The sequence below is a fragment of the Procambarus clarkii genome, chromosome 1, assembly GCF_040958095.1.
Source record: "Procambarus clarkii isolate CNS0578487 chromosome 1, FALCON_Pclarkii_2.0, whole genome shotgun sequence".
Taxonomy (NCBI): Eukaryota; Metazoa; Arthropoda; class Malacostraca; order Decapoda; family Cambaridae; genus Procambarus; species Procambarus clarkii.
Window position 1 is genome coordinate 63,983,707 of NC_091150.1, and position 72,089 is coordinate 64,055,795.

Consider the following 72,089-nt stretch of genomic DNA (forward strand, 5'->3'; position numbering starts at 1 on the left):
CGGTTATTCCCATTGACTTCATTTTGTGTGCTATCACGCCATGGTCACATTTATCGAAAGCCTTTGCGAAGTCCGTGTATATCACATCAGCATTCTGTTTTTCTTCTAATGCCTCAGTGACTTTGTCGTAGTGCTTAAGTAGCTGTGAGAGGCACGATCTTCCCGCTCGAAATTCATGTTGGCCTGGGTAGTGAAGGTGACCTGACTCCTAATCACTCTCTCAAATACTTTTATGATGTGCGATGTTAGTGCAACTGGTCAATAATTCTTTGCCAATGCTTTGCTCCCTCCCTTGTGTAGAGGGGCTATGTCTGCTACTTTAAGTGCATCTGGTATCTCCCCCGTGTCCAAGCTCTTCCTCCACACTATACTGAGTGCCTGTGCTACCGGCGCTTTGCATTTCTTTATAAATATTGAATTCCATGAGTCTGGACCTGGGGCCGAGTGCATGGGCATGTTTTCAATTTCTCTTTCAAAATTTAGTGCGCTCGTGTTTATATAAGTTATATTTACAGGGGTTTGAATATCCCGCATAAAGAAATTGTCTGGATCTTCCACCTTCATGTTGTTTATTGGAGTGCTAAACATGTCCTCATACTGCTTTTTTAGGATTTAGGTCAGGCAGGATAGAATAATTCTCAAAGGGGAGACTCGTTTTTCGGCTCCCTGGGGTCATAACACTCCCTCCCCCTCGATTTTGAGAATTATTCTAGTGGCTAGGCTCGAGATAACGCATCAGCTACTACATTGTCTCGTCCCTTATGTGCGTTATCACCAGGTCATACTCTTGGAGCAATAAAAACCATCTGGTTAACCTCTGGTTCGCATGCTTCATTTTTCTCAGGAAAACTAGGCGATTAGTGGGAACCGGTCGGCCGAGCGGACAGCACGCTGGACTTGTGATCCTGTGGTCCCGGATTCGGTCCCGGGCGCCGGCGAGAAACAATGGGCAGAGTTTCTTTCACCCTATGCCCCTGTTACCTAGCAGTAAAATAGGTACCTGGGTGTTAGTCAGCTGTCACGGGCTGCTTCCTGGGGGTGGAGGCCTGGTCGAGGACTGGGCCACGGGGACACTAAAGCCCCGAAATCATCTCAAGATAACCTCAAGATAAGATTATGGTCTGTATACACCGTCACTGGGTGTCCTCCCCCCACTCACATACACTTCAAAATGTTTCAATGCCATCACCAGGGCCAAAGTTTCTTTCTCGACCGTACTGTACGACCTCTGGTGCTTAACGAACTTCTTCGAGAAGAAGGACACAGGGCGGTAAATTCCATTATTCTGCTGCGTCAGTACATGTCCAGCCCCTATATCACTGGCATCTACAAATAACGAAAACGGCGCTCCAAAATAGGGCGACACTAGTACAGGCGCCTCGGTCAACAGTCTTTTGGTCTTTTCAAATGCTTCTTGTGCTGTTCCACTCCACTCCCACTTCTTGCTCTTTGATAGCAAACTCGTCATAAGAGCGGCTATGGTGGAAAAATTCCCGCAGAACTTCCGGTAATATCCAATCATACCGAGGTATCTCCACAATTCTTTCTTACTCCTGGGCACCGGGAAGTTGTCAATGGCCTCCACCTTTGTTCTTACCGGAGCAACCTTGCCTTACCCTACTATATATCCAAGGTACTCCAGGCGGGCTCTTCCGAACTCGCTTTTTGCTAAGTTGATCGTCATGGCCTTCTCCAATCCATCAAACAAATCTAGAAGTCGATCCACGTGATCCTTCCAGGAATCAGCGAACACTACAATATCATCGATGTACACTGCACATCCGGTCGCGCCTTATAATACCTGATTCATTACTCGTTGGAAACGACTACCACTATTCTTCATTCCGAACGGCACCACTATATATTGGTACAAGCCGTCGGGGGTCACGAACGCTGAGATCCTCTTGGCATCCTCGGACAGGGGAATCTGGTAGTATCTCTGCAGGTCTATTTTCGAGACATACCGTGCACTCCCAATCCGATCTATGCAATCATCTATGCGTGGTATCGGGAACAAGTCAGTGACTGTGACTGCATTCACTTTCCTGTAATCGGTGCAGAACCGGTACGTGCCATCACTCTTCTTCACGAGGAGGCACGGTGAACTCCAGTCACTGTCGCTAACCTCTGCCAAGTCGTTATCTAGCAGATACTTTACTTCTGCTCTCACCACTGCTGCTATCTCCGGGTTAACTCTGAAAGGGTGCTACTTGATGGGGTCAGCACTCCCTACATTTACTTCGTGCACCGTTCCGCGGTGTCTTCTGGGCACGTCCATGAATAGCGACTTATTCCTTTGGAGGATCTCCACTAGTTCCTGGTGTTGGTCATCCTCCAAATGACCCAGACGCTCACCTATCTTGGCCAGGCTTTCCGTATTCGATATCTTCGCGCCATCGGCCCTCTCTAACTTACAGTTCTCCTCTTCTATTCCTTTGCCGTCTCCCACACAAAACACAGTCGCCTGCAACGGGGTTTCCATCTGTTCTTCGCCTAGAGGTTTATCTCTGCCATAGTACTTCTTTATCATGTTCACGTGGCAAACCTGTGACTTCCTCGGACGATCTGGCATATGTATTATATAATTCACATCGCCTAGTGTCTTCTGGATGGTATATGGTCCACAAAATCTCGACTCGTATATACTTCCTTTCACCGGCAGGAGGACTAACACCTATCTCCTTGAAATCTCCTGCCCTTCGCCTTTCTGTCGTGATATCTCACCATCTCTGCCTGGGACGTTCTCAAATTTTCCTTGGCCAAATCTCTGGCCCTAGAGAGTCGCTCTCTAAAAGTTTTCACATATCGTCCCACATCCAGAAATAACACAGAAATAACATCACATGAGACCAGAAGACATGGCAGGATGTGCAGAATACCCCCGTTGAAAAGCGAAGGTGCAACAGGTACTCTGAGAGAGAACTCTATCAACATCAGAGGCCTGAGACTGTTCAACACGCTTCCGCTACAAATAAGGGGCATAACTGACAATCCCCTCACAGTGTTCAAGAGAGAACTGGATAAGCACCTCCAAAGGATACCTGATCAACTAGGCTGTGACTCATACGTCAGGCTGCAAGCAGCCGCATCCAACAGCCTGGTTGATCAGTCCAGCAACCAGGAGGCCTGGTCGACGACCGGGCCGCGGGGACGCTAAGCCCTGGAATCACCTCAAGGTAACCTCAAGGTATTCTTCTTAGGCCTATCCACGGTGAGCTGCTCCTTCACCGCGCCCACTGGGCTCCTCACGGAGTGCCTGTACACCAGTTGAAATGGGGTGAATCCAAGCAATTCTACTACCGCATCCCTGATGGCGAAGAACACAGATGGTAATGCCTCGTCGTAACTACTCCCTTCCTCAGCGCAGTATATCCTCAACAAGCTCTTTAGCGTACGTTCCAATGCTCCCTGCGACTGAGGGTGATACGATGACGAGCGCACTTGCTCTACCCTCCATCCTCTCACAGTTTCTCTAAACAACTTCGACTGGAAGACGCTTCCCTGGTCCGTCTGGATAACCTTGGGCATGCCTACCCACGCAATATAGTTCTGTAGTCTATCCAGAACGGCTCGTGACGTTACTCTTCTCAGGGGGATCGCTTCGGGGAAACGGGTGGCTGTGCACATTATGGTCAGTAAATACTCGTGGCCTTTTCTGGTCCTTGGCAACGGACCTGCACAGTCTATTAAGACTCTCTCAAAAGGCTCGCCAAATGCTGGTATGGGCTTTAAAGGTGCCTTCGGTATAGCCGGAGCCGGCTTACCAACACGTTGGCACGCCAAACATGTCTTACAATAATTCTTTACATCCTTCCACACGTTCGGCCAGTAGAAGTGCTCCTGCACCTTATTTAAGGTCTTCTTCACCCCCTAAGTGCCCTGCCATATCTACTGAGTGGGCTAGTTCTAGCATTGCCGCCCTAAACTCCTTCAGCACTAACACTTGTTGCTTCTCCAACCATACCTTATCTGCGCCGGCTTTGTCCGGTCGCCACTTCCTCATTAGTACGTCATTGTCTAAGTAGTAATACACAGGGGACTCCGGACATAAGTTTCCCCCTTTCGCCTCCCTGATTAGATCTATAAACTCCTCTTTCTGAGCCCTAATCAGGTCCGCTCGGTTCACGCTGAACCTTTCAGGTAGGGTCATCTTCACTTCTTGTCTCCTCTAATCCATATTCTTCTGAGCTGGATCTTCACTGAACAGCCCAGACATGTCCACGTTGACCTCCGCGCTTAGTGGAGTCGACACTGCCATATCATCTTCAGTGTCGACCTCGGCGGCTACTTCCGACTCTGTCACTACACAGGCCGGGTATACGATGACTTGACTGTCCTCTGTTTCTTCTTCGAGGATGCTGGCTAGATCTACCTTGTCCGGTGTTCCCCCCGTACCGCTGTCCTTCTGGTACTCCTCCGGCACAGCTTTTACTATCAGCTCTGGCAACACCTTGGACCCACACAAGTCATTCCCCAGTATAACTTGGACTCCTGGAACAGGTATGTTGGGGCACACTCCCAACATCACCTCCGCCGACAAGTAATCTGACTTCAACTGGACAGCACACACGGGCATGTCACTCTTAGACATGAACCATTAACCTTTATCCTCCTACTGCCAGCTAACAGTCGATCATTTCCAATTAGGCCTCTCAGAATCAAACTCTGATTGGCTCCAGTATCCCTGAGGATACTAACCTCCACCTCAGGTTGCCCCTCTATGCCGACCCAACCTTTACTAATGAACGGCCTATACCGCTCGTTCATCAAATCTACCTTTTGTGGTTTGTCTTGTTGGGTATCAACGCACTTCTTCCGGGGATCACACGTGGTCAGGGTCACGACTCTCTTGCCCTGCCGACAATCGTGCATCATGTGACCCGATCTGTTGCACTTGTAGCACCTCATTTGGGAGAAATCTCTCCTATTGTGTAGTGAAGATGGTTACAGTGATGAAGGTCTTGTGTGGTGAATATGGATACGGTGATAAAGGTCGTGTGTAGGGAAAATGGTTACAGTAATGAAGGTCGTACGTAGTGAAGATAGTTACAGTGATGGAGACTGTGTGTGGTGAAGATGGTTACAGAGTTGAAGGTCGTGTGTAGTGAAGATGGTTACAGTAATGAAGGTCGTGTGTAATGAAGGTCACAGTAATGAAGGTCGGGTATAGTGAAGATGGTCACAGTAATGAAGGTCGGGTGTAATGAAGATGGTTACAGAGTTGAAGGTCGTGTGTAGTGAAGATGGTTACAGTAATGAAGGTCGTGTGTAATGAAGGTCACAGCAATGAAGGTCGGGTGTAATGAAGATGGTTACAGTAATGAAGGTCGTGTGTAGTGAAGATGGTTACAGTAATGAAGGTCGTGTGTAATGAAGGTCACAGTAATGAAGGTCGGGTGTAATGAAGATGGGTTACAGTGATGAAGGTCGTGTGTAGTGAAGATGGTTACAGTGATAGAGACTGTGTGGTGAAGATGGTTACAGTGATAAAGGTCGTGTGTAGTGAAAAAGGTTTCAGTGATGAAGGTCGTGTGTGGTGAAGATGAATACGGTGATAAGGTCGTGCGTAGTGAAGATGGTGTTGAAAATTCATGTAAATTGTCAATTGTATCTTTTGAATTTTGTCTGTGGGGATGACATTCCTTTTAATAATATCTTTCAGCACACGTTCCTCTGTTTTATGAGCCGTCGAAAAGAAGTTTCTGTAAAACAGTCTAGTAGGGGGCACAAGTGTTGTTAGTTGACTCTTCAGAGGTTGCATGGCATTTCACCTTTATTTATATGACGTCTTCAACATACGCGTTAGAGAAGCCATTGTTGACTAGAACCTACCTTGGCCTGCAGACTTCTTCATCGACTTGCTTCCAAATAGAGTTGTAAGTGAGAGCCCAGTCGATGTAAGATGGTCCCGGGTTCGATCCCGGGCGCCGGCGAGAAACAATGGGCAGAGTTTCTTTCGCCCTGATGCTCCTGTTACCTAGTAGTAAATAGGTACCTGGGAGTTAGTCTCCTGTCACGGGCTGCTTCCTGAGGGTGGAGGCCTGATCGAGGACCAGGCCGCGGGGACACTAAAGCCCCGAAATCATCTCCAGATAATCTCCAGACAATCTCTCCCATCACTCTCCATCTCGTAAGTGAAACTTAATACCGAATTTTGCTTTAATGCCTCCTTCAGCTGCTGCAGATGTCTGACATCAGGTACCTGCATAAAAATGTCGTCAACATACCTGCAGTATATGGCGGGTTTCAAGTCCATGTCAACTAAGACCCTCTGCTCTATGGTATCTATTTAGAAGTTTGCAAACAGGACGTGTGGGTGTAGTCCCACACCAACTGCCTACCATTCTTCCAAGGGATCATCGTTATCCCGTCTGGGCGACCGACATGCTCATCAGAGTTGTGGGGCATTAGGTAATGGGGTTCTCTCTCTGCTGGACAATCGGCTGTGGTAAGGCTTCTCTTAATAATGCCATTAATCTTGCTGTGTCTTGCATCTAAATCCTTGTCCTTTGGCAGAGAGGGCCATGCCGTCCGTACCTGTGGGCTACTACCTTGCCGTAAATACACCTGAATTCAGTGTGGATTGGGATGTGATGCGGAGAGCCATAGCAATTTGGGGTCCTGTCATGTTAGATGTGTGCCAGTTGCTGACATTGGGGTTGCTAATAGGAACTCACCTGCATGGGAAGCTGCCACAGCTCTAAGTCGGGCAGTGTCATGTGGTGTTGTCGGAGCTTCTAGGCATGTCGTAGCTTCTTGGTCGACAATGGGGCGATCCCAGCTGGATTGCTTATGGGCTTCAGAAAGTGGTTGTTGGGGTGCTGTTTCTGCAAGAGATACCCATTTGGTGGTGCAGTCTGTATAGCTGGGATCATGTACCTCTGCCTGTTGACCTAGGTACTCAGGTAGGATTTCCTTCACCAGGTTGGCTGAAGGGACAGCCTGAGAAGGGACAAGCATCTGGTGATGAGGTAAAGTACATCGTGAGCATCAATATATTCAGTCCTCTCATTCATCCTCATCAGGTCAGTGATCTTAAGAGGCCTGGAACGCTGGTACAGCTATTTGTGTTGCTGTGCGAACGCCAAGGTCCTTAAGTCTGATAGGAAGGGAGGCGTGTTTCCTCTGTGAGTCGCAGAGAGAGAGGCGGAGGGCTTTTTCTAACATTGATTTCAGCAGGCTGTCGCACTATAATTTAATATTATTGAAAGATGGCGAGCATCTGAGAAAGTGGGACAGCCTGAGAAGGGACAAGCATCTGGTGATGAGGTAAAGTACATCGTGAGCATCAATATATTCAGTCCTCTCATTCATCCTCATCAGGTCAGTGATTTTCTTATCAAGCACCTCGTCGATGGCCTCCCCACCATAAGGAGCTCCTAGGATTGTGCTCTCCTCAGGGCTGGTTATATGAATATCAGACAAAACAACCTTTATTCGTTCTTTTATATGCTGGATGGTGGAAGTTATTTCGCACTTGGAAGAGTTCAAGGTGAGGCCTAGGCTTCTTCCTTGCTCCTGAAAACAACACTCTCGTCACACACAACAACATTCTACAACACTCGTGTCGCACACAACAACATTCTACAACACTCTCATTACACACAATAACATTCTACAACACTCTCGTTGCAACACAACAACATTCTACAACACTCTCGTCACAAACAAGATTCTACATCACTCTCGTCACAAACAGCATTCTACAACACTCTCGTCATACACAACAACATTCTACAACACACTCGTCACAAACAAGATTCTACATCACTCTCGTCATACACAACGTTCTACAACACTCTCATCACACACAACATTCTACAACACGCTCATCAAACACAATATTGTACAACACTCGTCATACACAACGACATTCTATAACACTCTCGTCACACACAACATTCTACAACTCACTCTTCACACACAACAACATTCTACAACACTTTTATCACACAACATTCTACAACACTCGTCACACACAAAACTCTACAACACACTCGTCACACACAACATTCTACAACACTTTTGTCACACAACAACATTCTGCTACACTGTCGACACACTCAACATTCTATAACACTCGTCACAAACAGCATTCTACAACACTCTCGTCATACACAACAACATTCTACAACACACTCGTCACAAACAACATTCTATATCACTCTCGTCGTACACAACATTCTACATCACTCTCATCACACACAACATTCTACAACACTCTCATCACACACAATATTCTACAACACTCTCATCACACACAACATTCCACAACACACTCGTCCCCACAACAACATTCTACCCCACACTCGTCCCCACAACAGCATTCTACAACACACAACAACATACTATAACACACTCGTCCCCACAACAGCATACTACAACACACAACAACATACTACAACACACTCGTCCCCCACAACAACATACTATAACACACTCGTCCCCCACAACACTATACTACAACACACTCGTCCCCACAACAGCATACTACAACACACAACAACATACTATAACACACTCGTCCCCCACAACAACATACTATAACACACTCGTCCCCACAACAGCATACTACAACACACAACACTATACTACAACACACTCGTCCCCCACAACAACATACTATAACACACTCGTCCCCCACAACAACATACTACAATACACAACAACATTCAATACACACTCGTCCCCACAACACCATACTACAATACACTCGTCCCTCACAACAACATACTACAACACACAACAACATTCTATAACACACTCGTCCCTCACAACAACATACTACAACACACAACAACATTCTATAACACACTCGTCCCTCACAACAACATACTACAACACACAACACCATACTACAATACACTCGTCCCCCACAACAACATACTACAACACACAACACCATACTACAATACACTCGTCCCTCACAACAACATACTACAACACACAACAACATACTACAACACCATATCCCTACCACTAATACAGCCAAGCATCACCACTTGCAACCTCACTATATTACCTACGTCATTGATATTCATCTAACTTGCTTTCTGTTGCTACTAAGTCCAGAATCTCCTCCCTTTTGTATCAATATCTGCTCCACAGAGCCGAAGCAGAGAGGGCCGCCGCCGTGATAGCCGCTGACGAGAGGGCCGCCACCGAGAGGGTCCCCACCTAGAGGGTCCCCACCGAGATGGCCGCCACCGAGAGGGCCGCCACCGAGAGAGCCGCAGACGAGAGAGCCGCCACCGAGAAGGCAGCCGTCGAGAGGGCCGCCATCGTGAGAACCGCCGACGAGAGGGCCGCCGCCGAGAGGGCCGCCAGCGAGAGCGCCACCACTCTTGTCAGCGGCTATCATGAGGGCCGCCGTCGAGAGGGCCGCCGTCATGATAGCCACTGACGAGAGGGCCGCCGTCGAGAGGGCCGCCACCGAGAGGGCCGCTGTCGAGAAGGCCGCCGCCGAGAGGGCCGCTGTCGAGAGGGCCACTGTCGAGAGGGCCGATGTCGAGAGGGCCGCCGCCGAGAGGGCCGTCACCGAGAGGGCCGCCGCCGAGAGAGTAGCCACCGAAGTAGTGGAAAAAGTAGTGGAAATTTTGTTTTTTCCCCATGCCAGTCTATGCCCCACAGGTTTTACGAAGCATAGACCAGTAATTTTATTTTTTTCCCATGCCGGTCTACGCACCTGTTATAAATGATAAGAGTGGGGCTTCTATGGGGTTCTGGTAATATTAAGGGGTAAAGGTAGTTCGAAGACAAGAGTATCAAATATGGGAGAGCTAAAAGGCCCGGCCCCCAAAATAAACTATCCACAGTAGTAATAACTTGCTACAAGACCATAAATGTTAGTCTAAGGGTTGATCACTGCGCTCCCACCTTGGAAGAAGAGATACTCTGTAATTCATGTACTTATTTATTAACCCCTTAACAACCCCCCATACACTCACACCAATAACAATAATAATAATAACTTTACCACACTATCTTACGTTAAAAGCCTTGGTCCACATAGGCAGGATACAAGGTTTACACTAATAACAAGCTACTAAAGTAGTAAAGTACTACTGGATAAGCACTGAAGCTGGATGCAGCTTAGGGTAGTGAAACCACGTGGGACCCTAATACAAAACACAACACTTAGGGGTACCCAAACACTGGCAAAATACTATCCCCAGGTCTCACCAATCGTTACTACCAGAGTAGGCACACTCACTAATGCCCTGTACTTAGCTTAAGGATACAGGAACTTCAGGTAAGGGAAATAAGTAAGAGGAGAAGGAAGGAGAGTAGGGGAGCAGCCACAGAGTAGGTCTTATACACACACACCAGCCAGAGAGAAGACCGAGCTAGCCACCAGCTGCCTCCCTCATGTTGTGGTGCCGGGAGGAGCCTAATTGATCGTGCAGCTAAGCACATTAAAGATCTTCCCCTATGCAACGTATTGTTACTTTATGAATGATTAGAAAGTATTAGTAAGCAAAGTTGGTGCCTATGTTATTATTTAATAATCAACCCCCAGCTCAGTCTTTAAATGCTCTTTGAGAAACAATAATAGTCTTACGTCTGGCAGGGAAGATACAAACAATTGACATTCTAGATGCCCAACTGTGCTACCAGGAAGTTTAATAGCTCAATTTTGACCTCTGGTTTCCACTGGAGAACCCAGGGTCGTAACAGCACCCACGGATTTTACGAATATTTTTCCAATGTTGGTCTACGCACCCCGCGTTTTTACGATTTTTTTCCCAGTGATAACGTACGCACCTCCGGTTTTACGAAGCGTAGACCAGCAATTTTGTTTTTATCCCATGCCCGTCTACACCCCACCTGTTTCACGAAGCGTTCACTGGAATTTTTTTTTTCCATGCCAGTCTTCCCCCAAAGGTTTTACAAAGCGTAGACTGGCAAATTTGTTTTTTCCCATGCCGGTCTACGCACCCCTGGTTTTACGATTTTTTCCCCATGCCGGTCTAAGCACCCCCCTGTTTTACAAATTTTTTCCCAATGCCGGTCTATGCACCCCCGGTTTTACGAAGTGTAGACCGGCAATTTTGCTTTTTTCCCACGCCGGTCTATCCCCACCTTTTTTATAAAGTATAGACCAGAAATTTAGTTTTTTTCCCTTGCTGGTCTACGCCCCATTTGTTTTACGAAGCATACACTGGCAATTTTGTTTTTTCTCATTCCGGACTATGACCCATCGGTTTTACGAAGCATAGACTAGCAAATTTTTTCCGCATGCCGATCTACGTCCCTCCGGTTTTACAAAGCGTAGACCGACAATTTTGTTTTTGTTTCATGCCAGTCTCGCCCCACCGATTTTACGAAGCGTAGACCGGCAATTTTGGTTTTTCTGCATGCCGGTCTATGCCGCACCAGTTTTACGAAGCAAAGACTGGCAATAATGTTTTATCCCATGCCAGTCTTCACACCCCTGGTTTTACGATTTTTTTTCCCATGCCGGTCTACGCACCCCCCGGTTTTACAATTTTTTCCCAATGCCGGTGTCTATGCTCCCCAGGCTTAACGAAGAGTAGATTGGCAATTTTGCTTTCTTCCCATGCCGGTCTATGTCCCACCGGTTTTACGAAGCATAGACCGGCAATATTGTTTATCCCCATGCCGGTCTACGCACCTCTGGTTTTACGTTTTTTCCCCCAATGCCGGTCTACGCACCCCCCGGTTTTACAAATTTGTTCCCAATGCCGGTCTATGCCCCACTGGTTTTACGAAGCGTAGACCGGAAATTTTGGTTTCTTCCCTTGCCTATCTATGCCCCACTTTTTTTACAAAGCGTTGACTGGCAATTTTGTTTTTTTCCCATGCCGGTCCATGCCCTACTGCTTTTACAAAGCGTACACCGGCAATTTTAGCTTTCCCCATGCCGGTCTACTCTCCACCGGTTTTACGAAGCGTAAAATGAAAATTTTGCTTTTATTCCATGCCAGTCTTGGCCCTCCGATTTATGAAACGTAGACCGGCAATTTTGGTTTTTCCCCTTGCTGGTCCATCCCCTTCTGGTTTTACAAAGCGTACACCGGCAATTTTGGTTTTTCCGCATGCCGGTCCATTCCCCACCGGTTTTACGAAGCGTAGACCGGCAATATTGTTTTTTCCTATGCTGGTCTACGCACCCCTGACTTTATGATATTTTTCACCATGCCGATCTACGCACCCCCCCCCCCGGTTTTACAAAATTTTTCCCAATGCCGGTCTATGCCCCACTGGTTTTACGAAGCGTAGACCGGAAATTTTGGTTTCTTCCCTTGCCTATCTATGCCCCACTTTTTTTACAAAGCGTTGACTGGCAATTTTGTTTTTTTCCCATGCCGGTCCATGCCCTACTGGTTTTACAAAGCGTACACCGGCAATTTTAGCTTTCCCCATGCCGGTCTACTCTCCACCGGTTTTACGAAGCGTAAAATAAAAATTTTGCTTTTATTCCATGCCAGTCTTGGCCCTCCGATTTATGAAGCGTAGACCGGCAATTTTGGTTTTTCCGCATGCTGGTCTATGCCCCACCGGTTTTACGAAGCACAGACCGGCAATATTGTTTTTTCCCAATGCCGATCTATGCACCCTCGGTTTTAAGAAGCATAGACCGGAAATTTTGTTTTTTTCCCTTGCCTGTCTACGCACCACTTCTTTTACGAAGCATACACTGACAATTTTGTTTTTTCCCATTCTGGTCTACGACCCCAGTTTTACGATGCGTAGACCAGATATTTTTTTTCCCACTCCAGTCTACGCCCCACCGGTTTTACGAAGCATAGACCGGCAATTTTAATTTTTTCCCATTCCGGTCTACGCTCCACGGTTTTATGAAGCGTTGACTGGTATTTTCTTTTCCATGCCAGTGTACCCCACCGGTTTTACAAAGCGTAGACCGGCAATTTTGGTTGTCATGCCATTCTATGACCCACCAGTTTTACGAAGGGTAGACCGGGCCATTTTGGTTTTGCCCCATGCCATTCCATGCTCCACCAGTTTTACGAAGTGTGGACTGGCATTTTTTTTCCCCATACCAGTTTACGCACCCCCGGTTTTACAAATGTTTTTCCCATTCCGGTTAATCATCCCCTGGTTTTACAAATTTTTTCCCAATGCCGGTCTACACACCCCCGGTTTTATGAAACGTAGGCCCCCGGTTTTATGAAGCGTTGACTGGCAATTTTTTTTCCATGCCAGTCTACCCCACCGGTTTTACAAAGCGTAGACCAGCAATTTTGATTTTTCCCCATGCCGGTCTTTGCCCCTCTGGTTTTACAAAGCGTACGATCTACGCACCTGCAGTTTTACGATTTTTTTCACCATGCAGGTCTACGCACCCCGCGGTTTTACGAATTTTTTCCCAATGCCGGTCTAAGCATCCCCGGTTTTACGAAGCATAGACCAGGAATTTTGCTTTTTTCCAAAGCCAGTCTAATCCCTACCGGTTTTACAAAATGTAGACCGCCAAAAGAAATATTTCTCTTATTATTATTTCAATTATTATAATAATAATTGTTGTATTATAATTATAGTTCCTGTGACGGTGCTGGAACCAATCGTATTGGCGTATGCCTTTCCATTGGAGACTTTCTGCGCCGTGGAGAGGGGGGACCTGCTGCCTGGGTAACAGCTTCTCCCCCGAATCAACCTACCCTGGCTTTGCGCCCTGGTGAAGCCACTCCTGACCGACAACCAGAGCGCAACTCCATAGTCTCCTAAGACTGATGGATGCTTATTACTACTACTAATTATTGTATTTAATAATTGTCACTCTTCCTTCTACTTGGTCGTGAGGGAGACCAGCCTCGGGTGAAAGGATCTGTGACGATCTCTGTCTGGATCCAGTAGGTGCGAGACTGGGACCTCCACGTCCCGAGGGTCGTGCGGCCCAGGCTCTGCTTCAGGAGGCCGGGGTCGTTCTTGCCCTTGATGAGGTGGTTCTTCTCCAGCCACGTCCACGGTGGTTTCCGGGTTTGAAGGTCCCTGTGCCCTTCTTCACCAACTTCGAGGTCATCTCTGGAACTCACAGTTCCTGCGACGGCGCTAGAACCAATCGTATTGGTGTATGCCTTTCCATTGGAGACTTTCAGCGCCGTGGTGAGGAGGGACCTGCTGCCTGGGTAACAGCTTTTCCCCTGAATCAACCTACCCTGGCTTTGCGCCCTGGTGAGACCACTCCAGACCAGGCCGACACCAGAGTGCAACTCCATAATCTCCTAGCTGAACATGACGGATGCCTACTACTAGACCGGCAATTTTGTTTTTTTCCCATTCAGGTCTATGCCCTACTGGTTTTACAAAACATACACCGGCAAGTTTGTTTGTTAACAACGCCGGTCTACATCCCCCGGTTTTACGAAGCGTTGACTGGCAATTTTGTTTTTATTCCATGTCAGTCTGTGCCCCACTGGTTTTACGAAGCGTAGACCGGTAATGTGTTTTCCCCATGCCGGTCTATGACCCCCCCCCCCACCCCGGTTTTACTAAGCGTAGACCAGCAATTTTGGTTTTTCTCCATGCCGGTCTATGCCCCTCCGGTTTTACAAAGCATAGACCGGCAATTTTTTTTTTCCCATGCCAGTGTACGCTCCTCCGGTTTTACGAATTGTTTTCCCCATTTCGGTCTACGCACCCCCAGGCTTTACGAACTTTTTCCCAATGCCATTCTATGCATCCCCGGTTTATGAAGCAATTTTGTTTTTTCCCAAACCTGTCTACGTCCCAGTGGTTTTACAAAGCGTACACCAGCAATTTTGTTTTTTTCCCCATGCCGGTCTAATCCCCACCTGTTTTACGAAGCGTAGACCGGCAATTTTGTTTTTTCCCATGCCGGTCTACGCCCCACTGGTTTTACGAAGTGTACACTGGCAATTTTGGTTTTTCCCCATGCCGGTCTATGCCCTATTGGTTTTACGATGCGTAGACCGACAATTTTGTTTTTTTCCCATGCCAGTCTACGCCCTATCTGTTTTACGAAGCATAGACCGGGCCATTTTGGTTTTGCTAATGCTATTCTATGCCACACCGGTTTTACAAAGCAAAGACCGGGATTTTTTTCCCATACCAGTCTCCGCACCCCCGGTTTTACAAATGTTTTTTCCCATTCCGGTTAACCATCCCTTGGTTTTACAAATTTTTTCCCAATGCCAGTCTACACCCCCCTGGTTTTATGAAGCGTAGACCAGCAATTTTGCTTTTTTTGCCATGCCGGTCTACACCCTACTGGTTTTACGAAATGTTGACTGGCAATATTTTTTCCATGCCAGTCTACCCCACCGGTTTTACAAAGTGTAGACCGGCAATTTTTTTTTTCCCATGCGGTCTATGCCCCTCCGGTTTTGCAAAGCGTAGACTGGCAATTTAGTTTTTTCCCATGCCGATCTACGCACCTCATGTTTTACGAATCTTTTTCCCCTGCCGGTCTACGCACCTCCCGGTTTTACGAATTTTTTCCTAATGCCGGTCAATGTATCCCCGGTTTTACGAAGCATAGGCAATTTTGCTTTTTTCCCTAGCCGGTTTACGCCCTACCCGTTTTACGAAACTTAGACCAGCAATTTTGTTTTTTCCCATTCTGGTCTACGCCCCACGGGTTTTATAAAGCATACACTGCCAATTTTGTTTTTTCCTCATGCCGGTCTATGCCCCACCGGTTTTACCAAGTGGAGACCCGCAATTTAGTTTTTTCCCATGCCAGTCTATGCACCCCTGGATTTACAATTTTTTTTAACATGCCAGTCTACACCCTACCGGTTTTACGAAGCGTTGACTGGCAATTTTTTTTCCAGGCAGTCTACCCCACCGGTTTTACAAAACATAGACCGGCAATTTTGGTGTTTTCCCAATGCCGGTCTATGCCCCTCCGGTTTTACAAAGCGTAGACTGGCAATTTTGTTTTTTCCCGTGCCAGTCTACGCACCTCCGGGTTTACGATTTTTTTCCCCATGCTGGTTTACGTACCCTCCGGTTTTACGAACTTTTTCCCAATGCCGGACTATGCATCCTTGGTTTACGAAGCATAGACCAGCAATTTTGTTTTTTTCCCAAGCCGGTCAACGCCCTACCAGTTTTACAAAACGTAGACAGGCAATTTTGTTTTTTTCCCATTCCGGTCTACACCCCACTGGTTTTACAAAAGGTACACTGGCAATTTTTGTTTTTCCCCATGCCGATCTTCGCCCTACCGGTTTTACGAAGCGTACACCGGCAATTTTGAATTTATTCCATGTCAGTCTAGGCCCCACCAGTTTTACGAAGTTTAGACCAGCAATTTTGCTTTTTTTTCCATGTCGGTCTACACCCTACCGGTTTTATGAAGCGTTGACTGGAAATTTTGTTTTTTTTCCCATGCCGGTCTATGCCCTACCGGTTTTACGAAGTGTAGACCGGCAATTTTTTTTCCATGCCATTCTATGCCCCACCGTTTTTACGAAGCATAGACCAGCATTTTTTTTTCCCCATACCAGTCTACGCATCCCCGGATTTAGAAATGTTTTTCCCATTCCTCTTAATCATCCCCTGGTTTTACAATTTTTTTCCTAATGCCGGTCTACACCCCCCCCCCCCCACGGTTTTACGAAGCGTAGACCAGCAAATTTGCTTTTTATCCCATGCCGGTCTACACCCTCCTGGTCTTACAAAGCGTTGACTGACAATTTTTTTTCCATGCCAGTCTAACCTACTGGTTTTACAAAGCGTAGACCGGAAATTTTGTTTTTTCCCCATGCCAGTCTATGCCCCTCCGGTTTTACAAAGCGTTGACCGGCAATTTTGTTTTTTCCCATGCCGATCTACGCACCTCCGGTTTTACGAATTTTTTTCCCATGCCGGTCAATGCACCCCCCAGTTTAATGATATTTTCCCAATTCCGATCAACGCATCTCCTGTTTTACGAAGCATAGACCAGCAATTTTTCTTTTTTCCCAAGCCGGTCTACGCCTTACTGGTTTTACAAAATGTAGACCGGCAATTTTGTTTTTTTCCCATTCCGGTATAAGCCCCACTGGGTTTACAAAGCATACACTGGCAATTTTATTTTTACCCCATGCCAGTCTATGCCCCACTGGTTTTACGAAGCGTTGACTGACAATTTTGTTTTTATTCCATGTCAGTCTGTGCCCCACCGGTTTTACAAAGCATAGACTGGCAATTTTGGTTTTTCCCCATGCCGGTCTATGCCCCACCAGTTATATGAAGTGGAGACCCGCAATTTTGGTTTTTCCCATGCCAGTCTACGCACCCCCTTATTTACGAATTTTTTTCCCATGCTGGTCTACACCTTACTGGTTTAACGAAGCGTTGACTGGCAATTTTTTTTCCATGCCATCTACCCCACCGGTTTTACAAAGCGTAGACCAGCAATTTTATTTTTCCCTTGCCTGTCTATGCACCTCCGGTTTTACGAATTTTTATCCCATGCCGGTCTATGCACCCTTCGGTTTTACGAATTTTTTCCCAATGCCGGACTATGCATCCTTGGTTTAAGAAGCATAGACCATCAATTTTGTTTTTTTCCCAAGCCGGTCAACGCCCTACCGGTTTTACAAAACGTAGACAGGCAATTTTGTTTTTTTCCCATTCCGGTCTACACCCCACTGGTTTTACAAAAGGTACACCGGCAATTTTATTTTTCCCTTGCCTGTCTACGCACCTCCGGTTTTACGAATTTTTATCCCATGCCGGTCTACGCACCCCTCGGTTTTTCGAATTTTTTCCCAATGCCGGACTATGCATCCTTGGTTTACAAAGCATAGACCAGCAATTTTGTTTTTTTCCCAAGCCGGTCTGCGCCACACTGGTTTTACAAAGCGTACACCGGAAATTTTGTTTTTTCCCTATGCCGGTCTGTGCCCCACTGGTTTTACGAAGTGTAGACCGGCAATTTTGTTTTATTCCATGTCAGTCCGGTTTTACGAAGCGTAGACTGGCAATTTTGGTTTTCTCCATGCCGGTATATGCCCCACCAGTTTTACAAAGTGGAGACCCGCAATATAGTTTTTCCCATGCCGGTCTACGCACCCCCAAGAGTTACAAATTTTTTTCCCATGCCGGTCTACACACCCCTTAATTTTACGAATTTGTTCCCAATGCTGGTCTACGCACCCCCGGTTTTACGAAGCGTAGACCAGCAATTTTGCTTTTTTACCCATGTCGGTCTACACCCTACCGGTCTTACGAAGCGTAGACCGGCAATTTTGTTTTTTACCATTCCAGTCAATGCCCCACTGGTTTTACAAAGCGTACACCGGCCATTTTGTTTTTTCCCCATGCCGGTCTATGCCCCACCGGTTTTACGAAGCGAAGACCGGGAATTTTGTTTTTATTCCATGCCAGTCTCGCCCCACCGATTTTATGAAGCGTAGACCGGCAATTTTGTTTTCTCTCATGCCGGTCTACGAACCCCTGGTTTTACAATTTTATTTCCCTTTCCGGTCTACACACTACCCGGTTTAACATTTTTTTCCCCAATTTCGGTCTACGCACCCCCGGTTTTACGAAGCGTAGACCGGCAATTTGGCTTTTTTCCCATGCCGGTCTGCCTCACCGGTTTTACGAAGCATAGACCGGCAATTTTGTTTTTTTCCCATTCCGGTCTACGCCCCACCGGTTTTACGAAGCGTATACCAGCAATTTTTTTTCCCTCGTGCTGGCCAACGCCCCATCGGTTTTATGAAGCGTTGACCGACAATTTTGTTTTTATTCCATGCCAGTCTCGCCCCCACCGATTTTATGAAGCGTAGACCGGTAATTTTGTTTTTTCCCCATGCCAGTCTATGCCCCTCCGGTTTTACAAAGCGTAGACCGGCAATTTAGTTTTTTCCCATGCCGATCTACGCATTTCCGGTTTTACGATTTTTTTTTCCCATGCCAGTCTATGCACCCCCCAGTTTTAGGATTTTTTTCCCAATGCCATTCAACGCATCCCTGGTTTTACGAAGCATAGACCAGCAATTTTTTTTTTCCCAAGCCGGTTTATGCCCTACCGGTTTTACAAAACGTAGACTGGCAATTTTGTATTTTTTCCATTCCGGTATACGCCCACTGGTTTTACAAAGCATACACCGGGAATTTTGTTTTTTCCCCATGCCGGTCTATGCCCCACCAGTTTTACGAAGCGTTGACTGGCAATTTTGTTTTTATTCCATGTCAGTCTATTCCCCTCCGGTTTTACGAAGCGTAGACAGGCAATTTTGGTTTTTCCCCATGCCGGTCTATGCCCCACCAGTTATACGAAGTGGAGACACGCAATTTAGTTTTTTCCCATGCCAGTCTATGCACCCCTTTATTTACGATTTTTTTCCCATGCTGGTCTTCACCTTACTGGTTTAACGAAGCCGGTCTACGCCCTACCGGTTTTACAAAATGTAGATCGGCAATATTGTCTTTTTCCCATTCCGGTAAACGCCCCACTGGTTTTACAAAGCATTCACCGGCAATTTTGTTTTTTCTCTATGTCGGTCTATGCCCCACTGGTTTTACGAAGCGTAGACCGGTAATTTTGTTTTTTCCCCATGCCAGTCTATGCCCCTCCGGTTTTACAAAGCGTAGACCGGCAATTTAGTTTTTTCCCATGCCAATCTTCGTATTTCCGATTTTAAGATTTTTTTTCCCATGCCAGTCTATGCACCCCCCAGTTTTAGGATTTTTTTGCCAATGCCATTCAACACATCCCTGGTTTTATGAAGCATAGACCAGCAATTTTTTTTTCCCAAGCCGGTTTACGCCCTACCGGTTTTACAAAACGTAAACCGGCAATTTTGTATTTTTTCCATTCCGGTATACGCCCCACTGGTTTTACAAAGCATACACCAGGAATTTTGTTTTTTCCCCATGCCGGTCTATGCCCCACCAGTTTTACGAAGCGTTGACTGGCAATTTTGTTTTTATTCCATGTCAGTCTATTCCCCTCCGGTTTTACGAAGCGTAGACCGGCAATTTTGGTTTTTCCCCATGCCGGTCTATGCCCCACCAGTTATACGAAGTGGAGACACGCAATTTAGTTTTTTCCCATGCCAGTCTATTCACCCCTTTATTTACGATTTTTTTTCCCGTGCTGGTCTTCACCTTACTGGTGTAACGAAGCCGGTCTGCGCCCTACCGGTTTTACAAAATGTAGATCGGCAATATTGTCTTTTTCCCATTCCGGTATACGCCCCACTGGTTTTACAAAGCATTCACCGGCAATTTTGTTTTTCTCTATGTCGGTCTATGCCCCACCGGTTTTACGAAGCGTTGACTGGCAATTTTGTTTTTATTCCACGTCAGTCTATTCCTCACCGGTTTTACGAAGCGTAGACCGGCAATTTTAGTTTTTCCCCATGCCGGTCTCTGCCCCCATCGTTTTTATGAAGCGTAGACCGACAATTTTGTTTTTTTTCCATGCCAGTCTCGCCCCCACCGATTTTATGAAGCGTAGACCGGCAATTTTGGTTTTTCCCCATGCCGATCTATGCCCCATCGATTTTACGAAGCATAGACCGGCAATTTTGATTTTTCCCATGTCGGTCTACGCACCCCTGGTTTTACGATTTATTCTCCCATGCCAGTCTATGCCCCACCAGTTTTATGAAGCGTAGACCGGCAATTTTGTTTTTTTCCCATGACAGTCTACGCCCCATTTGTTTTACGAACTGTACACCAGCCATTTGTTTTTTCTCCATGCCGGTCTAAGCCCCACCGATTTTACAAAGCATAGACTGGCAATTTAGTTTTTTTCCCATGCAAGTCTACGCCCTGCTGGTTTTACGAAGTGTAGACCGGGCCATTTTGGTTTTGCCCCATGCCGTTCTATGTTCCACCAGTTTTTACGCTACTGGCAATTTTATTTTTTTTCCATACCGGTATACACACCCCCGGTTTTACAAATGTTTTTCTCATTCCAGGTAATAACCCCCTGGGTCTACAATTTTTTTCCCAATGCCGTTCTACGCACCCCTGGTTTTACACCCCTGGTTTACAAAGCGTAGACCAGCAATTTTGTTTTTTTCCAATGCCGGTCTACACACTACCGGTTTTACACCCCTGGTTTTACGAAGCGAAGACCGGCAATTTTGTTTTTTTTTTCCCATGCCGGTCTATGCACCGCTAGTTTTACGAATTCTTTTCCCATGCCGGTCTATGCACCCCCTAAGGAAACAAACATAGGAATGTGCCTGAATGCCAACAGTGACTGCACGGACAGGTACAAGAAGGAGTGTTGTTAACGCTTATGTCGACCGTGCCCTCAGCCACAGCTCAGAATGGAAGCAAGTCGACGAAGAACTCTGTAGGGTAAGGCAGGTCCTAGTCAACAACGGCTTCTCAAGTGGTTTCGTGGATAATTATTAATTCTAACACGAATTTTCTCAATATGTTTTATGTTTATTTTCACTAGCGATGGTAATTAAAAAATCTATTCACCAAAATTCCTTTTTTATTTCTAGTCTGACACGACGCTCGAAAGCGTTTCGTAATAACTTATTACATTTTCAAAGACTTTAGTTTACACACACAACTGTAACCTGTAAAAACGCTAATCCGTCATACTTATGCTTGCATTTGGGTGAAGTGATATGGTGCAACAGTTTTGGATGAGGTGAACAAACTTGTGACAAACACAAGACAGAACCCGAAACTATGGGTATTAATTGGATATGAGAGCATAAGAATGGAAGTAACTGCAGAGGGCCTATTGGCCCATACGTCCTCCTGATGCTTCTATTTTGGTTCGGAGTCTTGAAGTGGGTAGAATATAGTTGTGCATTAAATGGCTGTTGATTGCTGGTGTTGACTTTTTGATATGTAGTGCCTCGCAGATGTGGAGCCGCCTGTTATGGCTGTATCTATCAATTTATATATATATATATATATATATATATATATATATATATATATATATATATATATATATATATATATATATATATATATATATATATGCCAAGTTTAGTTAATAAGCCAAGTTTTCCTGAATTAATATATTTTCTCTTATTTTTTTCTTATGAAATGATAAAGCTACCCATTTAATTATGTATGATGTCAATTTGTTTTTATTGGAGTTAAAATTAATGTAGATATATGACCGAACCTAACCAACCCTACCTAACCTATCTTTATAGGTTAGGTTAGGTTAGGTGGCCAAAAAAGTTAGGTTAGGTAAGGTTAGGTAGGTTAGGTAATCGAAAAGCAATTAATTCATGAAAACTTGGCTTATTAGGCAAATCGGGCCTTGCATAGTAGGCTGAGAAGTGCGTTCTGGCTGCTACGTACGACATATATAAATATAAATATATATATATATATATATATATATATATATATATATATATATATATATATATATATATATATATATATATATATATATATATATATATATATATATATATATATATATATATATATATATATATATATATATATATATACAATCTTTGGACAACACCCACCAGTGGGACTCGAACCCAGAAAGCACAACTACCTTCCAGTAGCTGCCATAACTAGTACGGTTTAACCCGGCCATGATGGTCAAGCGGATTAAGGCGCCCTGTAGTTACCAGTTGCGTTGCTCCTGAGAGTATGGGTTCGAGTTACTTCTGGGGTGTGAGTTTCCAGTCGCATATAGTACTGGGGACCATTCAGGCTTGTTCGCATTTGTGTTCCTCACGTGTGCCCCAAAGAATGAGGTGATTTGGTGAAATGCTATGCCCAAGATTACCATATGAGTTGCCGGCGGGGAAGTGGTTCAAATAGCCTCAGCTACCACTTCCTTTTGTCCGGCCGTGATTGTCAAGCGGATTAAGGCGCCCTGTAGTTACCAGTTGCGTTGCTCCTGGGAGTATGGGTTCGAGTCACTTCTGGGGTGTGAGTTTTCAGTCGTATATAGTCCTGGGGACCATTCAGGCTTGTTCGCATATATATGTATATATATATGTATATATATAATATGTATATATATACATATATATATATATATATTCATACTCATATTTTATTTTTGAAAACCCACACCCCAGAAGTGACTCGAACCCATACTGCCAGGAGTACTACACAACTGGTGTACAGGGCACTTTATCCACTCGACCATCACGACTGGACAAAAGCTGATGGTAGCTGAGGCTATTTCCCCATCAGCCCGCCGGCAATCTAATGGTAATCTTGGGCATAGGATTTTATCAAATCACCTCATTCTTTGGGGCACATGTGAGGAACGCAAATATGGAGATGTCTGAATGGTCCCCAGGCAAATATGAAACTGAAAACTCACACCCATGAAGTGACTCGAACCCATACTCAACCCACTCAACATACACTCATTCAACATACACCCATTCAACAAACACCCAGACAACATATACCTAGTTAATATACACCCATTCAACATACACTCAGTCAACATACACCCAGACAACATAAACTCAGTTAACATAATCCCAAACAACATTCACCCAGACAACATTCACCCAGACAACATACACCCAGACAACATTCACCCAGTCAACATACACCTATTCAACAAACACCCAGACAACATACACCTAGTTAACATACACCCTGTCAACATACACCCAGTCAACATACACCCAGTCAGTAGTGGGAAAGGCCCCAAGTCGCGACCGTTTTGCTTTTTCCGGCGGTCGCGACTTGGCGCACCCGTTTTTCGTTAACCCAGTGGCCCTTGCACAGACATCACTAAGGGTCGATGACGTCACCAGGTAGCCGCTCAGTGTCCTTGCACAGGTACAATCAAGGGGATTAAAAGGTCGTGACTTGGCGCACCCGTTTTTAGTTTCCTCTGCTAATGATTGCCTTATAGCTCATGAATCCATTCCGTCACACCTCTATCATGTCACCTCTATTTCTTTGCTTTTCTAGAGAATGTAATTTAAGCTTAGACAATCTTTCTTAAAGGATCGTTTATTTCTCATAGGGCAAATAAAAATGAAAAACCCAATATCATCCATTTGTATGAAAACAGTCCTCTACCAGGCTTGGTGACTTCAATGTGATTTCAGTACTAATCCAATATTGCTTTATAACGCATAAATATATGTGCACGTACATAAATATATATGCACATCTCACATTCACTCAAAAACATGCCTCCCCACACCTTGCTGTAGCATATAACAAATCAAAATACTCATTCAGTGTACATATTGTTGGGGTTTCCACCTCTCTATTATTCTCTACCCTTACTCTGGGGTAAGCAATAGTTATGCTCAAGGTAACTCACCGTAGCCCTGCGGGTCTTCCCTCGATCCTCACGGCGCCACTGCACGCCAGGAGAGTCTCCCAGGCAATCTTAACGGCCTCTTATTAAGAAAGAGTGAGAACACGACTCGTTCACATCGACTGTCGTGTGCCCTCCCCAACAATAGGGCTCTACGGTAAACCACAAGGTCGCCAACTGGTGTTTTTTTTAGGTGGCCAGTAACACCCTCAGTGGACTGGTGTATTCAGTGGTAGCCTTGGCAAGGTCATACTCAAAGATCAGGAATCAGGCAGGTACTTATTGTTATCACTCTATGCTGACAGGTATAGTATAGCCACAAGATCAATGGAGGGGATGATAAAACACAAAGAGAGTTTTGTATTTTACTTAAAATGTATGAAAGATGTCACAAAGCCAAACAATAATCAATTAAATCAACTGATCCTGACGCGGCTGGTAATTCCCACGGATATTATGGGATCACAAGGGGGCAACATCCTCCCCTCCTCATCAAGTGTCAAGAACAGCTGATCGCAATGGTCTCTCCGCGCGAAATTTGCTTGTTTTCTAGATTCACGCGCGCGGTTTCTTTAAATTCTCCAATATTACTAGAAACTCGCACACTCGATATTGGCACAAATAAACCGAATTACTTAGTTACACTGTACTCAGGCTCAAACAGTCTTTTCTACAATCAATTCTACAATGATTCACTGTAATGGTCTTACACTGTTATTTATCCAACAATATATTATGAAATATTAACACGGGAGTTTTCAGTACTTTCTCTCGTGGGCGATAACGCAATAATTCACTGTACTCACAAATGATTATTCACTGAATGAACATAGACATATATATGGTATATAAATCAATCATCAATACATGGAAAATAAATAGTTTCTGGGCACATAGCCTAACCTCCGAATACTGGCATAATATTATATATAATTTACCACTATATGTTCATATCAAAAAATCTATAGAAAGATATACACACCACAGTAAATTTATCACTGGTTCCTGGTGCCTGTACACACCAATAATCAACATGAATATTACAAGTACTCTTGATAGTACTGTCTAGCACACTGGTGCTTTACCGTGACATAGGTGAGACTTGCTCACGACATATAAAATCTTCGGGCTAGATAATATAGCCAAATAATATAGCTAACTAAAGGGGAATGGGGAGGGAACTAGAACCACCTACTTCACCCTATCCTCCGATGAGAGTCGAGATGTAGCTCCTGGTCCTCGTGTCGGGAACGCCCCCACACTACACGTCGTCGTGTCCTACCAGAGCCTCTCGTCGTCCCACCGTTTAGCGCGTCGTCTCCGTGCCTCCTCACTGCAGGTCCGTCCTCCTTCTTGACTTCTTGAAGGTTGGAGTCGGTCTCCTGGCCGTCGTCTTCTCCCAGCAACGGCTGTCGCCTACGTCTCAGCTACAGTCGTCCGGTTCCCCAAATAGTCCTCTCTTCCTCAGCTACCCAGTGGCACTGTCAGCCACTACGCCGTCACGAACTGGTGAATTGCCACCGACGTCAACATACGTCACTGCACGGCTTCACTGCTACTGGCACAGTACCTGACTGGAGCACTTGTTGCTCAAATAACCGTCAATTTCTGGTTCAACACATGAACTAGGGAAGACTTCTCAGAGTACTGGCGGAATTCCACGGGAGCTGGAATAACTGTCCGACTGACAGGACCACTCGTCGCACACCCAACCTCTATGACGTGTCGTGTCTGACTGCTGGCGCCAGCCCGGCGCGCTGGCCGGACCCCCTTCCTTCGTGACGTCACTTTCGCTACGGGAAGTTTTCATTGGCTCCCAGTGCCACACTGCTGTCGGTGACCAATCCGGTGCCACTGACGTCACACGGTTTTGGCGGGAGATCAGAGAGGTAAGCGCCATCTTGGCTCCCTAAAGGGCCTAAACCACAGGCCAAAATATTACTATTTCACAAATTTCTCGGCTCTCCGAGAACACTTCACTCTCTCCCCTATATCAAATTGTAGCCTGCAACGTAGAGAACGCTTGGGAAAAGCAGACATGACTCTTACTGCAGGCGTGGGAGAATTATAAGGGTGGGGAACTCCGTCACATACCCCTCCCCTTAAAATAAGAGTCATGTCTGGTTAGTGCATGCGGGATAGGGCGTCCGCTACTGCGTCGTCCTTCCCCTTGATGTGCTTGACCTTGATCCTTGTCAGACTCTCAGTGCGGGTGAGACTGGTGCCGTTCGCCCTGGACCACTTACTTTCCTCCTCCGGGAGTTCTCGGTCCCTCGGTACACTCAGACCCGTCTTCCGCTGGGTTCCTCGGGACATCTTTCCGTCCTGCTTGACGGCTCTTCCTTCCACAGTGAAGAAAGGTCTTAGGCGGTCTGCGGGACACACCTGTTTCTTTCGGGGTCCATCCGGCTTCCCAATCTCGTACGACACTGGACCCAACCGTCGCAGCACTCGGTATGGTCTCTTGAACCGCGACCTGGTCACTCTACCTTTACCTGGCAGCACAACCAATACTTTGGATCCGGCCTGAAAATCCCTCTGCGCAGCTCTCATGTCGTACCACTCCGACATCTTACGTTGCGCCTTCTTCAGGAGTTTCCTAGCCAGTCCCTTCGCTCTAGTGAGACGTTCTTTGAACTTCTGGACATATTTAATCACCGTTCCCACGGTTGCTCCTGGCGTCCATCGTTCCTTCATCATGAATAGCATGGCATATATAATATAGATAAATGGAAAGTAAGCCTTTTCAGGACCCACACGTCCTCCTTCGGCCTTACTAACCAATTCGGGGAACTCCTGCTGTAACTCTCCGAGACGAGTGCGGCTTACCCCTGGAGAACTGGTGAGTGTCACCTGCAACTCACCATTCGGGCTACTCTCGCCCTCCACTCGTTCTCTGGGTCCTACGCAGAGGTGATCCGTTCCCAGGCTGTCAGTCGACTCCTCAGCCCCATCAGATCCACAACCTCCTGGTTCTTCGCGTTGTCTCGGTGTCACAGTACAAACTGGTATCGCCACCGGTGCGATTCCCTTCTCGTCCCCACAGGCGTTCAACTCTTCACCTGCCTCCTTGTATTGTTCTAGGCATTCTCCGCCCTTCACGAGATGCGGGAGGACGTATCATCCACATGCGTCATTCCCCAAGATGACCTGCGCCTCCATCTTGGGCATTGATGTACAGATTCCCACCACAAGGGTCTGGCAGCCATACTCGGAATTTAAAGTTACCTGGTGTAGGGGCATCCTCACTGGGCCTCCCACAGTGGCCACCCGTGCCACCCCCACACTGGTACTTTCGTAACCCTCGGGGAACAGGGTTTCACTTACCAGGGTAAAGTCAGCCCCGGTGTCTCTTAGCATCTTCACTGGGATGGGGTCTGCGACCCCCATCCTTACGGTTCCTTGACACATGAATGGGTGAACTTTCTTCTCCCCATTCAGCACGGGGTCATCCCGCACTCCCTCGGCCCTCTGGTCCTCGAACATCACTAAAGCAACGTTTCCCCGCTGCTTCGGGCGTCTGCATTCCCGCGCGATGTGTCCGGGTATTCCGCAGTTGTAGCAGCGGCCCCTCGGCGGAGACCATCCGCCACCGCTCGCCTTAGCACTGCCTCCAGAGGCCGTCGCACTCTGTGTCTTTCCCGCCTCACTTGTCGTTTCTTTCCCTGCAGTCACAGTTCCCGAGCTCTCAGCTTGGTTCTCCTCTATCGGCGCTACAACACCTTTTGATCCTCGGGTGTTCCAACTTGAGAAATGGGACTTGGGAGAACTCGCTCCTGTCCTCCACCCATCCGTCCTCCTATAATTCCTACTGCCTCCGGAGTACGCGGGTGATCGATGCTGTCCCTCTCGGCTTGGGCGTAGTACTTCCTCTAACATGTCGGCTCGGTCAGCTGCGGCCCTTAGGTTCTTTATGTCCGCCTCCTTTATCCTCAGCCTGATCTCAGGAGAGAGCACGGACATAAACTTTTCCATGGCCACTAGTTCCTTGACCTCTTCGACCGACCTTGCTTCTTCAGAGTCCAGCCACTTAAGGAGCTTTCTTTCTATGTCCCTCGCCGTCTCCGCATACGACTTTCCTGGCAACCGGGTACATTCTCTAAACCTCTTCCGGTAACACTCTGGCGTGAGTTTAAAGGAACGGAGCACAGCTCGTTTTACCACATCGTAGTTAGTGCATTCTTGGAAGTCGAGCATAGTGAAGGCTTCACGAGCTTCACCTGTGAGTCTCCCTTGGACCAACTCCGCCCACTCCGCCCTCGGCCACCTCTTCATAGCAGCAACTCTCTCAAAGTGATCGAAGAAACTTTCGGCCTCACTAGGCACAAAGACCGGCAGGTCTCGTTCCCTCACTCGTCGGTCTTCCTGTGGCGGGGCAGGGGCACCTAGTCCCAGTTCAGCTCGCTTCAGCTCCACCTCCTGGTTGGCTTCTATTTCCCTTTGTCTCAGCCTAACTTCTCGCTCGTGTTCTTCCCTGCGTAGCTGTGCTTCTCGCTCTTGTTCTTCTCGGTGCAGCTGTGCTTCTCGCTCTCCACGCTGCATCTGTGCTTCTCGCTCCTCACGCTTCATCTGTGCTTCTCGCTCCTCACGCTTCATCTGTGCTTCTCGCTCCTCACGCTTCATCTGTGCTTCTCGCTCCTCACGCTTCATCTGTGCTTCTGCTTCTCGCTCCTCTTTGCGCTGCTGTGCCTCTCGCTCTTCTTTGCGCTGCTGTGCCTCTGCTTCTCGCTCTTCTTTGCGCTTCTGTGCCTCTGCTTCTCGCTCTTCTTTGCGCTGCTGTGCCTCTGCTTCTCGCTCTTCTTTGCGCTGCTGTGCCTCTGCTTCTCGCTCTTCTTTGCGCTGCTGTGCCTCTCGCTCTTCTTTGCGCTGCTGTGCTTCCAGCTGCAGCTTCATTATTTCCAGCTTAATGCTGTGCCTGCTGCCGCTGGATCCCCTGCTGCTTCCACCAATACTCAGGTGTTCACCCTCACTGGCCGGTGTTTGGGGCCGTTCCTTCCCCAAAGCTTCGTCTCGAGCCTTGAGCTGAGCCATTATCTCTAGTCTTCTTTCACCAACTCGGGCAGATTTCAGCTTTATTCCAAAATGATCCGCTATAGCCTGTAACTGTGCCTTGGTGCACTCTTCCAGCACCTGTTCGTCTCTAGAGTCAATAAACCTCGCTACTTTATCATCCTCCATCTTGTGCTACGAGTGATAACCTTCACCTGATCTCTAACACCACTGCCAAGTACCACTGCAACCTTTACTTCGATCGGGATCCTGGCAAGGTCGCCAATGTTGGGGTTTCCACCTCTCTATTATTCTCTACCCTTACTCTGGGGTAAGCAATAGTTATGCTCAAGGTAACTCACCGTAGCCCTGCGGGTCTTCCCTCGATCCTCACGGCGCCACTGCACGCCAGGAGAGTCTCCCAGGCAATCTTAACGGCCTCTTATTAAGAAAGAGTGAGAACACGACTCGTTCACATCGACTGTCGTGTGCCCTCCCCAACAATAGGGCTCTACGGTAAACCACAAGGTCGCCAACTGGTGTTTTTTTTAGGTGGCCAGTAACACCCTCAGTGGACTGGTGTATTCAGTGGTAGCCTTGGCAAGGTCATACTCAAAGATCAGGAATCAGGCAGGTACTTATTGTTATCACTCTATGCTGACAGGTATAGTATAGCCACAAGATCAATGGAGGGGATGATAAAACACAAAGAGAGTTTTGTATTTTACTTAAAATGTATGAAAGATGTCACAAAGCCAAACAATAATCAATTAAATCAACTGATCCTGACGCGGCTGGTAATTCCCACGGATATTATGGGATCACAAGGGGGCAACATCCTCCCCTCCTCATCAAGTGTCAAGAACAGCTGATCGCAATGGTCTCTCCGCGCGAAATTTGCTTGTTTTCTAGATTCACGCGCGCGGTTTCTTTAAATTCTCCAATATTACTAGAAACTCGCACACTCGATATTGGCACAAATAAACCGAATTACTTAGTTACACTGTACTCAGGCTCAAACAGTCTTTTCTACAATCAATTCTACAATGATTCACTGTAATGGTCTTACACTGTTATTTATCCAACAATATATTATGAAATATTAACACGGGAGTTTTCAGTACTTTCTCTCGTGGGCGATAACGCAATAATTCACTGTACTCACAAATGATTATTCACTGAATGAACATAGACATATATATGGTATATAAATCAATCATCAATACATGGAAAATAAATAGTTTCTGGGAACATAGCCTAACCTCCGAATACTGGCATAATATTATATATAATTTACCACTATATGTTCATATCAAAAAATCTATAGAAAGATATACACACCACAGTAAATTTATCACTGGTTCCTGGTGCCTGTACACACCAATAATCAACATGAATATTACAAGTACTCTTGATAGTACTGTCTAGCACACTGGTGCTTTACCGTGACATAGGTGAGACTTGCTCACGACATATAAAATCTTCGGGCTAGATAATATAGCCAAATAATATAGCTAACTAAAGGGGAATGGGGAGGGAACTAGAACCACCTACTTCACCCTATCCTCCGATGAGAGTCGAGATGTAGCTCCTGGTCCTCGTGTCGGGAACGCCCCCACACTACACGTCGTCGTGTCCTACCAGAGCCTCTCGTCGTCCCACCGTTTAGCGCGTCGTCTCCGTGCCTCCTCACTGCAGGTCCGTCCTCCTTCTTGACTTCTTGAAGGTTGGAGTCGGTCTCCTGGCCGTCGTCTTCTCCCAGCAACGGCTGTCGCCTACGTCTCAGCTACAGTCGTCCGGTTCCCCAAATAGTCCTCTCTTCCTCAGCTACCCAGTGGCACTGTCAGCCACTACGCCGTCACGAATTGGTGAATTGCCACCGACGTCAACATACGTCACTGCACGGCTTCACTGCTACTGGCACAGTACCTGACTGCAGCACTTGTTGCTCAAATAACCGTCAATTCCCTCTTCTGGTTCAACACATGAACTAGGGAAGACTTCTCAGAGTACTGGCGGAATTCCGGTGACGCATAAATCCACGGGAGCTGGAATAACTGTCCGACTGACAGGACCACTCGTCGCACGCCCAACCTCTATGACGTGTCGTGTCTGACTGCTGGCGCCAGCCCGGCGCGCTGGCCGGACCCCCTTCCTTCGTGACGTCACTTTCGCTACGGGAAGTTTTCATTGGCTCCCGGTGCCACACTGCTGTCGGTGACCAATCCGGTGCCACTGACGTCACACGGTTTTGGCGGGAGATCAGAGAGGTAAGCGCCATCTTGGCTCCCTAAAGGGCCTAAACCACAGGCCAAAATATTACTATTTCACAAATTTCTCGGCTCTCCGAGAACACTTCACTCTCTCCCCTATATCAAATTGTAGCCTGCAACGTAGAGAACGCTTGGGAAAAGCAGACATGACTCTTACTGCAGGCGTGGGAGAATTATAAGGGGGGGAACTCCGTCACAATATATAGGAATACTACATTGAGTAAGAGCAAGTCTCTCATGTTTTGAAATAAGACCTTCTACAGTTACCTTCGTGTCTGACGTCATCATCCCTAATGCGCTGTGTTGGGGTTTCACCCTCTCTATTATTCTCTACCCTTACTCTGGGGTGAGCAATAGTTACGCTCAAGGTAACTCACCGTAGCCCTGCGGGTCTTCCCTCGATCCTCACGGCGCCACTGCACGCCAGGAGAGTCTCCCAGTCAATCTTAACGGCCTCTTATTAAGAAAGAGTGAGAACACGACTCGTTCACATCGACTGTCGTGTGCCCTCCCCAACAATAGGGCTCTACGGTTAATCACAAGGTCGCCAACTGGTGTTTAAGGTGGCCAGTAACACCCTCAGTGGACTGGTGTATTCAGTGGTAGCCTTGGCAAGGTCACACTCAAAGATCAGGAATCAGGCAGGTACTTGTTGTTATCACTCTATGCTTACAGGTATAGTATAGCCACAAGATCAATGGAGGGGATGATAAAAACCAAAGAGAGTTTTGTATTTTACTTAAAATGTATGAAAGATGTCACAAGGCCACACAATAATCGATAAATCAACTGATCCTGACTCGGCCGGTAATTCCCACGGATATTATGCGACCGCTAGAGGGCAACACTCTCCCCTCCTCATCAAGTGTCAAAACCCAGCTGATCGCGTGGCCTCTCCGCGCGAACTTTGCTTGTTTTCTAGATTCGCTGTTTCGTTAAATTCTCCAATATTACTAGAAACTCGCACACTCGATATTGGCACAAATAAACCGAATTACTTAGTTACACTGTACTCAGGCTCAAACAGTCTTTTCTACAATCAATGCTATAATGATTCACTGTAATGGCTTCACATTGTTCTTCACTCGACAATATATTATGAACTATTAACACTGGAGTTTTCAGTACTTTCTCTCGTTGGCGATAACGCAATAATTCACTGTACTCACAAATGATTATTCACTGAATGAACAGACATATATATGGTATATAAATCAATCATCAATACATGGAAAATAAATAGTTTCTGGGCACATAGCCTAACCTCCAAATACTGGCATAATATTATATATAATTTACCACTATATGTTCATATCAAAATCTATAGAAAGATATACACAACACAGTAAATTTATCACTGGTTCCTGGTGCCTGTACACACCAATAATCGACATGAATATTACAAGTACTCTTGATAGTACTGTCTAGCACACTGGTGCTTTACCATGACATAGGTGAGACTTGCTCACGACATATAAAATCTTCAGGCTAGATAATATAGCCAAATAATATAGCTAACTAAAGGGGAATGGGGAGGGAACTAGAACCACCTACTTCACCCTATCCTCCGATGAGAGTCGAGATGTAGCTCCTGGTCCTCGTGTCGGGAACGCCCCCACACTACACGTCGTCGTGTCCTACCAGAGCCTCTCGTCGTCCCACCGTTTAGCGCGTCGTCTCCGTGCCTCCTCACTGCAGGTCCGTCCTCCTCCTTGATGTCTTGAAGGTTGGAGTCGGTCTCCTGGCCGTCGTCTTCTCCCAGCAACGGCTGTCGCCTACGTCTCAGCTACAGTCGTCCGGTTTCCCCAAATAGTCCTCTCTTCCTCAGCTACCCAGTGGCTCTGTCAGCCACTACGCTGTCACAAACTGGTGAATTGCCACAGACGTCAATATACGTCACTGCACGGCTTCACTGCTACTGGCACAGTACCTGACTGGAGCACTTGTTGCTCAAATAACCGTCAATTCCCTCTTCTGGTTCAACACATGAACTAGGGAAGACTTCTCAGAGTACTGGCGGACTTCAGGTGACGCGTAAATCCACGGTAGTGGGAAACAGCTGTCCGACAGACAGGACCACTCGTCGCACGTCCGACCTCTATGACGTGTCGTGTCTGACTGATGGCGCCAGCCCGGCGCGCTGGCCGGACCCCCTTCCTTCGTGACGTCACTTTTACTATGGGAGGTTTTCATTGGCTCCCGATGCCACATTGCTGTCGGTGACCAATCCGGTGCCACTGACGTCACACGGTTTTGGCGGGAGATCAGAGAGGCCAGCGCCATCTTGGCTCCCTAAAGGGCCTAAACCACAGGCCAAAATATTACTATTTCACAAATTTCTCGGCTCTCCGAGAACACTTCACTCTCTCCCATATATCAAATTGTAGCCTGCAACGTAGAGAACGCTTGGGAAAAGTAGACATGACTCTTACTGCAGGCGTGGGAGAATTATAAGGGGGGGAACTCCGTCACATACCCCTCCCCTTAAAATAAGAGTCATGTCTGGTTAGTGCATGCGGGATAGGGCGTCCGCTACTGCGTCGTCCTTCCCCTTGATGTGCTTGACCTTGATCCTTGTCAGACTCTCAGTGCGGGTGAGACTGGTGCCGTCCGCCCTGGACCACTTACTTTCCTCCTCCGGGAGTTCTCGGTCCCTCGGTACACTCAGACCCGTCTTCCGCTGGGTTTCTCGGGTATCCGTTCCGTCCTGCTTGTCGGCTCTTCCTTCCACAATGAAGAAAGGTTTCAGGCGGTCCATGCGACACACCTGTTTCTTCCGGGGTCCATCCGGCTTCCCAATCTCGTATGACACTGGACCCAACCGTCGCAGCACTCGGTACGGTCTCTTGAACCGCGTCTTGGTCGCTCTACCTTTACCTGGCAGCACAACCATTACTTTGGATCCGGCCTGAAAATCCCTCTGCGCAGCTCTCCTGTCGCACCACTCCGACATCTTACATTGCGCCTTCTTCAGGAGTTTCCTAGCCAGTCCCTTCGCTCTAGTGAGACGTTCTTTGAACTTCTGGACATATTTATTCACCGTTCCCACGGTTGCTCCTGGCGTCCATCGTTCCTTCATCATGAATAGCATGGCATATATAATATATATAAATGGAAAGTAAGCCTTCTCAGGACCCACACGTCCTCCTTCGGCCTTACTAACCAATTCGGGGACCTCCCCCTGCTGTAACTCTCCGAGACGAGTGCGGTTTACCCCTGGAGAACCGGTGAGTGTCACCTGCAACTCACCATTCGGGCTACTCTCGCCCTCCACTCGTTCTCTGGGTCCTACGCAGAGGTGATCTGTTCCCAGGCTGTCAGTCGACTCCTCAGCCCCATCAGATCCACAACCCCCTGGTTCTTCGCGTTGTCTCGGTGTCACAGTACAAACTGGTATCGCCACCGGTGCGATTCCCTTCTCGTCCCCACAGGCGTTCAAATCTTCGCCTGTCTCCTCGTGTTGTTCTGGGCACTCTTCGCCTTTCACGAGATGCGGAAGGACATACCCTCCACACGCGTCATTCCCCAAGATGACCTGCGCCTCCATCTTGGGCATTGATGTACAGACTCCCACCTCTAGGGTCTGGCAGCCATAATCGGAATTTAAAGTTACCTGGTGTAGGGGCATCTTCACTGGGCCTCCCACAGTGGCCACCCGTGCCACCCCCACACTGGTACTTTCGTAACCCTCGGGGAACAGGGTTTCACTTACCAGGGTAAAGTCAGCCCCGGTGTCTCTTAGCATCTTCACTGGGATGGGGTCTGCGACCCCCATCCTTACGGTTCCTTGACACATGAATGGGTGAACTTTCTTCTCCCCATTCAGCACGGGTTCATCCCGCACTCCCTCGGCCCTCTGGTCCTCGAACATCACTAAAGCAACGTGTCCCCGCTGCTTCGGGCGTCTGCACTCCCGCGCGACGTGTCCGGGTATTCCGCAGTTGTAGCAGCGGCCCCTCGGCGGAGACCATCCGCCACCGCTCGCCTTAGCACTGCCTCCAGAGACCGTCACACCCTGTGTCTTTCCCGCCTCACTTGTCGTTTCTTTCCCTGCAGTAACAGTTCCCGAGCTCTCAGCTTGGTTCTCCTCTATCGGTTCTACAACACCTTTTGATCCTCGGGTGTTCCAACTTGAGAAATGGGACTTGGGAGAACTCGTTCCTGTCCTCCATCCATCCGTCCTTCTATAACTCCGATCGTTTCCGACGTATGCGGGTGGTCGGTTCTGTCCCTCTCGGCGTGGGCGTAGGGCTTCTTCTAGCATGTCGGCCCGGTCGGCTGCGGCCCTCAGGTCCTTTATGTCCGCCTCCTTTACCCTCATCCTGATCTCAGGAGGGAGCACGGACATAAACTTTTCCATGACCATTAATTCCTTGATTTCTTCGGCCGACCCCGCTTCTTCAGAGTCCATCCACTTAAGGAACTTTCTTTCCATGTCCCTCGCCGTCTCCGCATACGATTTTCCTGGCAACCGGGTACATTCTCTAAACCTCTTTCTGTAACACTCTGGCGTGAGCTTAAAGGAACGGAGCACAGCTCGTTTTACCGCATCGTAGTTAGTGCATTCTTGGAAGTCAAGCATAGTGAAGGCTTGGCGAGCTTCCCCTGTGAGCCTTCCTTGGACCAACTCCGCCCACTCCGCCCTCGGCCACCTCTTCATAGCAGCAACTCTCTCAAAGTGATCGAAGAAACTTTCGGCTTCACTAGGCACAAAGACCGGCAGGTCTCGTTCCCTCACTCGTCGGTCTTCCTGTGGCGGGGCAGGGGCACCTAGTCCCAGTTCAGCTCGCTTCAGCTCCACCTCCTTGTTGGCTTCTATTTCCTGTTGTCTCAGCCTAACTTCTTGCTCTCGTTCTTCCCGGCGTAGCTGTGCTTCTCGTTCTTGCTCTTCCCGGCGCAGCTGTGCTTCTCGTTCCTCACGCTTCGTCTGTGCTTCTCGCTCCTGTTCTTCCCGGCGCAGCTGTGCTTCTCGCTCCTGTTCTTCCCGGCGCAGCTGTGCTTCTCGCTCCTGTTCTTCCCGGCGCAGCTGTGCTTCTCGCTCCTCTTTGCGCTGCTGTGCCTCTGCTTCTCGCTCTTCTTTGCGCTGCTGTGCCTCTTCTCTCCTCAGCTGCGCTTCTCGCTCTTCTCTGCGCTGCTGTGCTTCTCGCTCTTCTTTGCGCTGCTGTGCCTCTTCTCTCCTCAGCTGCGCTTCTCGCTCTTCTCTGCGCTGCTGTGCTTCCAGCTGCAGCTTCATTATTTCCAGCTTAATGCTGTGCCTGCTGCCGCTGGATCCCCTGCTGCTTCCACCAATACTCAGGTGTTCACCCGCACTGGCAGGTGTTTGGGGCCGTTCTTCCCCCAAAGCTTCGTCTCGAGCCTTTAGCTGAGCCATTATCTCTAGTCTTCTTTCACCAACTCGGGCAGATTTCAGCTTTATTCCAAAATGATCCGCTATAGCCTGTAACTGTGCCTTGGTGCACTCTTCCAGCACCTGTTCGTCTCTAGAGTCAATAAACCTCGCTACTTTATCATCCTCCATCTTGCGCTACGAGTGATAACCTTCACCTGATCTCTAACACCACTGCCAAGTACCACTGCAACCTTTACTCCGATCTATATCCTGGCGAGGTCGCCAATGTTGGGGTTTCACCCTCTCTATTATTCTCTACCCTTACTCTGGGGTGAGCAATAGTTACGCTCAAGGTAACTCACCGTAGCCCTGCGGGTCTTCCCTCGATCCTCACGGCGCCACTGCACACCAGGAGAGTCTCCCAGTCAATCTTAACGGCCTCTTATTAAGAAAGAGTGAGAACACGACTCGTTCACATCGACTGTCGTGTGCCCTCCCCAACAATAGGGCTCTACGGTTAATCACAAGGTCGCCAACTGGTGTTTAAGGTAGCCAGTAACACCCTCAGTGGACTGGTGTATTCAGTGGTAGCCTTGGCAAGGTCACACTCAAAGATCAGGAATCAGGCAGGTACTTGTTGTTATCACTCTATGCTTACAGGTATAGTATAGCCACAAGATCAATGGAGGGGATGATAAAAACCAAAGAGAGTTTTGTATTTTACTTAAAATGTATGAAAGATGTCACAAGGCCACACAATAATCGATAAATCAACTGATCCTGACTCGGCCGGTAATTCCCACGGATATTATGCGACCGCTAGAGGGCAACACTCTCCCCTCCTCATCAAGTGTCAAAACCCAGCTGATCGCGTGGCCTCTCCGCGCGAACTTTGCTTGTTTTCTAGATTCGCTGTTTCGTTAAATTCTCCAATATTACTAGAAACTCGCACACTCGATATTGGCACAAATAAACCGAATTACTTAGTTACACTGTACTCAGGCTCAAACAGTCTTTTCTACAATCAATGCTATAATGATTCACTGTAATGGCTTCACATTGTTCTTCACTCGACAATATATTATGAACTATTAACACTGGAGTTTTCAGTACTTTCTCTCGTTGGCGATAACGCAATAATTCACTGTACTCACAAATGATTATTCACTGAATGAACAGACATATATATGGTATATAAATCAATCATCAATACATGGAAAATAAATAGTTTCTGGGCACATAGCCTAACCTCCAAATACTGGCATAATATTATATATAATTTACCACTATATGTTCATATCAAAATCTATAGAAAGATATACACAACACAGTAAATTTATCACTGGTTCCTGGTGCCTGTACACACCAATAATCGACATGAATATTACAAGTACTCTTGATAGTACTGTCTAGCACACTGGTGCTTTACCATGACATAGGTGAGACTTGCTCACGACATATAAAATCTTCAGGCTAGATAATATAGCCAAATAATATAGCTAACTAAAGGGGAATGGGGAGGGAACTAGAACCACCTACTTCACCCTATCCTCCGATGAGAGTCGAGATGTAGCTCCTGGTCCTCGTGTCGGGAACGCCCCCACACTACACGTCGTCGTGTCCTACCAGAGCCTCTCGTCGTCCCACCGTTTAGCGCGTCGTCTCCGTGCCTCCTCACTGCAGGTCCGTCCTCCTCCTTGATGTCTTGAAGGTTGGAGTCGGTCTCCTGGCCGTCGTCTTCTCCCAGCAACGGCTGTCGCCTACGTCTCAGCTACAGTCGTCCGGTTTCCCCAAATAGTCCTCTCTTCCTCAGCTACCCAGTGGCTCTGTCAGCCACTACGCTGTCACAAACTGGTGAATTGCCACAGACGTCAATATACGTCACTGCACGGCTTCACTGCTACTGGCACAGTACCTGACTGGAGCACTTGTTGCTCAAATAACCGTCAATTCCCTCTTCTGGTTCAACACATGAACTAGGGAAGACTTCTCAGAGTACTGGCGGACTTCAGGTGACGCGTAAATCCACGGTAGTGGGAAACAGCTGTCCGACAGACAGGACCACTCGTCGCACGTCCGACCTCTATGACGTGTCGTGTCTGACTGATGGCGCCAGCCCGGCGCGCTGGCCGGACCCCCTTCCTTCGTGACGTCACTTTTACTATGGGAGGTTTTCATTGGCTCCCGATGCCACATTGCTGTCGGTGACCAATCCGGTGCCACTGACGTCACACGGTTTTGGCGGGAGATCAGAGAGGCCAGCGCCATCTTGGCTCCCTAAAGGGCCTAAACCACAGGCCAAAATATTACTATTTCACAAATTTCTCGGCTCTCCGAGAACACTTCACTCTCTCCCATATATCAAATTGTAGCCTGCAACGTAGAGAACGCTTGGGAAAAGTAGACATGACTCTTACTGCAGGCGTGGGAGAATTATAAGGGGGGGAACTCCGTCACAGCTGTAAGACCCCAATGAGCTTACAGCCAACGTGTTAAATGCGGATCCCAGGAGGTTCACACATAAGTGTGAACTCTTAATCAGGCTTAAAACCTCAACTGTACTCTGTGCTTCATCAGAGTCGATATTCATCTACATTGGCTCGTATTTTCGCTCATTGCTCATATTTTTTGTTATTCATAAACCCTATCAAACTATCCTAACCTAACTTATTATATAACAAACAAATACAGACCAGTTGTTGTTGTTTAGGGACGTCGCAAAAAGCAACCTCAGGTATAGGGATAAGGTATTGATGGCCATTAGCATATAAGTGTCAAGGTATTACAGCACCTGACTAGTCAACTATGTGTGACGTCACCAGATGACCTATGCAGCCTTTAGCGTCCTACTGGCATGTGAATTTGATGTTGTTATTCAGAATGGCTAGACTATCCATCCCCACCTAACCTAATCAGAGGTTTAAGAATATACATTTTAGTCATCCACAACTGTAATCATTATGCAATGATGGGTTCAAAAACTAAAACAGCAACCCAAATGTCGTACCGCAATTTAAGCAGAATCGTACATCTGGCAGCATAACAGGTGAGTTGAACATATGAATAAAGGTAACTGCAAAAGTCCTATTGGCCCATGCGAGGCAGCTCATATATATTTCCACCCAATCTCATTCATATTCATGTCCACCCTATGCTTAAAACAACCAAGGGATCCCACTTAAAGTATTAGTTTTAATAAATAGCTCTCATTCTAGTTTTATCCACAATAGCAATTATGAAACCCCATAGCTAGATATCGTACTATAATCCACAAGTAGTTACCACACATCTGGCAGTACAGCGAATTAGTAGCTGAGTTCATAGGCTAGTCAACTGTCCTCACATCCATCAAATAGCTATCCAAATGTCGCACCTCAATTCATCCATAAGAACATAAGAACAAAGGCAAATGCAGAAGGCCTATTGGCCCATACGAGGCAGCTCCTATTTATAACCACCCAATCCCACTCATATACTTGTCCAACCCGCGCTTGAAACAATCGAGGGACCCCACCTCCAGCACGTTACGCGGTAATTGGTTCCACAAATCAACAACCCTGTTACTGAACCAGTATTTACCCAAGTCTTTCCTAAATCTAAACTTATCCAATTTATACCCATTGTTTCGTGTTCTGTTTTGTGTTGATACTTTTAATACCCTATAAAGATCCCCTTTGTTATAAGAACATAAGAACAAAGGTAACTGCAGAAGGCCCATTGGCCCATACGAGGCAGCTCCTATTTATAACCACCCAATCCTACTCATATACTTGTCCAACCCGTGCTTGAAACAATCGAGGGACACCACCTCCACCACGTTACGGGGCAATTGGTTCCACAAATCAACAACCCTGTTACTGAACCAGTATTTACCCAAGTCTTTCCTAAATCTAAACTTATCCAATTTATACCCATTGTTTCGTGTTCTGTCTTGTGTTAACGAAGGAGGAGACCAGCAGTAAAGGGACCTCGTCTTGGAGAGTTGCGAAAGACAGGGGCCTTAAGAAGACTTTGATAAAGCCGCCTTCAAACGCCATAGCAACTTCAAATTCATTTGACGTTTTGGAGGACGAGTGCTGTGGAGAGACTGTGGATCGCGCAAAAGGGAAAGCAACGAAGAGAAAGGAATCGCAGGCCCCTCAGAAAGTAAAGGAAGTACCTAAGCAAACATTAGTTGTGGGAGATTCCCAGATAAGGTATTTGGATAGAACGTTTTGTGCTAGAGATAGGGGGAACAGGTTAAGGGTTTGCTATCCCGGAGCTGGCATTGGTGATATTATAAACAACATGAATGATATTATGGCTGGTAATGGGAACAATCCCATTATTTGCATTAGCGTGGGAGGAAATGATGTTGGTCGAGTCAGGAGTGAGGAACTGATTCAGAGGTATAAAACAGCCATAGAGTTAGTTAGGAGCAAGGGAGGAATCCCGATCATATGTGGCATTCTTCCAAGAAAGGGAGTGGGAAATGAATGGATATCGAGGGCACTTGGTGTCAATTGCCGGCTGGAAAGATATTGCAAATCAAATGCAATATCTTTCATAGACAACTGGGAACACTTCTATGGAAGAAATGAAATGTATGCTCGTGATGGGGTGCATCTATCGAGAGCTGGGGTTGTTGCTGTTGCGAACTCGCTAGAAGAAGTGGTTAGAGGTGTTTGTTTGGGTTTAAACTGTTAGTAGATAGAGGTATGGGAATTGATTTGGAGGAAGGAGGTAATAAAAGTTTGTGTTTGTGGGAGAAAGGAATTGGCAAAACGATCAGGGAAAGAGAAGGTCCGCAAAATAACAATTCACTTAGGGTATATTACACTAACAGTAGAAGTCTAAGAAATAAAATTAACGAATTAAATGCTCTTGTCTGCACAGAAAAAATAGATATTATTGCACTTACCGAAACGTGGATGAATGTAGAAAATAGAGAACTATTAGCTGAATATCAAATATATGGATTTAAACTATTTCACACAGATAGATATATTAGACGAGGAGGTGGAGTAGCCATATATGTTAGGGACAATTTGAAATGTAGTCTCAAAGAGGGAATCAAAACAGAGCCACACACAGAAACTATTTGGATTGAATTAAACGAAAAAGCTAATAATATTATAATAGGAGTAATATATAGGCCACCAAATTTAGACAGAATGGAAGCAAAGCATCTATGGGATGAAATATCTAGAGCATCTAGATCTAACAGTATTTATGTCATGGGTGACTTTAATTTTAGCGGAATAAACTGGTTGAACAAAACAGGGAATAGTGAAGCAGAAGATTTTCTAGAATTAATTGACGATTGCTTTCTTACGCAACACATTAAGGAACCAACACGGGAAAATAATATTTTAGATTTAGTGTTAACTAACAGGGAAACGCAAATTAATGACATCGAAATAGGGAGTGAGCTAGGGAGCAGTGATCACAAAGAAATCAGATTTAGCATAGAATGGAATAGACCAGTAGGAGAAAATTCTGTTAAAGTGCCAGATTTTCGAAAAGCTGATTTTAATAGCCTAAGAAATTTTTTGGGTCAAATTGATTGGAAAGGCTTGGGTATGGGGTGTGGGCCGGTCTTGGAGCGAGACATGAACCCAGCGATAGGTGACTTAAATGGGGATTTCGATGTGGATTCAATATATAACTTATTTAAGAATATTCTAAACAAAGCACAGGAACGTAGTATACCATACAAATTGAATAGATCGTATACTAATGACCCAAAGTGGATAACAAAGAATTTGAAGAACCTTATAGGTAAAAAGAGAGCTTGGTACAAAAGGATTAAAAATGGGGAGGTCACTTTAGAACAGGAATTCGTACAACTGGTTAGAAATGTTAAAAAAGAGATAAGGAAAGCAAAAAGAAACTATGAAGTTCGCATAGCAGGGCAAGCAAAGACAAATCCAAAAGGGTTTTTTCAGTTATATCGTACTAAGACTAGAGAAAGGATAGGTCCATTAAAAACTGAGACAGGTCAAATAACAGATAGTGATGAAGAGATGAGTAGTATTTTTAATAAATATTTTGTATCTGTATTTACTAAAGAGGAACTTAACAATATGCCTTCAGCCGAACAAGTCTATGTGGGTGGGGACGAGGACAGGTTGACGAGTTTAGCAGTTACCAGGGAGGATGTTCTTAAACAAATAGTAAAACTCAAACCAAACAAATCCCCAGGGCCGGATGAAGTGTTTGCTAGGGTGCTTAAAGAATGCAAAGAGGAGCTTTGTGACCCACTGTCAACCATATTTAATAAATCAATAGAGTCAGGCAGAGTGCCAGAGTTTTGGAAAGTTGCTAATGTGATACCAGTTTTTAAGAAAGGAGATAGATCACTTGCGTCTAACTATCGACCAATTAGCCTAACGTCTATTGTGGGAAAGTTACTCGAATCTATAATAGCAAATAAAATTCGTCTTCATCTTGAAAAACATAAATTAATAATTGAGTCGCAACATGGTTTTATAAATGGCCGTTCATGTTTAACAAATTTGTTATCTTTTTATTCTAGCATTGTTGAGGCAGTTGATAGTGGTAAGGATTGCGATGTTGTATACCTTGACTTTAGCAAAGCTTTTGATACAGTGCCACATGAAAGACTGATTAAAAAAATAGAGTCTCATGGTATTGGGGGTGCTATATTAAGCTGGATTAGGGCATGGCTATACCAAAGGAAACAGAGAGTTAGTATAAATGGAATCAAGTCAGAGTGGGAAAATGTTGTAAGTGGAGTGCCTCAAGGCTCTGTCCTGGGACCTCTGTTGTTTATAATATATATAAATGATTTAGATTCAGGTTTGAGTAGCAACATTTGCAAATTTGCCGATGATACGAAAATCGGTAGGGAAATTAATTCGGAGGAGGACTCACTATCACTTCAAGTTGATCTAGATAGGGTTTTGAAATGGTCAAAGGATTGGCAGATGCAGTTTAATGCTGATAAATGTAAAGTTCTGAGGTTAGGTAATGATGATAGAGTTACAAGATACGAGCTAGATGGTGTTGTGATTGCGAAGTCGGATTGCGAAAGGGATCTGGGAGTTATGGTTAGTAAGAATTTAAAACAAAAGGATCAATGCATAAATGTTCGTAATAAGGCAAATCGGACACTTGGATTTATTAATCGCAGCGTTAGTAACAAGACACCTGGTGTGGTTCTCAAGCTATATCTTGCTCTAGTTAGGCCCCATTTAGATTATGCAGTTCAGTTTTGGTCGCCATATTATAGAATGGATATAAATTCACTTGAACGTGTCCAGCGTAGGATGACTAAGTTAATTCCCCAAATTAGAAATCTTTCATATGAAGAAAGATTAACAAAGCTTAAGTTGCATTCACTGGAAAGGCGAAGAGTTAGGGGTGACATGATAGAGGTTTACAAGTGGATGAATGGACATAACCGGGGGGATATTAATAGGGTATTAAAAGTATCAACACAGGACAGAACACGAAACAATGGATATAAATTGGATAAGTTTAGATTTAGGAAAGACTTGGGTAAATACTGGTTCAGTAACAGGGTTGTTGATTTGTGGAACCAATTGCCGCGTAACATTGTGGAGGTGGGGTCCCTCGATTGTTTCAAGCACGGGTTGGACAAGTATATGAGTGGGATTGGGTGGTTATAGAATAGGAGCTGCCTCGTATGGGCCAATAGGCCTTCTGCAGTTACCTTTGTTCTTATGTTCTTATGTTCTTATGTGTTGATATTTTTAATACCCTATTAATATCCCCCCTGTTATGTCCATTCATCCACTTGCAAACCTCTATGCACTATGCACTATGCATCCTCTATGAGGATGCAAACCTCATCCACTTTGTGGGAGAAAGGAATTGGCAAAACGATCAGGGAAAGAGAAGGTCCGCAAAATAACAATTCACTTAGGGTATATTACACTAACAGTAGAAGTCTAAGAAATAAAATTAACGAATTAAATGCTCTTGTCTGCACAGAAAAAATAGATATTATTGCACTTACCGAAACGTGGATGAATGTAGAAAATAGAGAACTATTAGCTGAATATCAAATATATGGATTTAAACTATTTCACACAGATAGATATATTAGACGAGGAGGTGGAGTAGCCATATATGTTAGGGACAATTTGAAATGTAGTCTCAAAGAGGGAATCAAAACAGAGCCACACACAGAAACTATTTGGATTGAATTAAACGAAAAAGCTAATAACATTATAATAGGAGTAATATATAGGCCACCAAATTTAGACAGAATGGAAGCAAAGCATCTATGGGATGAAATATCTAGAGCATCTAGATCTAACAGTATTTATGTCATGGGTGACTTTAATTTTAGCGGAATAAACTGGTTGAACAAAACAGGGAATAGTGAAGCAGAAGATTTTCTAGAATTAATTGACGATTGCTTTCTTACGCAACACATTAAGGAACCAACACGGGAAAATAATATTTTAGATTTAGTGTTAACTAACAGGGAAACGCAAATTAATGACATCGAAATAGGGAGTGAGCTAGGGAGCAGTGATCACAAAGAAATCAGATTTAGCATAGAATGGAATAGACCAGTAGGAGAAAATTCTGTTAAAGTGCCAGATTTTCGAAAAGCTGATTTTAATATCCTAAGAAATTTTTTGGGTCAAATTGATTGGAAAGGCTTGGGTATGGGGTGTGGGCCGGTCTTGGAGCGAGACATGAACCCAGCGATAGGTGACTTAAATGGGGATTTCGATGTGGATTCAATATATAACTTATTTAAGAATATTCTAAACAAAGCACAGGAACGTAGTATACCATACAAATTGAATAGATCGTATACTAATGACCCAAAGTGGATAACAAAGAATTTGAAGAACCTTATAGGTAAAAAGAGAGCTTGGTACAAAAGGATTAAAAATGGGGAGGTCACTTTAGAACAGGAATTCGTACAACTGGTTAGAAATGTTAAAAAAGAGATAAGGAAAGCAAAAAGGAACTATGAAGTTCGCATAGCAGGGCAAGCAAAGACAAATCCTAAAGGGTTTTTTCAGTTATATCGTACTAAGACTAGGGAAAGGATAGGTCCATTAAAAACTGAGACAGGTCAAATAACAGATAGTGATGAAGAGATGAGTAGTATTTTTAATAAATATTTTGTATCTGTATTTACTAAAGAGGAACTTAACAATATGCCTTCAGCCGAACAAGTCTATGTGGGTGGGGACGAGGACAGGTTGACGAGTTTAGCAGTTACCAGGGAGGATGTTCTTAAACAAATAGTAAAACTCAAACCAAACAAATCCCCAGGGCCGGATGAAGTGTTTGCTAGGGTGCTTAAAGAATGCAAAGAGGAGCTTTGTGACCCACTGTCAACCATATTTAATAAATCAATAGAGTCAGGCAGAGTGCCAGAGTTTTGGAAAGTTGCTAATGTGATACCAGTTTTTAAGAAAGGAGATAGATCACTTGCGTCTAACTATCGACCAATTAGCCTAACGTCTATTGTGGGAAAGTTACTCGAATCTATAATAGCAAATAAAATTCGTCTTCATCTTGAAAAACATAAATTAATAATTGAGTCGCAACATGGTTTTATAAATGGCCGTTCATGTTTAACAAATTTGTTATCTTTTTTTTCTAGCATTGTTGAGGCAGTTGATAGTGGTAAGGATTGCGATGTTGTATACCTTGACTTTAGCAAAGCTTTTGATACAGTGCCACATGAAAGACTGATTAAAAAAATAGAGTCTCATGGTATTGGGGGTGCTATATTAAGCTGGATTAGGGCATGGCTATACCAAAGGAAACAGAGAGTTAGTATAAATGGAATCAAGTCAGAGTGGGAAAATGTTGTAAGTGGAGTGCCTCAAGGCTCTGTCCTGGGACCTCTGTTGTTTATAATATATATAAATGATTTAGATTCAGGTTTGAGTAGCAACATTTGCAAATTTGCCGATGATACGAAAATCGGTAGGGAAATTAATTCGGAGGAGGACTCACTATCACTTCAAGTTGATCTAGATAGGGTTTTGAAATGGTCAAAGGATTGGCAGATGCAGTTTAATGCTGATAAATGTAAAGTTCTGAGGTTAGGTAATGATGATAGAGTTACAAGATACGAGCTAGATGGTGTTGTGATTGCGAAGTCGGATTGCGAAAGGGATCTGGGAGTTATGATTAATAAGAATTTAAAACAAAAGGATCAATGCATAAATGTTCGTAATAAGGCAAATCGGACACTTGGATTTATTAATCGCAGCGTTAGTAACAAGACACCTGGTGTGGTTCTCAAGCTATATCTTGCTCTAGTTAGGCCCCATTTAGATTATGCAGTTCAGTTTTGGTCGCCATATTATAGAATGGATATAAATTCACTTGAACGTGTCCAGCGTAGGATGACTAAGTTAATTCCCCAAATTAGAAATCTTTCATATGAAGAAAGATTAACAAAGCTTAAGTTGCATTCACTGGAAAGGCGAAGAGTTAGGGGTGACATGATAGAGGTTTACAAGTGGATGAATGGACATAACCGGGGGGATATTAATAGGGTATTAAAAGTATCAACACAGGACAGAACACGAAACAATGGATATAAATTGGATAAGTTTAGATTTAGGAAAGACTTGGGTAAATACTGGTTCAGTAACAGGGTTGTTGATTTGTGGAACCAATTGCCGCGTAACATTGTGGAGGTGGGGTCCCTCGATTGTTTCAAGCACGGGTTGGACAAGTATATGAGTGGGATTGGGTGGTTATAGAATAGGAGCTGCCTCGTATGGGCCAATAGGCCTTCTGCAGTTACCTTTGTTCTTATGTTCTTATGTTATCATGTCACCCCTAACTCTTCGCCTTTCCAGTGAATGCAACGTAAGCTTTGTTAATCTTTCTTCATATGAAAGATTTCTAATTTGGGGAATTAACTTAGTCATCCTACGTTGGACACGTTCAAGTGAATTTATATCCATTCTATAATACGGCGACCAAAACTGAACTGCATAATCTAAATGGGGCCTAACCAGAGCAAGATATAGCTTAAGAACCACACCAGATGTCTTATTACTAATGCTTCGATTAATAAATCCCAGTGTCCTATTCGCCTTATTACGAACATTCATGCATTGATCCTTTTGTTTTAAATTCTTACTAATCATAACTCCCAGATTCCTTTCGCAATCCGACTTCACAATCTCAACACTGTCCAGCTCGTATCTTGTAACTCTATCATCATTTCCTAGCCTCAGAACTTTACATTTATCAGCATTAAACTGCATTTGCCAATCATTTGACCATTTCAAAACCCTATCTAGATCAACTTGAAGTGATAGTGAGTCCTCCTCCGAATTAATTTCCACTGCCGATTTTCGTATTATCGGCAAATTTGCAAATGTTGCTACTCAAACCAGAAACTAAATCATTTATATATATTATAAACAACAGAGTTCCCAGGACAGAGCCCTGAGGTACTCCACTAACAACATTATCCCACTCTGACTTAACCCCATTTATACTAACTCTCTGTTTCCTTTGGAATAGCCATGCCCTAATCCAAGTTAATATAGCACCCCCAATACCATGAGCCTCTATTTTTTTAATTAGTCTTTCATGTGGCACTGTATCAAAAGCTTTGCTAAAATCAAGGTACACAACATCACAATCCTTACCACTATCAACTGCCTCAACTATGCTGGAATAAAAAGTTAGCAAATTTGTTAAACATGAACGGCCATTTGTAAAACCATGTAGAGACTCACTTATTAATTTATGTTTTTCAAGATCATAACTAATCATAACTCCCAGATCCCTTTCGCAATCCGACTTCGCAATCTCAACACTGTCCAGCTCGTATCTTGTAACTCTATCATCATTTCCTAGCCTCAATTGAGACGAATTGTATTTGCAATTATTGAATCAAGTAACTTTCCCACAATAGACGTTAGGCTAATTGGCCGATAGTTTGACGCAAGTGATCTATCTCCTTTCTTAAAAATAAGTGCCACATTAGCTACCTTCCATGACTCTGGCACTCTGCCTGACTCTATTGATTTATTAAATATGGTAGACAGTGGCTCTGAAAGCTCCTCTTTGCATTCTTTAAGCACCCTGGCAAACACTTCATCCGGCCCTGGGGATTTGTTTGGTTTTAGTTTTTGTAATTGTTTAATTACATCCTCCCTGGTAACTGCTAAACTAATCAACCTGTCCTCATCCCCACCCACATAGACTTGTTCGGCTGAAGGCATATTGTTAAGTTCTTCTTTAGTAAATACAGATATAAAATATTTGTTAAAAATACTACTCATCTCCTTGTCATTATCCGTTATTTGACCTGTCTCAGATTTTAATGGACCTATCCTTTCCCTAGTCTTAGTTCGATATAACTGAAAAAACCCTTTAGGATTTGACTTTGCTTGCTCCGCTATGCGAACTTCATAGTTTCTTTTTGCTTTCCTAATCTCTTTTTTAACATTTCTAACCAGTTGTATGAATTCCTGTTCTAACCTGACTTCCCCATTCTTAATCCTTTTGTACCAAGCTCTCTTTTTACCTATAAGGTTCTTTAAATTATTTGTTATCCACTTTGGGTCATTAGTATTCGATCTATTCAATTTGTATGGTATACTACGTTCCTTCGCTTTGTTTAGAATATTCTTAAATAAGTTATATATTAAATCCACATCGAAATCCCCTTTTACGTCACCTGTCGCTGGGTTCATGTCTCGCTCTAAGACCGGCCCACACCCCATACCCAAGACTTTCCAATCTATTTGACCCAAAAAATTTCTTTGGCTATTAAAATCAGCTTTTCGAAAATCTGGCACTTTAACAGAATTTTCTCCTACAGGTCTATTCCATTCTATGCTAAATCTGATAACTTTGTGATCACTGTTCCCTAGCTCACTCCCTATTTCGATGTCATTAATTTGTGTTTCCCTGTTAGTTAACACTAAATCTAAAATATTATTTTCCCGCGTTGGTTCCTTAATGTGTTGCGTAAGAAAGCAATCGTCAATTAATTCTAGAAAATCTTCTGCGTCACTATTCCCTGTTTTGTTCACCCAGTTTATTCCACTAAAATTAAAGTCACCCATGACATAAATACTGTTAGATCTAGATGCTCTAGATATTTCATCCCATAGATGCTTTGCTTCAATTCTGTCTAAATTTGGTGGCCTATATATAGCTCCTTTTATAATATTATTTGCTTTTTCATTTAATTCTATCCAAATAGTTTCTGTGTGTGGCTCAGTTTTGATTCCCTCTTTGAGACTACATTTCAAATTGTCCCTAACATATATGGCTACTCCCCCTCCTCGTCTAATATATCTATCTGTGTGAAATAGTTTAAATCCATTTATCTGATATTCAGCTAATAGTTGTCTATTTTCTACATTCATCCACGTTTCGGTAAGTGCAATAATATCTATTTTTTCTGTGCAGACAAGAGCATTTAATTCATTAATTTTATTTCTTAGACTTCTACTGTTAGTGTAATATATCCTAAGTGAATTGTTATTTTGAGGCAGTTTTCTTTCCCTGATCATTTTGCCAATTCCTTTCTCCCACGAACACATACTTTTATTACCTCCTTCCTCCAAATCAATTCCCATACCACTATCTACTAACAGTTTAAACCCAAACAAACCACTGGTTCTAATGAGTTCACAACAGCAACAACCCCAGCCCTCGATAGATGCACCCCATCACGAGCATACATTTCATTTCTTCCATAGAAGCGTTCCCAGTTGTCTATGAAAGATATTGCATTTGATTTGCAATATCTTTCCAGCCGGCAATTGACACCAAGTGCCCTCGACATCCATTCATTTCCCACTCCCTTTCTTGGAAGAATGCCACATATGATCGGGATTCCTCCCTTGCTCCTAACTAATTCAATGGCTGTCCTGAATCTCTGTATTAGTCCCTCACTCCTAACTCGCCCAACATCATTACCCCCTTAAGGTTCTTTAAATTATTTGTTATCCACTTTGGGTCATTAGTATTCGACCTATTCAATTTGTATGGTATACTACGTTCCTGTGCTTTGTTTAGAATATTCTTAAATAAGTTATATATTAAATCCACATCGAAATCCCCTTTTACGTCACCTATCGCTGGGTTCATGTCTTGCTCTAAGACCGGCCCACACCCCATGCCCAAGAGTTTCCAATCTATTTGACCCAAAAAATTTCTTAGGCTATTAAAATCAGCTTTTCGAAAATCTGGCACTTTAACAGAATTTTCTCCAACAGGTCTATTCCATTCTATGCTAAATCTGATTACTTTGTGATCACTGTTCCCTAGCTCACTCCCTATTTCGATGTCATTAATTTGTGTTTCCCTGTTAGTTAACACTAAATCTAAAATATTATTTTCCCGCGTTGGTTCCTTAATGTGTTGCATAAGAAAGCAATCGTCAATTAATTCTAGAAAATCTTCTGCTTCACTATTCCCTGTTTTGTTCACCCAGTTTATTCCACTAAAATTAAAGTCACCCATGACATAAATACTGTTAGATCTAGATGCTCTAGATATTTCATTCCATAGATGCTTTGCTTCCATTCTGTCTAAATTTGGTGGCCTATATATAACTCCTATTATAATATTATTTGCTTTTTCGTTTAATTCTATCCAAATAGTTTCTGTGTGTGGCTCAGTTTTGATTCCCTCTTTGAGACTACATTTCAAATTGTCACTAACATATATGGCTACTCCCCCCTCCTCGTCTAATATATCTATCTGTGTGAAATAGTTTAAATCCATTTATCTGATATTCAGCTAATAGTTCTCTATTTTCTACGTTCATCCACGTTTCGGTAAGTGCAATAATATCTATTTTTCCTGTGCAGACAAGAGCATTTAATTAATTAATTTTATTTCTTAGACTTCTACTGTTAGTGTAATATATCCTAAGTGAATTGTTATTTTGAGGCCCTTTTCTTTCCCTGATCATTTTGCCAATTCTTTTCTCTCACGAACACATACTTTTATTACCTCCTTCCTCCAAATCAATTCCCATACCACTATCTACTAACAGTTTAAACCCAAACAAACACCTCTAACCACTGGTTCCAACGAGTTCGCAACAGCAACAACCCCAGCCCTCGATAGATGCACCCCATCACGAGCATACATTTCATTTCTTCCATAGAAGCGTTCCCAGTTGTCTATGAAAGATATTGCATTTGATTTGCAATATCTTTCCAGCCGGCAATTGACACCAAGTGCCCTCGACATCCATTCATTTCCCACTCCCTTTCTTGGAAGAATGCCACATATGATCGGGATTCCTCCCTTGCTCCTAACTAATTCAATGGCTGTCCTAAATCTCTGTATTAGTTCCTCACTCCTAACTCGTCCAACATCATTACCCCCTGCACTAATACAAATAATAGGTTTGTTCCCATTTCCTGTCATAATATCATTCATGTTTTCAACAATATCACCAATTCCAGCTCCCGGATAGCAAACCCTTAATCTGTTCCCCTTATCTCTGGCACAAAACGTTCTGTCTAAATACCTCACCTGGGAATCTCCCACAACCAAAATACGCTTCGGTACCGCCCTAACTTTCTGAGCAGCCTGAGGGGCCTGCGCTCCGCCATTCCTCGCTGATTTCCTCGCTGCAGGCGCACTACAGCACTCATCCTCCAACACGGCAAATGAATTTGCCGTCCTTAGGGCGTCTGTAGGCGGCCTTGTCAAGGTCTTCTTAAGACCCCTGTCACTACTCATTTCACTTTCACTACTCATGAACTGTTATGTTCATTCACCCACTTGTAAACCTCTATCATGTCACCCCTAACTCTTTGCCTTTCCAGTGAATGCAACTTAAGCTTTGTTAATCTTTCTTCATATGAAAGATTTCTAATTCGGGGAATTAACTTAGTCATCCTACGCTGGACACGTTCAAGTGAATTTATATCCATTCTATAATATGGCGACCAAAACTGAACTGCATAATCTAAATGGGGCCTAACTAGAGCAAGATATAGATTGAGAACCACACCAGTTGTCTTGTTACTAATGCTGCGATTAATAAATCCAAGTGTCTGATTTGCCTTATTACGAACATTTATGCATTGATCCTTTTGTTTCAAATTCTTACTAATCATAACTCCCAGATCCCTTTTGCAACTCGACTTCGCAATCTCAACACTATCTAGCTCGTATCTTGTAACCCTATCATCATTACCTAACCTCAGAACTTTACATTTATCAGCATTAAACTGCATCTGCCAATCCTTCGACCATTTCAAAACCCTATCTAGGTCAACTTGAAGTGATAGTGAGTCCTCCTCCAAATTAATTTCCCTACCGATTTTCGTATCATCGGCAAATTTGCAAATGTTGCTACTCAATCCTGAATATAAATCATTTATATATATTATAAACAACAGAGGCCCCAGGACAGAGCCCTGAGGCACCCCACTTACAACATTTTCCCACTCTGACTTGACTCCATTTATACTAACTCTCTGTTTCCTTTGGTATAGCCATGCCCTAATCCAGCTTAATATAGCACCCCCAATACCATGAGACTTTATCTTTTTAATCAGTCTTTCATGTGGCACTGTATCAAAAGCTTTGCTAAAGTCAAGGTACACAACATCGCAATCCTTACCACTATCAACTGCCTCAACAATGCTAGAATAAAAAGATAACAAATTTGTTAAACACGAACGGCCATTTATAAAACCATGTTGCGACTCAATTATTAATTTATGTTATTCAAGATGAAGACGAATTTTATTTGCTATTATAGATTCGAGTAACTTTCCCACAATAGACGTTAGGCTAATTGGTCGATAGTTAGACGCAAGTGATCTATCTCCTTTCTTAAAAACTGGTATCACATTACCAACTTTCCAAAACTCTGGCACTCTGCCTGACTATTGATTTATTAAATATGGTTGACAGTGGATCACAAAGCTCCTCTTTGCATTCTTTAAGCACCCTGGCAAACACTTCATCCGGCCCTGGAGATTTCTTTGGTTTGAGTTTTACTATTTGTTTAAGAACATCCTCCCTGGTAACTGTTAAACTCGCCAACCTGTCCTCGTCCCCACCCAAATAGACTTGTTCGGCTGAAGGCATATTGTTAAGTTCCTCTTTAGTAAATACAGATACAAAATATTTATTAAAAATACTACTCATCTCTTCATCACTATCTGTTATTTGACCTGTCTCAGTTTTTAATGGACCTATCCTTTCCCTAGTCTTAGTACGATATAACTGAAAAAACCCTTTAGGATTTGTCTTTGCTTGCCCTGCTATGCGAACTTCATAGTTTCTTTTTGCTTTCCTTATCTCTTTTTTTAACATTTCAAACCAGTTATACGAATTCCTGTTCTAAAGTGACCTCCCCATTTTTAATCCTTTTTGTACCAAGCTCTCTTTTTACCTATAAGGTTCTTCAAATTCTTTGTTATCCACTTTGGGTCATTAGTATTCGACCTATTCAATTTGTATGGTATACTACGTTCCTGTGCTTTGTTTAGAATATTCTTAAAAAGGTGTATATTAAATCCACATCGAAATCCTTTTTTACGTCACCTATCGCTGGGTGTTACGAAAAGTATGGTGACAATAAACACAGACACTAAGATACTATATATAAATTTGGTCGAATATACAGAAGTACACAGGTGATACTTTGGTGTGAGTTGAGTGCACTGAGAGTCGGTACAGTATCTCGCAAGTGTCTGCTCTAGACCACACTTAAAAGTAGACTTCACCAACTTGAATTAAATCTAGGTTTGGATATGCTAGGTCAGGTTAGGTGAGGTCGTGTAGGGAAGGACATATATAATATCATAGGGGTAATGAACTAGCATGTTTATGAAACTGTGTAAATTTTCCTATTTGGGTTCAAGCTATATGGCAGACTCATGTAATGTATGGACAGAGACGACATAAGCTTGTATGTGAAGATATGGGATGCTCATATTTAGTTAGTTTAGCTTTTGCTAGGTTGAATTTAGTCAAATTTGTGTAGTATAAGTATATTTTTGATAGATTTAGATGAATTTAAGTTTTAACAGGACGCATTTTGATAAGATATAGCAAATTTGCCTAAAATTATCATAGAAAATACTGACTTCACCTAACCCCACCTGCTCTAACATAACTAAGGCTAGAACAAATAAGTCTGTTAGATGATTTGCATAAATAAATATGGGTGGCCTGATTGGAGAGGATGTAACAAGGAAGGTATTAATAAGACATTAAAAACAATGGACATAAGTTAAATGAATAGTTTAGCACTAATAATGTTGAAATATTAATGGAAAATGAATGTGTTTTATATTGAGCTCATCGGAAGTTATATGCACCATTTTTATATGTGAAATTCTAACTTTTGGGGTGTTGGTTAAACTCAGCATATTATAATTAATGTCCTAAATATACACAGAAAAATATCATGCAAATTGAGTATTGTTTGACCTAGTTGGTTGTGTTTGTATATGCACATATATAGCACAATTAATATACTTGTGTATTAATTGTGCAGATTATGTATTTTGCATAAGTTGTATGATTATTGCAATTATATATTGATTATATTTCCATAAATTGTTTATTGTTTTGTGAAAGTTGTATGTATTAATTGTATATGTTTTTGTATGTGTATTTGTGGAAATTGCGTAGTTGTGTATTTAATGAATGTGTGCTAGTTATGTATTGTTCTTATTTTGGTAAGTTGTGTATTGATTATAATTTTGAGCAGTTTGTGTAAATGTCGCAATTGTACTTGTGTAAATCGTGTATTTATGCTAGTTGTGTATTTTTCATATTTGGGGTAGTTATGTATTGTTTGTATTTGTGCTAGATATGCATTTGTGCAAGTTGTGTTATAATAATTATGAAAGATGTGTAATATTTGTGAAAGTTGTGTATTAATTGCGCATGTTGTGTAATTGCATATGGTCGAATTGTTTAGTTATACCTTTGTGTATTGATTGTCATTGTGCAAGTTGAATAATTATATAGCAAGTTTTCTTGTATTAATTGTGCAAAGATGTATAATAAATACGCTAATTGTGTAATAATTGTCCATGATTTATAATAATTTTTGTGCTACTAGTGCATTTATGCAAGCTGTGTTTTTAATTTGTTGAAGTGGAACTGGTGCATCTGTATTTTTGTGTACAAATTGTGTATTTTATGTAAGCTCTGTAATCTGAAAAAATAGATCTTAATGATGTAAGTGTATTTTGGTTAATGAGACAATGTATGGGTATTTTGAGAAAATTATTTATGTGAAATTGTGTAATATTAGTGAAAGCGCATTTTTGATTGTCTAAATACATAAGCATTTTGATATATTTGCGCAAATACCATACTTTGTGTAAATGTCATACTCTTAGTGTACATGCAATATTGTGTAAATGGTATATTTTTGTGTGCAACTGACATATTTTGTATGTAAATGTTATATTTTTGTGTGATGGTATATTTTGAGTGTAAATAATATATTTTGTGCATAAATGGCATATTTGGTGTGTAAATGCTGTATTTTCTGTGTATGGCATAAATTACATCTGATTAATGGGGGAAAAGGTGGCAAAAAACTAGGCTGATCTCTATGAATGTATGGGTTGTGGAGTATGTGTAGGTATGTATGCTTGTATTTGCGAGTGTTGGTTTAGAAACAAGTTACCTGATTTGCGAAGCACGACTAGGATTTTTTTGAGGTGTAGAAATGATTAGCCTATGAATATAGTAGTTACCATCCAGCTGAGTTGCTAGCTGGATGAATTGAGGTGCGACATTTGGATAGCTATTTGATGGATGTGAGGACAGTTGACTAGCCTATGAACTAAGCCACTAATTCGCTGTACTGCCAGATGTGTGGTAACTACTTGTGGATTATAGTACGATATCTAGCTATGGGGTTTCATAATTGCTATTGTGGATAAAACTAGAATGAGAGCTATTTATTAAAACTAATACTTTAAGTGGGATCCCTTGGTTGTTTTAAGCATAGGGTGGACATGAATATGAATGAGATTGGGTGGAAATATATATGAGCTGCCTCGCATGGGCCAATAGGACTTTTGCAGTTACCTTTATTCATATGTTCAACTCACCTGCTATGCTGCCAGATGTACGATTCTGCTTAAATTGCGGTACGACATTTGGGTTGCTGTTTTAGTTTTTGAACCCATCATTGCATAATGATTACAGTTGTGGATGACTAAAATGTATATTCTTAAACCTCTGATTAGGTTAGGTGGGGATGGATAGTCTAGCCATTCTGAATAACAACATCAAATTCACATGCCAGTAGGACGCTAAAGGCTGCATAGGTCATCTGGTGACGTCACACATAGTTGACTAGTCAGGAGCTGTAATACCTTGACACTTATATGCTAATGGCCATCAATACCTTATCCCTATACCTGAGGTTGCTTTTTGCGACGTCGCTAAACAACAACAACTGGTCTGTATTTGTTTGTTATATAATAAGTTAGGTTAGGATGGTTTGATAGGGTTTATGAATAACAAAAAATATGAGCAATGAGCGAAAATACGAGCCAATGTAGATGAATATCGACTCTGATGAAGCACAGAGTACAGTTGAGGTTTTAGGCCTGATTAAGAGTTCACACTTATGTGTGAACCTCCTGGGATCCGCATTTAACACGTTGGCTGTAAGCTCATTGGGGTCTTACAGCGCATTAGGGATGATGACGTCAGACACGAAGGTAACTGTAGAAGGTCTTATTTCAAAACATGAGAGACTTGCTCTTACTCAATGTAGTATTCCTATATATGTACACTGAATGAGTATTTTGATTTGTTATATGCTACAGCAAGGTGTGGGGAGGCATGTTTTTGAGTGAATGTGAGATGTGCATATATATTTATGTACGTGCACATATATTTATGCGTTATAAAGCAATATTGGATTAGTACTGAAATCACATTGAAGTCACCAAGCCTGGCAGAGGACTGTTTTCATACAACTGGATGATATTGGGTTTTTCATTTTTATTTGCCCTATGAGAAATAAACGATCCTTTAAGAAAGATTGTCTAAGCTTAAATTACATTCTCTAGAAAAGCAAAGAAATAGAGGTGACATGATAGAGGTGTGACGGAATGGATTCATGAGCTATAAGGCAATCATTAGCAGAGGAAACTAAAAACGGGTGCGCCAAGTCACGACCTTTTAATCCCCTTGATTGTACCTGTGCAAGGACACTGAGCGGCTACCTGGTGACGTCATCGACCCTTAGTGATGTCTGTGCAAGGGCCACTGGGGTAACGAAAAACGGGTGCGCCAAGTTGCGACCGCCGGAAAAAGCAAAACGGTCGTGACTTGGGGCCTTTCCCACTACTCCAGTCAACATACACCCAGACAACATAAACTCAGTTAACATACACCCAGACAACATTCACCCAGACTACACACACCCAGTCAATATACACTCAGTCAACATACAATCGGACAACATACACCCAGACAACATACACCCAAACAACTTACAACAAGACAACATACACCCAGACAACATACACCCAGACAACATACACCTAGTCAACATACACCCAGTCAACATACACTAAGTCAACATACACCGAGACATCATACACCCAAACAACAATTACCCAGTAAACATACGCCCCAGACAACATACACCCCCACAACATACACCCAGTCAACATATAACCAGACAACATTCATCTCAACATACACTCAGTCAACATACTAACAGACAACATACAACCGGACCACATACTCCCAGACAACATACTCCCAGACAACTTACTCCCAGCCAACATACTCCCAGACAACATACTCCCAGACAACATATTTCCATTCAACATTCACCAAGTCAACATACACCCAGTCAACATACACCCAGTCAACATACAACCAGACAACATACTCCCAGACAACATACTCCCAAACAACATACTCCCAGACAACATATATCCATTCAACATTCACCAAGTCAACATACACCCAATCAACATTCACCCAGACAACATACTCCCAGACAACATACATTCAGTCAACATCGACCCAGACAACATACACCCCGACAACATACACCCAGTGAACATACACCCACACAGCATCTTGAGATGTTATCTTGAGATGATTTCAGGGCTTTAGTGTCCCCGCGGCCCGGTCCTCGACCAGGCCTTCACCCCCAGGAAGCAGCCCGTGACAGCTGACTAACACCCAGGTACCTATTTTACTGCTAGGTAACAGGGGCATAGGGTGAAAGAAACTCTGCCCATTGTTTCTCGCCGGCGCCTGGGATCGAACCCAGGACCACAGGATCACAAGTCCAGTGTGCTGTCCGCTCGGCCGACCGGCTCCCTGAGCAGCAGGCACCCAATCAACGTACATAGAGTCAACATATACCTAGACAACACACACCCCGACATCATACACACAGTCAACATACACCCAGACAACATACACCCAGACAACATACACCCAGACAACATACACCCAGACAACATACACCCAGTAAACATACACCCAGACAACATACACCCAGTAAACATACAACCAGACAACATACACCCAGACAACATACTCTCAGACAACATTCACCCAGACAACATTCACCCAGACAACATTCACCCAGACAACATATACCCCGATAACATACACACAGTCAACATACACCCAGTAAACATACTCTCAGACAACATACACCCAGACAACATACACCCAGTAAACATACAACCAGACAACATACACCCAGACAACATACTCTCAGACAACATACACCCAGACAACATACTCTCAGACAACATACACCCAGACAACATACACCCAGTAAACATACAACCAGACAACATACACCCAGACAACATACTCTCAGACAACATACACCCAGACAACATACACCCAGTAAACATACAACCAGACAACATACACCCAGACAACATACTCTCAGACAACATACACCCAGAAAACATACACCCAGTAAACATACAACCAGACAACATACACCCAGACAACATTCACCCAGACAACATACTCTCAGACAACATACTCTCAGACAACATTCACCCAGACAACATACACGCAGACAACATACACCCAGACAACATACTCTCAGACAACATTCACCCAGACAACCTACATCCAGACAACATATTCTCAGACAACATACACTCGGACAACATACACGCAGACAACATACACCCAGACAACATATTCTCAGACAACATACACTCAGACAACATACACGCAGACAACATACATCCAGACAACATACACGCAGACAACATATTCTCAGACAACATACACACAGTCAACATACACCCAGTAAACATACAACCAGACAACATACACCCAGACAACATACACCCAGACAACATACTCTCAGACAACATACACCCAGACAACATACACGCAGACAACATACATCCAGACAACATACACCCAGACAACATACTCTCAGACAACATACACTCAGACAACATACACGCAGACAACATACATCCAGACAACATACACCCAGACAACATACATCCAGACAACATACACCCAGACAACATACACCCAGACAACATATTCTCAGACAACATACACTCAGACAACATACACGCAGACAACATACACCCAGACAACATATTCTCAGACAACATACACTCAGACAACATACACGCAGACAACATACACCCAGACAACATATTCTCAGACAACATACACTCAGACAACATACACGCAGACAACATACACCCAGACAACATATTCTCAGACAACATACACTCAGACAACATACACGCAGACAACATACATCCAGACAACATACACGCAGACAACATATTCTCAGACAACATACACACAGTCAACATACACCCAGTAAACATACAACCAGACAACATACACCCAGACAACATACACCCAGACAACATACTCTCAGACAACATACACCCAGACAACATACACGCAGACAACATACATCCAGACAACATACACCCAGACAACATACTCTCAGACAACATACACTCAGACAACATACACGCAGACAACATACATCCAGACAACATACACCCAGACAACATACTCTCAGACAACATACACTCAGACAACATACACGCAGACAACATACATCCAGACAACATACACCCAGACAACATACATCCAGACAACATACACCCAGACAACATACACCCAGACAACATATTCTCAGACAACATACACTCAGACAACATACACGCAGACAACATACACCAAAGACAACATATTCTCAGACAACATACACTCAGACAACATACACGCAGACAACATACACCCAGACAACATATTCTCAGACAACATACACTCAGACAACATACACGCAGACAACATACACCCAGACAACATATTCTCAGACAACATACACTCAGACAACATACACGCAGACAACATACACCCAGACAACATACACGCAGACAACATAGACTCAGACAACATACACCCAGACAACATACACGCAGACAACATACACTCAGACAACATACACGCAGACAACATACACTCAGACAACATACACGTAGACAACATACACTCAGACAACATACACGCAGACAACATACACTCAGACAACATACACGCAGACAACATACACTCAGACAACATACACGCAGACAACATACACTCAGACAACATACACGCAGACAACATACACTCAGACAACATACACGCAGACAACATACACTCAGACAACATACACGCAGACAACATACACTCAGACAACATACACGCAGACAACATACACCCAGACAACATATTCTCAGACAACATACACTCAGACAACATACACGCAGACAACATACACCCAGACAACATACACGCAGACAACATACACTTAGACAACATACACGCAGACAACATACACTCAGACAACATACACGCAGACAACATGCACTCAGACAACATACACGCAGACAACATACACTCAGACAACATACACGCAGACAACATACACTCAGACAACATACACGCAGACAACATACACCCAGACAACATACACGCAGACAACATACACCCTGTCAACATATACCCAGTCAACCTCTCGGCGGGAGAGGACGCGCAGCTCCTCACCTTAGCTGGTACTCTCGTCACTATTCTTTTATTTAGACTTTCAGCATTATCAAAACATGGTTAACATATCAATAAATACTTGTTACGGCCGCTGGGCACATGACCAACTACAGGCAATCACTGTTAACTGATTAAAATGACTCACCCAGAAATTGTTTACTGCGAGGGCGCTCACTCGCTGACGCTTGACCAGGGCGCTCACACGGCTTCCCATGAAAATATTTCAGCACGGCTTCACAACTCTTCCTGCCGTCCAGGACTTGAGCCCAAAGTTTCCAGATTGATTCCACAGCTGAAACGTCTACACACTTCCTTCCTCCTGAAGGTATATCAACTAGGGGGTTCTTCTCTAACAGGAGCTCAACGGAGCGCGACTTCCCCTCACGATTTCTGAGGGGAAGAAATCAAGTGAGCTCAAACTCTTCTCAAGCGAGCCTCACACCCCCCAGCAAATTCTCCACATCTCATCACCAGTCATTTATTTATATTCTTATTTACTGCCCATACTTGCCAATTATTTGTCAAATTCAATCGAGTGTTTACTATATAAATATTAAGGTCTATATCTCCTTAACCTCTTAGTTAGGTCAGGCCTGGCAGAATAACTCTCAAGGGAAGACTCGTTTCTCCTGCAGCCTGAGATCATATCATGTGCTACATGAAAGACTGATTAAAAAGATAGAGGCTCATGGTATTGGGGGTGCTATATTAAGCTGGATTAGGGCATTGCAATACCAAAGGAAACACAGAGTTAGTATAAATGGGGTTAAGTCTGAGAGGGAAAATGTTGTAAGTGGAGTGCCTCAAGGCTCTGTCCTGGGACCTCTATTGTTTATAATATATATAAATGATTCAGATTCAGGTTTGAGGAGCAACATTTGCAAATTTGCCGTTGATACAAAAAATCGGTAGGGAAATAAACACCGAAGAAGACTCACTATCACTTCAGGTCGATCTAAATAGGGTTTTGAGATGGTCAAAAGATTGGCAGAGAAAGTTTAATGCTGATAAATATAAAGTTTTAAGGCTTGACCTGGGACAGAGGTCCCAGAACAGAGCCTTGAGGCACTCCACTTACAATATTTTCCCACTTTGACTTAACTCCATTTATACTGTTATACTCTGTTTCCTTTGGTATATCCATGCCCTAATCCAACTTAGTATAGCATCCCCAATACCATGAGCCTCTCTTTTTAATCAGTCTTTCATATGGCACGGTATCAAAAGCTTTGCTAAAGTCAAGGTACACAACATCACAATCCTTACCACTGTCAACTGCCTCAACTATGCTGGAATAAAATGATAGCAAATTTGTTAAACATGAACGGCTATTTATAAAACCATATGGCAAATCATTTATTAATTTATGTTTTTTCAAGATGAACCCCCTCCCTTTCTTCCCCGTTGTCGGCGTGAGGGGCGCTTGGTGGGCATCTGCCATAGTGTGATGCTCCATGGGTCAGTCCTCTGTCCTTTTGAAGCCTTATGCTCCTGCTGTTGTCTTCACAAGTTTTGTCAGATGTCTTTTCCTTTTTCTTGTATTTCATTTTTTCTCTTCCCCCCCCCCCCCCTTCTTCTACTTTCTAATTGTCATTTACCGTCGACCTTTTTGCCAGTCTTAATTATTTTTTTGGACTTCTTCTATTTTGACTGCCGGGTGTTTGGGGAGGCATACTCTCTCACCCGTAGAACTGTGGTACCCAACATTGCAAGCGAGGGGACGCTTTTATTGTCAATCCTTCTTTCGTCACTGAACCCGATCTCAATGGACTGACGGTTCTTAAGGTGACGTTTGTAAGGTGTATACTCACGATGCACCCCAAGGGGGCCCCGGCAACATGTATCTTGTTGGGTGTCCTATCCTCTAATTGTGGTTCCGTGGTGGTTACGGGTATCTTGAGATGATTTCGGGGCTTAGTATCCCCGCGGCCCGGTCCTCGCCCAGTCCTCCTTTTTGTTTTTTGTTACACACACCCCAGGAAGCAGCCCGTAGCAGCTGTCTTACTCCCTGGTACCTATTTACTGCTAGGTAACAGGGGCATCAGGGTGAAAGAAACATTTTGCCCATTTGTCTCTGCCTCCACCAGGGATTGAACCCAGAACTTCAGGACTATGAATCCGAAGCGCTGTCCACCCAGCTGTCTGGTGCCCACAGGGGGCACATTCGTAAATGAAAGTATTACCTCTCGTTTTCATGTCGCTGAATGCTGTTCCTCATATGACTTCTCAGGCTCGTGAGGGTGGGCAATCAAGCCCCCGAATCGGACTGTGTTGGAAGACCGGGCTCTGTAGCCTCCACTACATTGGGCCCAGACCTAGCTCCTCCTCGAACCCTCCTGACTACTCCCCTCAGCTCCCCTTCCTCTTCTGTGGTTGGGTCGAGCCCCAAGCCCCCAGCGGTGACCACCTCGTCCCCTGGCACTGCTCAGTATCTTATTGTGCCGAAATGCTTTGCATAATAGTGGCTTTAGGCATTGTTTGTACTAGCTCTATCTGTAAATCCATCAACTTTTGTATCTTACCATGTATGTATGTACCTTACCTGAATAAAAATGTATTTATTATTTATTTATTTATTGTGAATATTGTGCCTTGTAACCCCTTTGACCCTATCGCTACGTCCCTTCCCATTTCGGTGGTTGGGCTACCTGTCCCAGCTATGGAGGTTTCTTTCGCCCCCTATTACCTCTCGGTTGCTGCCCTTGCTGAGGTGCGCTCCCCAGTTTTTGCCCCACCTCTTCCTGCTGTCCTTGACAGCCCCTCTCGGTTGTCTTCCCCTCCTCCGGACCCCGTCCATCTGCCTCTGGTCTGTCCTCCCTCTCCCTTCCCTCCATCCTTACTAAGTTTACCCATGCCCCCCTAATCCTGATCCTGATCCTGATCCTAAGCTTATTTAATATACTGTTCTTCTTTAACCTTGTTTCTTCATTGTTCTCTGTTGCTGTCCTTTCTCTTTTTGATAATATGTATTCTTCAATGGAATATTCCTGGATTTTATGCCAACTTCCATGAATTCCATCTTCTGATTACACAGTTTTCATCACTTTGTGTTTGTCTCCAGGAGCCGATGTTCATCTGCTGTAGTTCCGATGATGACGTATGGTCAATGTTCATCTGATGTGGTTCTTGGAACACCATCACCACCTCTCCCCTTCTCAATTTGGTTTTCGCAAGTGCCACAGCACGACTGATGTCCTGGTGAGCTTGGAGGTCTATATTTGTACTGCTTTTGCTGCGAAGACCTCCGTTGTTGCTGTCCTGTTTGACCTGGAAAAGTCTTACGACACCTCCTGGAGATACCATATTCTGTCCCAACTTCCTTCTTTTGGCCTTCGTGGTAATCTCCCTCTCTTCCTTCAAAGCTTCTTCTCTCGTCGTTCCTTTAGAGTGAGGCTTGGTGCCACTCTCTCTCTGCCTCTTTTCAGCAATACGAAGGTGTACCTCAAGGTAGTGTTCTGAGCACTACTCTTTTTCTAGTTGCCCCTCAACGGTCTTCTTCCCTCCCTTCTTCTAGCGTCTTCTCCGCTCTCTATGTCGACGATCTCACTCTTTGCTGCCGAGGGGATGATTCGCCTCTCCGTCAACGGCGGCTTCAATTTGCGATTAATGCCGTTTCGTCTTGGGCCACCAATCATGGCTTTAAGTTCTCTGCAACCAAGACTTGTGGTATGACTTTTACTCATAAGCATGTCGTACTTCGTCCCTCTTTGTTGCTTTATAGCCATCCCCATGTGTACAAAGATTCCAGGGAGCTTTAAGGGTTTATCTTTAACACTCGTTTGTCTTGGTCGCAACATATCCCTTACCTCCGAGTTGAATGCACTAAGGCCCTTAACCTACTTAAGGTTTTGTCCCATACTTCTTGGGGAGCGGATAGGTGCACGCTCCTCTCTTTACATTCCTCTCTCGTCGTGTCTAAACTTGATTATGGTTGCCCTGCTTACTCTTCTGCTTCTACTTCTATTCTTCGCCGTCTTGATGCTTTGCACCATACTGGGTTGGGCCTCAGCTCTGGTATCTTTCGTTCAACTCCGGCTCTCGGCTTGCACGTTGACACTGGCTTCCTGTCTCTCCAAGATCGCCGAGATCGCTACTGTCTTCGCTCCCTTGCGGGGTCTTTACAACACCCTCACTCTCGCCTGTGTTGTGCTTTGACTTTCACTTCCCCCCCCCCCCTCCTTATAGTTCCTGTTCCCCTTCACCACCACCCTTTTTCTGTCCGGTTGTCTCGCCTACAACATTCTCGTTCGGTTAGTATTACTAATATTTCTCCTTGTGTTGTTCCGTTCTTGCCCCCATGGAGGGTCCCCCTTCCTCAATATTATAAATCCCTGACCCACATCACTAAAGCTTTAACCCCTCCTACAGTTCTGAAACACCTTTTCCTTGAACACTTTTCTTCACACTCAAGCTCCATTTCTATCTTCACTGGTGAGTCTAAGTCTGCAGACGGTGTAGGCTACTCAGTTGTTTTTCCTGACCACACCTATATGCGTTGCCTGCTTCTGGCGACTAGCGTCTTCACGGCAGAACTTTATGCTATTCTCTATGATCTTCGTCTCCTGCTTTCTCACTGTCAATCCTCCTTTGTGGTTGTAGTTGACTCTCGCAGTGCCCTCATGGCTCTCGAGTCCTTTAATCCAATCCATCCGGTGGTAGTCGAGATTCAACATTGGCTGTTTCCTATCTTTAGTAGATTTAAGACAGTTGAGTTTTGCTGGGTTCTTAAATGAGCGTGCGGACGCTGCCGCTAAGGAAGATATCCGCACTTGTCCCATCTCCTATAAATGTATTCATTATTCCGACTTTTACCCAGTTATCCTAGTAAAAAAAAATAAAAGAGTTATTTACTTTTACCCAGGTAAGTTACCCAGTGATTGAACAGTTATCCAGTTCATTCCTCCATCCTTGCCCGTTGGCAGGGATGTTGGTCTTCTGTTACTGGTAACAAACTGCATACTGTTATGGGGGCATAAGTGCCAAATATGCAATAAATGAAAACTAGTTGGATTTCATTCAAACTTTTTTGACGAGTTTTATATGAAAATGGTTTCATCTAGTCCACGTCTCAGTATCGTAGAATAAATAGTAAGGGAGAAAAAATATTGAATTATGTGTCAAAAAATTTCCAAAATGGTAAAAAATTAACATCAAACACAAGTGTCAACTGAAATCATGTCTATGACGCTCAGGTATCACAATAGCATATAATAAAAATATTTAATAATTAGTTTTATAAAAAAATGTAGTTTATTTTTATTTTCTTAATTTGTTTTCTTATTTGTTTATCAGACGTTTTCCATGAAACTTATACACCTGACTGCAAGTAAGCCTCTCTGTAAGGGTGCCAATTTTGGAGGAAATTGGTTCATGTCAACCTCAGCCACAGATGGCAGAACCTTAGACTTTATTTTTTACTTATTTATTTTTAAGTACATAAACGTTCCTATAACTCTTTCATTTTATATTAAATTTACAAGAAACTTACACCTTATATGTAGAGTTTGTCTTTACAAATCTGTAAAAATACATTTTTTTCTAAGTTCATTTATTGATTTTATAATAGTAATAAACCAGGATATACTTGCATAATTTTTTATGGAACTGTGACTATTTGTATTAGTAAAGCTAAACTTATTTTAAAAAAATCCGATATACAGATCCTTTTATTATATGCTAATGTGACAGAAAAGTGCCATAGAAATGATTTCATTTGAAACTTGTGGTTGTAGTTTCGATTTGAAAATGTGTAAAATTCGTTGAAAAAAAAAATCTCCCTTTCTATTTAGGCTGCAATACTGAAACTTGGAACAATTGCAGCTCTTTTCATATACAACTAGGCAAAAAAGATTGGTTGACATTGAACAACTTATAAGAAACGCAGTTATGCCACCTTAAGGGTAGTGTGTCCCTGTGGCTTCCCTCCTATCACCGTAACCGGCGGTGGGAAATGGCTCTAGCAAGGTTGCATATTGGCCAAACGTGCTTAACTCACGAACACTTAATGGAACGCCGCCCTGCTCCTTATTATTCTAACTGCATTGTCCCTCTTACAGTTGTGCATATCCTTGTTTAATGTCTTGACTTCTAGGACGGGCGTGTCTTGCTTTCTGATCGTACCCCGCGGTCACTTGTCCCTCGATCAAATTCTTATTGAATCGGATACTTTTGATATCATTTGCCTTGTGTGCTGCTGTTCTCATTTTGGCATCCTCAGTGATATTTAGCGCCCTCTGATTATTCCGCACATTTGATTGTGCTACATAACCTTCCCGGCTTGGTGTCTTCTTTGATAATTACTTACTTTTCAAGATGAAGACGAATTGTATTTGCAATTATCGATTCAAGTAACTTTCCCACAATAGACGTTAGGCTAATTGGCCGATAGTTTGACACAAGTGATCTGTCTCCTTTCTTAAAAATTTGTACCACATTAGCAACCTTCCATGACTCTGGCACTCTGTATGACTATTGATTTATTAATTATGGTAGACAGTGGCTCGCAAAGCTCCTCTTTGCATTCTTTAAGCACCCTGGCAAACACTTCATCCGACCCCCTGGGAATTTGTTTGGTTTGAGTTTTACAATTTGTTTAATAACATTCTCCCTGATAACTGCTAATCTAGTCAACCTGTCCTCGTCCCAACCCACATAGACTTGTTCAGCTGAACGCATATTATTAAGTTCCTCTTTAGTAAATACAGAGATAAAATATTTATTAAAAATACTACTCATCTCTTCGTCATTATCCATTATCTGATCCATCTCAATTTTTAATAGACCTATCCTTTCCTTAATCTTTGTTCAATATAACTGAAAAACCCTTTAGGATTTGTCTTTGCTTGCCCTGCTATGCGAACCTCATAGTTTCATTTTGGGGGATCTCACCGGAACTATGAGAGTTGTTGTAGGGCATTCATAATTTATTATCCTGATACATGTGAAAGGTGCTGCAACTAGGCCAAGTTTCAGCATCTCAGCCTAAATAGAGAAGGAGAAAAAAAAAAATTAAACAATTTTTCAACAATGTTCAATTGCTTTCACAGCCCACAATTGTGAACCAAAATCATTTCTACGACACTCAGCTATGACCTTACTATATAATAAATATTTGCACCAATGATTTTTATCCCAGATGTATTTAGTGCAATAATACAGATTTTTAAAAGTTTCCCAAAAACGTATGCAACAAAATGAAGTTTATCATTATTTATAAAATCAATAAATCTACGTACATAAGAAAAGCTACATGTGTTTTTAGAGGCATAAACTCTACATATAATGTGCAAGTTTCATGTAAATTGAATAATAAATAAAGGCTGTGAAGGCAGATCTAGTTGTAAAAGTTGGAGTGGCGTAGCGCGCCGCGACAAGTTACTCTACTCGCGGTCACGATCTTCACTCGTGACTGCGTGATTTACGCATTGCGGCCAGCTCGTACCTTCTATGGAGAGCTCGCATGCATCTAGCTTTCAATGCTTTTCTCTTGTTCGTTTGGTAAGTCATATTGCAGTACAAATAGCAAAAATAGCATGAATTCTGGGAGATATTGTGAGAGCGCGTCAGCGATACATCCACTTCCTAAGGGACACACACAGTGACTGAGGGGCTAAGCCACGAACCCCACCCTCTCTCACACGAGACTGTTGCCAATGAGTGAGTTTATATTCATTTTATGCATAACATGTTATTTTCAACGCTATTACGAAATATTAGATTTCTACAACGTAAAATACAATACTCCGCGGCGCACCCACGCCGCGAGGAGCAGATTCACGAAAGTTGCAGCGGGAAATTTGACTCTAATTACGTTATTTTTCAAGATAACATAAAACGGTTTGCACCAGTGTTGCCAGAACGTTGTAGTATTTTTCGTAATTTTTCGTTGTCGGAAAATCCGACACCATTTAATAATCATACAGATAATAACTGTATTACCAACAAGTTACCCATAGAAAACGTAACTTGTAGTGGAATTACCGTCTATAGAAAACGGGATATCATCACCACATACTATTATAATTCACCAGCTATTCTGCTGGGAATTGTTCTTAAATACATTAGTCTTTGGACTTTACCATCATAAAAACATCTTATATAAATTAACTTAATTATCAATATTAAAGTAGAGTAAATGTGACCCTTCTATCACCTTTGGAAATCTGGACAAAGTAGGCCAGGCGTCAGTGGGGAAGGAGGGCAGCCATTGTTGTGTCACCTCTGAGACGTGTGGAGCAAATTCGGCTCCTATCATTCTGGACAATGTCGGCCAGTAACGTCAATAGTATGGAGTGTTAAACAGCCATTGTGTTTATATTGAGACCAGAGGCTCACACGGGAGCAAATTCGGCTCCTGTTAATTTTACTTGGACGTAGTGTTATGGAAACCAAAGGTACCATCTCCAACACGATGTCTACAATTCAAGTTAAGTCTATCCGAAACCCGTTTATCATTCATTTATGGCCATTAATGTCAGGATATAGGGTGAACCGGTTAGATCACATGGAAGCCTCAAACTAAAGGTAATTAAGCCAGGTCTTCATGTTCCATGTACTGTTTTCTCTGATATACTTGTCATATATAGGTATCTGGCTTCACAGCTAGCGCACTTTTGACAGGTCAAGACGAGGATGCAAGATTTGTGCACCAGTTACTGGGTGATATGGAAGCTACCTCAAAGAGGATAATTTGGTGTCTACACCCTAGTTATATCTGGTGGACTAACCTGCTGTACTATAAGATAAGGAACCTCTTTAATGTATGTAGTTATTTCTGTAGTTTGATTGGCTGCATATATATATTAATTTAATAACCCCCCCCCTAATGTGTAGAGGATCGATTTGTGAGATTAAGAGATTATTGCAGAAATACAGTCCACTTATCATTATACAAATTGCTATCGAAGTATATAAATTAACGTAAATATAAATTCATATAAATTAAATAAATATAAATCTCACAGGTCGGTTCCCACATTCGTAAATATTCCATTTTTCTTCGGATTTTCGGGCTACGCCCCCTTTAGTAAATACAGAGATAAAATATTTATTAAAAATACTACTCATCTCTTCGTCATTATCCATTATCTGATCCATCTCAATTTTTAATAGACCTATCCTTTCCTTAATCTTTGTTCAATATAACTGAAAAACCCTTTAGGATTTGTCTTTGCTTGCCCTGCTATGCGAACCTCATAGTTTCTTTTTGCCCTCCTAATCTCTTTTTTAACATTTCTAACCAGTTGTACAAATTCCTGTTATAAACTGACTTCCCCTTTATTAAACCTTTTGTACCACGCTCTCTTTTCACCTATAAGGTTCTTTAGATCCTTTGTTATCCATTTTGGGCCATTAGTATTCGATCTATTCAATTTGTATGGCTTTGTATGGCTATTCCTGTGCTTTGCTTAGAATATTTTTAAATAAGTTATATTTTGAATCCACATCGAAATCCCTTTTTACGTCACCTATCACTGGGGTTCACATCTTTCTCAAAGACCGGCCCACTCCCTATGCCCAAGACTTTCCAATCTATATAAACCCAAAAAATTCTTAGGCTATTAAAATCAGCTTTTTGTAAATCTGGCACTTTAAACAGAATTTTCTCCTACTGAACTATTCTATTCTATGCTAAATCTGATTTCTTTGTAATCACTGTTCCCTAGCTCACTCCCTATTTTGATGTCATTAATTTGTGTTTCCCTGTCAGTTAACACTAAATCTAAAATATTTTTTTCTCACGTTGGCTCCTTAATATGTTGCGTAAGAAAGCAATAGTCAGTTATTTCTAGAAAATCTTCTGCTTCATTATTCCCTGTTAAACCAATTTATTCCACTAAAATTAAAGTCACCCATGACACAAATACTGCTAGATCTAGATGCTCTAGATATTTCATCCCATAGGTGCTTAGCTTCCATCCTGTCTAAGTTTTTCGCCTGTATATAACTCCTATTATAAGATTATTTGCTTTTTCGTTTAATTCTATCCAAATAGTTTCTGTGTGTGGCTCAATTCTGATTGCCTCTTTGAGACCACATTTCAAATTTTCCCTAACATATATGGCTACTCCCCCTCCACGTCTAATATATCTATCTGTGTGAAATAGTTTAAATCCATTTATTTAATTTTCAGCTAATAGTTCTCTATTTTCTACATTCATCCACGTTTCGGTAAGTGCAATAATGTCTAAATTCTACTGTTGGTGGAATATACCCTTAGTGTATTGTTATTTAGAGGCCCTTCTTTATCTCTGATCATTTTGCCAATTTGGTT